Below are 72,089 nucleotides of genomic sequence, written 5' to 3'. Positions count from 1 at the left end.
CTACTACTGGTACAGGGGTATGCTAGTACATCTGTATATTTCAATTGTATTCTAAATTCCTATTCAAAGATCATCCTGACTTTTCTATATGGCTGTAGATCAGGTATCCAACTAACATAGATCTGTCCCCAGTTGAACTACCAAGGTAAGTTTGTAGTCCTTCATGTATCTTTGAACTGGTTTATTTATTGATTTGATGTATTAACTTAGTCCATCCTACTGGGTTTTCTCTGTGAACATACAGCCTACAACGTCCCTTGGAAGATGTATCTTCGAGTAAGAAAGATAATAGCATTGAAGAACTCCATAAATTAGATTTAAATTCAATTCCTACCGAGAGTGAAGACAGCCTGCCCCAGCGTGCTCAGGAATCTCCTTCTCTCATCTCTTTTGAAGAAACAGACATCTCTGCTCCAGTAGAACTTATCAGACAACCTTCTCCTCCACCCGTACTTGCTCAAGTGCATGATTTGGTTCCTTCAGTGTCACCTCACGTTAATGAGGCAGGATGCAAGACAGAGATTCCATCATCTGATAGTTGTGTTCGTGCTGAGTCTCCGCTGCAACTACACATTGTGAGTCAATAACATTTCTTGCTGTCTACGATGTATTATTATTCTAGGTTAACAATTCTCAGGAGGCATAATGAAGTTCATGTTTAGTGTTTATTTTCCTCACATATACTTTTGCAATTTTTTTAGAAATATTGAATGTTGAACAAAGTTTTAACATAATTTCGTCTTTTTCTGATAATTGTTTCTACTTTCTATATGCAGTCAACGGCTTTGATGGAGAATTTTATGAAGCTTGCCAAGTCAAATACTAAGAAAAATTTGGAGACTTGTGGTGTCCTTGCTGGTTTGCTTGTAAGTGTTGTTCACATTTTTTTGTTTTTAAGTAAAGCAACATACAAAGGCAGAAAATTGATTGTTATTTTGTACAATGCACCTGATTTGCAGAAAAACAGAAAATTTTATATTACTGCTCTAATAATCCCCAAGCAGGAGTCAACATCAGATTCTGTAAGAACTCTTTCATTATAAATCTTTTAGTGAATATGTATTGTTTACTCTGTAAACATAGAGATGATTTATCATTCTTCTTGAACAGTGTCAGACTACAAATGAAGAGGAAATATTTGAAGTGCAGGATAAAAGATCACTTTTCCCCCTTGGGTGGATCCATGTGAGTTTTCAGATTTTGTGCTTGGAGGAAACTTACTCATTATGAAATTTGTTTCTTGCTATTTCGTAACTTTAGAAAATTTATATGAAAAATGATTTGATGTGACTTTAGTTTTCTTATTGTAAATATAGTGTGTATCTAAATTCCTTATTTTTACTTATCTTACGTTGTTGTGAACACTAACACTGAAATATATTGTTCTTAATTGCCAGACACATCCTACTCAATCTTGTTTCATGTCGTCAATTGATCTGCACACCCATTACTCATATCAGGTTAGTACATTAAGTTTACATTTTTGTTCTTGCTTAATATCTGGAGATGGATTTATGTTTTTTTTGAGGAATGGTGAAAGAGAGGCCTCAAGAACTACCAATGATGGCAATGTTTTGTGTTACTTGAAGATTTAATTTTTTGTCTATTTTATGAATTTAAATTATTGCAATATGTTCTATATAATTCATATAGGACATTATCCTTTTATTACGCTACTTTGGGGTTGTAATCAAACTCTTACTGCCTGACATGTTGCTATTTTGGTAGCATTCTTTCCTCCATTGTTTCTACCAAAGACGGTTCTATTCTGTCATATTTCTTACACAAATGTTTATATTTTCAGATTATGCTGCCAGAGTCTGTTGCAATAGTCATGGCACCAACAGATAGGTCACGGTAAGAGATCATATTTTTTTATGCATGGGTAATAATTGATAACAAGGAAAACATCTCCATAAAAGAATAAGTTGGTGGGAGATCGACTTTAAAAATTTATCACGAGTTTGTTCTATACAAATGTGATCCCTTAATGAATGAGTGAAAATCCAGTTTAGTTCCAGATATAAAAAATGTAAATCAATTTAGTTTCTTAGGAAAAAGAACTCAACAAATAGTCCCTCAAAGTCACTTACCCAAGATACATTACATTATTCCCTAACTAAAATTTTAACACCCAAAATAGTCTCTGACAGGGGGATTAATATGTCTGGATTCTGTATTTCTGAGAGATTATTTGTGGACTTTTTTCTAAAGGATTTAATTGGGTGCCACATTTTTTCCTAAAGATCAGAATGAGGATTCACTCTAATAAGTTTATGAACCTCAACAAAAGGCATAATATAACTTGGAAAGAGAGCAAGATGCCTTTTAAGAAATAATTTATAACATTACCGCACATAGTAATGTTAGCATAACTCTAATTCTATGATTGTTCTTGGTACTCCTCCATAGTTAATGTCAAAGAAAAAACTCAAAATTTCTTCAAAATGTACAATTGTATCCCTCTTGGGCAAATGCTACATCAGTATATTCACTATCCTTAGCTGGAAATGGACCCCCTACAGTTAGCAGTCACTAGTTACGATTTAGGTTGTTGATAAAGATCATGCGGTTGAGACCCATTACTGAACTTATGATGGGAGCCGTCCGAGTTGTATGACTTGGACTTGCTTACTACAGTGATTGTTTGGATTTCTGATTGCAGGCCATCCTGGTCCATGCTTGCCCCACAAAAATAGAAATAGGAAAAGTCTCACATTTACATACTAAGAAGTAACTGACTTTTAGATATTCTTTCATAATAATTTCCCTATTTTTTGTTGTCTCTCTCGATTAAATTTATGTTCATTGCTTTCCATGTGAAATTTTCCCCACCTACATTGAAATTAACATTTGTGAATTTACATGGACAGAAACCATGGCATTTTCCGGCTGACAACCCCCGGTGGAATGTCTGTTATTAAACAATGTGATCAACGCGGCTTCCATCCACATAATCAACCTCCAGATGGTGGTCCTATTTATAACACATGTACAGATGTTTACATGAACCCAGATTTAAAATTTGAAGTCATCGATCTTCGGTGATCATAAGAGTTTTGTTTACATGCACCCTTTCATTGTGTGTATATATATATAGACCATGATTTCTACTTTGTTCTATATATAGTTTTTAATTTTTCCCATTAAATCAGCTGTGGCCATATATGATGTCTGGCTGTGTTTGTAAATGTAAATAAATCTTGCTTCTTGGAATGGCTCTTCATTCTTTGGATCACCACTTATTTTGACTAAATAATCTTAGAATGAATTGGATTCAAAGTTAGATCATTTACTTTTAAATTTCTTTTATAGTTTGACTTTTTATCATTCTTCTTTGCTTTCAACTATTCTATCTTATTAACCTATTAATCTTTACCATTTTTTTACAATGTGGATTATTCCAATTTTCTCTCTAGGATTTGTTATGTCTAATTGTATATTGTCTTGTGTTATGACTCGTTCAACAAAACATTTTCAACTATCTGACACTATTTTTTTCATTAGTTTTTGAGAAATATGAGAAGCACATTTTCTTTTATTGGTTAAGATGTATAGTTTCCACTAAATTTATATGTAATCCACGTAATTGTGTGTGATTATTTACAAAATAGTGGTATCTATTTAAAATTTAACTAAATAAAGTGTTTTAAAAAGTGTGTTAAAATATATGGTGCTATTGTTGAAATATGTGAGAAATACTTTTTACTACACATTACACCCAATCATTTACTATATGTATAATGATAAAAATAAAAATATATCTTTTCAAAACAATTGAAATATGTGAGAAATACTTTTTACTACACATTACACCCAATCATTTACTATATGTATAATGATAAAAATAAAAATATTTCTTTTCAAAACAAAGTTGTTATATTATTGCTCCAAGTGTCTCTCCCAATATAGACAGTTTTTCTTATGATAGGCAATGCTTAAATCAAAGGTGGGAGACAATGTCATCAAGCAGTTGTCAATCTCTTCTCTAACATGCTAGGCTTTTGTTGTCCTTGACAAAGCATTGAAAATGAAACACTTACCTAAGTTTCGTTCAAGTACCAACAAAATCTAATCCTAACTAGTCATAAAATTATACATAGAAATAGGTAAATAGTGAATCAACTTTGGTAGCTGCAATAGTATGTATTTTGGAGATTTCAAATTCCTGTTACTCAAAATTATCCATGGAATTAATGATAAAAAAACAATTCACATTGATAAGCTATTTTATACGTACATAAACAAGAATTCGGGTTTGTTGTAGTTAGGGATTCCCTGCATTCGAGATATCGATGATCTTTCGATTAAAATCAGGCGGTCCAAAATTTTTTAATGTGTTATAACTCATAAAAGTCGAGCTAATATGAAAAATCTTGATCGAACAGTCACCAGTGTTCTGAAACGTGGACGCGGCGGCGAATCAAAATACCACAAACAAGGCATCTTAAGAGGGCAAAACCACCTACATAATTGAGGTATTCGATCCGGGTGTCTATCTGAAACTTCGTGATACATTTTCATTTATTTAGGGTCCACTAAAGCAACCACAGCCAAGTCTCCATACTATTTATCAATCATGTAACAAAGATAGGTAATGGGTCTCACTCAAAAGTTCATGACATATTTCAAATATATAGGTTATGGTTTTGGTTACACTTTTTATTGCAACAAAACCAATTTTTATGGTAATGCCAATTGTGGATTAAGATAGATGGTACTGTGGGATCCTTCAAAAATTGATGGGTAGGGTCTCATGTTGTGGCAAGTATTGAGCATCTCAAATATGAAGTTAAGGACTTTTTTGTCATCAAGGTTTTGAGCTTATTCATTTTTCCATGTTGGGAAATTGCTCACATGGCAAGCTGACAAAAATGGGTTATGTGTATTGGCTAAAAGAAGGAACAATAGTTATCTATTGAGAATTTTGGGTCCATCCTTAAATGTGACCCATACATCCCATGCTCAGAAAGTTATACACATCAGGGCCTAAATCCCAATTGTCTAGGGTTCTCTTCTCACCAATATTATATTATCTTATACATAATATCATAACCTCAATTATGAACTATGTAGCATGTACACATGTTAATATTGTAACTTTAATGGCATTATGAAGCATATACATATATAAACATATTATACACGACACAAACACGTAAACACCAATAAATTGAGAATCAAGATTTACATAATCATTATATCAAAATCTTGTTAAGTAATTACAATTTTCTTATGATAATGATTCAAGTTCAAAGATAGTATAAGAGTCGTCATTATACAATTTAAGCACTTTATTTCTTCGCAATAAAATAAAATAAAACAAGATGACAAACTATTGAACTATCTCCTTCAAAAAAAAAAAAAACTATTGAACTATCTCTTTCACCTCCCATTCATCTACTATCAAAATGCAATAACGAATCTAATCAATTTAAGGCCTTTTAATCCTTAGTTGATCATCATCATAAACAGTATTGGAAATTTTGGTGTATGTCCCTTTTCATGTCTAGCCAAATGCATGTGCCGACTTGTTAGAGCCGTGTCCTAATTGTGTTGGACAACAACACATGTCAGACACTCAGTCATACCTTTAACGCGGAGTGTTGATGTCAGGTAGATTAAGAAGACTTCAGTATTTTCAAGTTAATGCAACATGTCAATTAAACTTATTCTTTAAGCATTCATTGAGCTCATTTTGTTTCAACATCCAAGTACAATTCAATGTGTGACAAACATTTGCAGGATACTTGAAGATCATACACACACATATATACTTTAACACCAAAAAGTTATATTCTTAGCTGAATTGATCTTTGACAACTTTACCACCTTGTAAAATTAATTATAGCTAAAAAAATTCGTACCTAAAGAAGATTAGCATGCTTAATTAATTATAACATTTTTGCAACACTTGGTGCTAGTTGAATGTGACACATTTGGCTGGTAGGTAGGAAGTTATTTTCATTGCAACAGTTTCACAATAATAATTATAAGATCCAGGTTAATGAAATTTTGTTTCTTTCTCTTTCCATTGGAACTCTATTGAGACCATGTTTCAAGAAATCAAGCAGAATTTTCTTAACTTTCAAAACATAATGAAAATACTTGTTACCTTAAAATGATGAAATGAGAAATAAGAGGGAAAAAACTAAGTAAGTAGGGCTATTAAGTGAGTTGTTGCCTTTTTTTGTTAATTATTTATTTATCTATTTTAATTTTTAATCAGAGAGTCTCTTAATCAATATGCCATTAAATGAGGTGAATTAGACCTTTCAACAAATTTTTTAAAAGTAGATAAAAATAAATAAAATCATCCATATGATCATATTCTTGTTGACTTGCCAGGTTCTCGCAAAAATAAGTTATCGACAAAATTGATAGATACTTCACACTAATAATCAAAATGGTTACTAAAAAAATATTTTTGTTATACAATATAGTCATAAATCAAAGCTAATTTTTATTAAGAAACTAAATTAGTTTTGAAATAAGTATTTGATGAATGATCAAGGTACTCTTGAAATAAGTATTTGCAAGCACTTTTTCAATCACTTGATTAGTTTTGTAATTGTTTAAAGGGAGCCCTTTAAATGATAAATAAGATAAGACAATGTACTCTTACCTTATCAATATATAATTATAATATGATAGAGGAAAAGAACAAAGGGCTTAATCAGTGGTTAGGATATGATAATCTTAAAATTCTATATCTTATAGAGCAAGTCTTGTAGGCTGAATATTTTATAGACAAAATCTCCACACATTATTCCTTGAATTCAGCATAATTAGATTGTGGTTGCAGTCACTAATTTCCTCTAATCAAGAACCACCTTTACTCACTTTATTTACACTTTTTTTTGCCAATTCAAAATTTGCACATAAATAACATTTTCTCTTTGAAATCACACATTCTTTTGTTTTCCTCTTTTGTTTCTACTCTCAACCAATAATACACAAAACCCTATCATGTTTCTTTTTTAAGAAAAAAAGAACTTTAAATCTTCTTGAAACTTGAATAAATATTGATACATGTTCTTTCTGTTTCCTTTGCCAAAATAATTTCCTATTTTCAACCAAAAACCATTTTGTTTTTTCTATTTACCTTAGAATTTTTTCCTTGCTTTCTTCATATCATGTCTTTGAGTCTTGAAAATCAACCTTGAATTTTGATTCTTTGTTTGTAATTATGTGCTCAGAAACAAGTACTCCGCCGCGTCTCTCTTTCTCTCATAATCTATCTGAGTTTCAACTTCAAAAAGATGTTACTTGCATAGAAACATTGTTATTAGACTCAAATTCTGATTTTGAGTTCAACACAAGTAACATTCTTGAGTTTGAATCATCTTCAGCTGATGAACTTTTCTCTAATGGTAAGATCCTTCCAAAACACACCCCTTTTGTGAAATCTAATCATACAAAATTTCCTCCGCGTCCATCGGCTTCAAATATTGACAAAATGAAGAAAGAAACTAATCCGCGGTGGATCTTGGCTCAGTCCGGAACAGAAACCGTTCGAGAGATTTTAAATGTGAGTACTAATAACGAGAAAAAACATCATTCCAAGTATTTTTGGGGATTTAGTAGAAGCAAAAGTCTCAACTGTGATACAAAGAAGAATTTGAGTTTTTCTTTACCTCCTTTGTATAGAAGTAACTCAACTGGTTCGGCGAAAAAAATGAGTTCAAACAAGCAGACATCATCCTCAACAACCAAAACATCATCATGGTCTAACATAAATTTGTATCCTATGCAAAAATCTAATTCAGGTAAGAGTTATGGAGGATCTTATGGAAATGGTCATTGGATTAGTCCTGTTCTAAATGTACCAACTCCTTGTGTTTCAAAGGGAAGTGCAAATTTCTTTAGGTTTGGTTCATTTTTAAGTATTGGAAAGGTTAAGAAGAGTAAGAAGTGATTTTGTTCATATGTATTACAATCACATATTATGTTCACCAAAAATAAAAAAATATCGTAACATGTTATAATATAATAGTTTCATCTTTCTTGTTATCATATTTATTTTTTGTTCTGATCAATAAAGTTAATTAGATTGGTATGTTATGATTATTTCATATATTCATCTTGGCTTGTTATAGGTTAGTTAGCATAGTAATAGGCTCGGTTTGGATAAACAATTTAACCAAGTGTTTATAGCATAATTTGTGTTGCCCTGACACTTTTGATTTGATTGAAGACGTTTCTTGGTGTCTGACATGTGTCGTGTCCGAAACTGACACGGCACAAAATTTGTGATTACATTGAATTACGTCAATTTCTTAAAAATTTATCGGTGTCGACGTGTCAATGTCGTGTCCGGTGTTCATGTCTCTCCTTCATAGAGCATAATTGTGAATGGTGTCCATGTCTATGCTTCATAGAGCATAATCGCTTATCATATAAGTATTTATGTAAAAACTATTTCTATAACTGAAAGATAAAAACTATGTAAAAATTGTTTTCATATAAACTATAAATTATTTTTATAAGCTATCTTGAAGAACTTATGAAAACAAACTAAAAACGGTTTATGGATATGTTATAAATTCTTTCCATTAACTTTCACAAACTTTCACAAACAGTCTCAGAGGTGTTTATGCCTGTAGATAAGTTAAAATAAATCAATTCAATCATACTATTGATTGATGAAGTTAATTAAGCATCTATATTAAGAAAATGAATAAGAAGAAATAGATTATATACATTCTGAATGACATGGTCTTAGGAGACAACAAAATGGAAATCCATGTTTGATGTTTTGTCCTATTTTGCATTATTTTTAGGACTCCTCATAATTATGGAACCTTGTGCCTTTTGGTGCTTGTTCAGATTAGTATAGGTTTATTTATGAATAATGTCCCATCTATTTAACTAACGTTTTGTCTTTAATTGTAAAATATGATAACTAGTATATGTTCTATAGAACAAAACAAAACCTTGATGGAAAATTCGTTATTTGATTTATTCAATTGGTACATATAGAACTTCAATTACATGACATGTTTGATTTGTTATTTCATGGTTGTTTTGTTTTCATACAATTATCCCTTCATTTCTCTAGTTGTTGAACTTTGACAAGTTATGTTTCACATGAACAATGTCAAAGTAAATTAAGTAATGATTAAGTTCCACTAATTCACTTTAATTATTTGTGATGGTATTCCACACGGTGTTTGAAATTATGTATCTTTTATTGTTGTTAGGTGTAACTTCTATTCTAAGTCAAGAATATTCTGTTATTATTTTTATCAAGAAACAAGTGAATTTTTGTGGTTACAAGGAAACTTTTCATATGAGAATATGATTTGTGTTTAGTTAACTTCAACCCTATGCTATAATATTCTCTTATGGGGTGTCTTTTATAAGAGAAACTTGCTATCAATAAAATCCATTCTTTTCAAATTTCAAAAAAATAAATTTATTTTCTCCATATATTTCCTCTTCCATTTATATAATTTATATATAATGGGATTAAACACATTTTTTATCACTATAAAATTAATAAATTTAATTTTATCTCCACGAAAATTTTATTCTTTTTTTGTATCTAAAGTTTAAATGTAGAAATTATATAACAATTATAAATATAGGAGATTATATGTATAATAAGAAACTTCTTAATAGAATATATATATATATATATATATATATATATATATATATAAATTATATATAAAAAAACTACTTTTTTAACGGAAACATGCTTTTTTTTTATTTACTCATGTACTATGTTGACAAATATAGTAATTAAAGACCAATAAATGTTTTATACAAATCAAAATTAATATTTTTTTTTTCAATTTTATAGGAATCAAAATACATTCAGTCCATCATTTATACAAAAGATTAATATAAAAAAAAAACTACTTTTTTAACGGAAACATGCTTTTTTTTTTATTTACTCATGTACTATGTTGACAAATATAGTAATTAAAGGCCAATAAATGTTTTATACAAATCAAAATTAATATTTTTTTTTCAATTTTATAGGAATCAAAATACATTCAGTCCATCATTTATACTATAACACTTTTTTTTTATAGGATTTTTTTTTTTGAAGAAGCTAAATTAACCCACCCAAATTGATCTCGGAAAGAATCGAACCTGAGACCTCGAAGAGGAGCACACTCCCAGGTCTCAAGCCAATACCACCAGGCCAACCCAAGTGGATTTTTTTTTAATAGGATTAAAGCAAGCAATAGTTTGGTTGCGGGATTTGGGTTTTTCTAGTGTGTCCATATAACTAGACTACAGCCTACTGATTGATGGAATCACTGGTAACTAACCCAATCTCCAATCCAAATTCGGTGCGTGTATGCTTGTAAAACTTCTGTACAAATTTTAAGGTAAGTTTTATTAAGAGACAAGTCAATGGTACTAATTATTTATTAGCAAACGCGTTATTATCTTTCATTAGTCACGAAGACTTTGATCATATATTTCATTTTGTATTAAAACTTCTTTAATGAACAAAATGAGTTAATTTTGTTTATTTAAAAAAAAAAAACTTTTCATTAACTTATGTGTTTAGTCTTTTCTTCTTCATAATGGGTGGAGTCTCAATTTAGCTCCAATAATTAGCAACATTATTGATCAAAATTGGGTTATTTTAATGGATTGTTTTTTTGGGTACATTTCAAAGAGTTTTGAAGACAATGTATTGAAGCACTTCTGATTTCATCACATAACCACCTTATCCTAAAGGGAAATATTAACGAGTGCCCCTGGGACACTTTTTAAGCACTTTAAGTGGTAAGTTTTAATGAAAAGTTGTGTATTGAATGCATTGAAAATTGTAATAGTTGACTTTTTAAAAGAATAATTTCTAATTTTAGGATGCTTAAAGAGTGCCCCGGGGGAACTCTTTAACAAGACCCTATCCTAAATAATGAGAGCTATTTTAGTTTAGTGAATAATAATTAATGTCCTTCCAAGCCAACACGAACTTTCAGTATAAGATTATAAATGATTAATTAAATCGTGAGGGAGGGAAAATTGAATGAGTGCACACAATTATATTTTGGTGGGCTGAAGAAGAAATTTTCATGTTGATTCCATAAAATTGGGTGACAAACATAATTAGGTTACTTTTCAGGGGAAAAGGTAATTCATCTGGTTGAGTTAAAATATTATAAGAGATAAAGAGTAAATGTTTAGGTTCGAACTCTAAAAAATTCATCAAATTTTGGCGTCTTGATGTCTGCTTTCAAATAATTTATGCGATTTGAATGTGCGTATTTTTACAAACATGAAATTGTTTTAGTAGCGAAGGCAGGAAGAAAGCAATGATTAACAACATCTAACAAACTTTTAATTGTAAAAAAAAAAACATCTAACAAACTCTTTTTAGAGAAATTATGATTAAGAATGCTAATTGAACTGATTCACACATTGATTTGAAAATTTTCATATATTGGATTGATTCAAACAAGAATGAAACTAGTTGGAATTTGAACTTTGATCTTTTAGCTCATTAACTTCTTAAACCCTTAGTTCAAAACTTATTTTCTATTTCTTTTTGCATTTGTAACCAAAAAAAAACTATAACTGCTCCTTCTTTCATGTACTGCATTCACTATAAATAACATTGAATTGACTATAAATATGTGAGAAATGTTAACAATATATACACTTTAAACATACTTTTTTTTTACCAACATGTTTAAGTGATAGATAGTTAGATCTTTTAACCATTTGATTTAGGGTTCGATCCTTGACCTATTCATATAGAAAAACATTTGTTGAAATAGATCAACTCGTTAAATGATCTCAGTTACCTCAAACAGATTAGTCTCTAGAATTGTGGACATAAAACAACTCCAGTTTACCAAAAAAATCAAACATACTTTTTATAATTATATTCACCATTGTAAAAACATGCTTTTATTTGTACAGAAGAAAAGCTTTTATAACCAATTTGTTTATTTTGAAAATCATTGAATTGTAAAAACTAATTTAATCACCTCACAAACTAAACATGTGTGTCGGTGAATGAATATGGAAGGATAGACCCAAAAAAACAACAACATTTTGTTATTTTCACAATTTTTTGCACAAAAATGAACTTATCAATAACACGTGGCAATTTAACAAATTATCAGCTGCCTCAAAAATAAAAAGAAATTAGAGAAAATCTTGTAAGGACACCCTTATTCTTTTTTTTTTTTGGTGGTAAGGACACCCTTATTCTGAAATGATAAACATTGAGAAAGTTGTAGAAGGTGGTTAAAGAATGAACTAGCTCTTTCCTTATATAGGCTCTTTGCTGAGTCAGCAAAGTTAGTTAAAGCTCCTTCATTATGTTTGGCTAACATCTCTAACTACACCGACACATACACGAATATAAGACACATACGAAGACCCATACTAATACTGACAGATATTAATAATAATAATTTAAAAAAAATATGTTTATTGAATGTAATTATGTGCCGCGCACCAATACATGGATCATCCATCACAAACACCTCAACCTGAAGTGTCGATGTTACATATGTATTTTCTTAAAATGAACAAATGAGTTTTATAATCCACCAAACAAGTCATTATCTTTCTCCTTGATCACGTCATTTGTGTGTGTGCCCATTTTATTTTATTTTTTGGAAACTTGATATCTAGTCCCAAGATCGATTAATTTGGAGGACCAATCACACGGTCCACTAGCGGTGATCCAATTAAAGTCAGAGCAAAATTTGATATGGACTAACAAAGATGAACTCGCTTGCCGGGATTGATTAGAATTGAACCGGAAACTGATAAAAAAAAAATCCTTTTTATGTAAAGAAAATCCTTGAATACAATGATGCAATTTTATTTAAAGATAAAACATTCGTTAGTACATAAACAATATAGCTTATGGAATTATTTTTGCTCTATTAGCCGAGATCATGTTTTCTTATAACAGATGTCAATGTCAGCGACATTCCCTCCTTAATGGTACCGAAGTGGAGTCCATTATCTTATAAGATAAGCACATGTAAGTGTTTTGGTAAGCATATAAAAATCATTTATGACATGTTCATAAACTATTTTGACTTATTTCAATAAACTCTTCATTATAGCTTATGAAAACAGCTTAAAGCTTACATGGAAATAGTTTAACCTTATTTCACCATTAGTTATAGAAATAACTTATTCATAAAAGTGTATTCAATAAGAACTTAATTAAACTTTTTTCAAAACATTCCTGCTGTACTTTTCTCTCAGAAAAGACAAATGGTAATCTGATTCAAGTCAAAGCAGTGAGTTCATGAGTGGTAACACTACAAGAGTAGGTACCTTCTGAACGAAGTTTGAACTATTTTCACTAGCAAAACAAACAAGGTCAACCAGGTATAAACAATTCAATAATGACTTTGCTTTTCAATATCAAAAAGTCAACCAATGTTACTATAACAAATTGCAACTAACTTTTCATTCATTTTGTTTATTTGTACTTTAGCTACATTTGACTTACGTTACATGGATAGAATGGAAAATTTAATTGCATAGTTGAAGAAGTTTTATATGACACTTTATCAATATTTTTCAATCTTCACACCTTGTAAAACCAATGCCATACATACTTTTACCATAATACATATTAATAGTGGAGTGAGAAATCTTAGCTTTATAAAGCCTACAGGAAAAAAAAAATCAATGAAGTTCATCACGAAATTATTCGCAATTCTGCTAAAAAAAATAACGAATTTGTTGCGTGATCAACGACCAACAACTTGATTGTTCACTAGTTACTACAATACACGAAAAATGATTGTTCACTTTCTTCAGTGAGCAACATAGGATTAAATAAACTACAGGACTATAACAATTTGATGGTGAATAGAATTATTTTGAATAAGTTGATCGATAGAATCTGTAAGCTACAACATTCAAATAACCAAATGCAAAAAATATCAAAATTTGATGATTATTGAGTTGATCTTTTGATTTACATATTGATGATTTGGAGATTACCATTATTTATGTGACATTGTCGAAGGAAGTCACCAAGAAAAACATTTGGGAACATCCATAATCCAGTTTTGTTTTTCATTTAAGCTCCTGCATAGCGTGTAACCACATATAAGTCATGAATTCTATCTATCACAAGCTCAATTCAAATTCAAAATCATGATAACTATAACTAACTACAAAGACAAAAAAATAACATAACATAATGTACAAACTTTACCTCATTCAGGAACTTCGGAAACTTTGTATGAATCTGCAGTAACCTCTGACAACCACATCCCAGGAAGAAGTGTCTGCAAAAAGAAATCCACAAACTAACTTCAGAACACAACTTTTGAGACATGATTCATACGAACAATTGTAAAATTCCAACAAATGAGACATGATTCATACGAACAATTGTAAAATTCCAACAAAGCTAGAAATGAAACCTATGATGATCGCTTCACTAATCATTTCATGTCGTGTTATCAAGCACAGAAAATATCATTTTGTTCAAATTTCGCTACGCTGATGCAGTATCGCCGTTATTTCCTATTTGACAATATTTTGTAAGAAATAATGTATCACAGAACAATAACAATTTGTTCAAATTCCACTACGCTATAGCTGCCATATGACAACACCTATTTCATGTCAAAAACAAAACCAACACAAAAAATACATCAACACAACTAATAGACTGTGCCATTTCATGCAGTGTTGTCAATCATGGTAAAATAAAAGTTTCTTCAAATATCTCTACGCTACAGTACTATATCGCTACTATTTTTCATTTAACAACACTTCGTACAAAATTGCGACGGAACAATAACGATTTGTTCAAATTCTGCTACGCTATACGTTTACATAGCCACTATTTGACAACACTTCATACAAATTAGTGCATCACAGAACGATAACGATTTGTTCAGATTATTCAAACTCTGATACCCTATAACATTTTAAAGCTAATACACCAATACAACAAAATCAAACAAAAATTACACAGATTTGATTTTGACAATTCAAACAGTAACTTAGTAACTAACATTCAATTGTGTCAAAATAGTGTATTGCAGTACAATAACGATTTGTTCAAAACTCCGCTACGTTAAAGCACCTCCATAGTCGAAACTTGACAACATTGATTTCATGTCAAAAACCAAAAAACAATACACCAACACAACAAAATCAAACAAAAAACACACAAACATATAATTTCAAAGTATTGTCAATCATGGAAAATAAAAATTTGTCCAAATATCTCTAAGCTAGAGTGCTATAGCGCCACTATTTTCTATTTGATAACATTGTACAAAACAACAGAAGGAATAATAACAATTTGTTCAAATTCTGCTACGCTATCGCGCCACTATTTCACAAGACACCACTGATCTCAATCTCATGTAAACAAAAACAAAACAAAGAAACACAAACACAACAAAATCAAACCAAAAAATAAAAAAGAGCAAAAATTTGATTTTGAAAATGAAAACAGTAAAGTGAGTTAGCAACTAACATTCAATTGTCTCTGAACAATCCTAGATCTCTTTTTAGGCCTTCTAGGTGGTCTAGTCCCAACCAAAGCCCAAAAATCTTCTTCAACCTCTTCCTTAGAAAGAGAAACAGAAAATTTAACTTTTTCATTCTCATTCACCATCTTCTTCTTCTTCATCATCAAAGGTGAAGAAGAAGGTGAAGAACACCCCACATCAAAAAACCTCCTCCCTTCATCTTTCACCACCGGTACCGACGACGGCATCGTCGGTACCAGTGGTGCTTTACATGCAGCTCTTCTTGTTCTCAAATTCCAAGGCCTAACAGCATTAGAATCACCATTGGCAACAACATCATTGGCAACAACATTGTTACCAACATGACCAACATGAGCATTAACATTTGTAACATCATTAACAGCACCATTTTCTTCAAAGATTGAAACTTTAAGCTTTTTGGCAGCGATTTTGAGATCACCCATGATTCTTTGACGAACAACATCAATGGATTCATTGTTTTTGAGAGAAGGGTTGTTGGAATTGTTTTCATTGACACATCTTAGTGTTCTTTGGTTACCCCATTTCAAACATGGGAATGAAAAGTTGTGTAGTGGTTTTGATCTTTCTGGTTCCATAGTTTATCGTTTTCTTCACTGAAAGAAGAGAAAAAAAAAATCAAATTTTTTTGTGAGTTTTTGTGTGATGAAGATGTGAAATGAAGAAAGGTTGAATTTTGGAGTTTTGATTTGGTTAATGTAACAATGAGAATGACAGAGACAGGAACACACAAACAAGAGACAATATCTAGAGAGAGAGAGAGAGAGAGAGAGAGAGGGAGTTTGTGAGATCGGTTTAACAACGTTCGGCTAAATATTTGCTGTTATTTTATTTCATTGATTTACACGTTTTTTTTTTTATCATTTTCTATTTTTTTTTTCTTATTTTGGACTGTACATCACAATTTACTTGTGGCCCAAGTATGTAACAAAAATAATAATTTTAGGTTTTAACACCGATTCTTAGAGGAAAATGACTCTGGTAATCTAAAATTCGGTAAGGAGTAAATAAAGTCGGATTGAAGATTGTTTTATTTAGGGATCGAACTCGTGTTTTCTTGAACAATTCGTCTTTGGTGAAACTCATATATAACTTGCATCAGATTGTTTAGTTTAATAGCTTATATTTTCAGAAGAAAGATAAACTAGTCCATACATTAATTTGACATTTTAAAAGGTTTTAAACATATCACGAATTATATTTTTATGAAAGAACATTTTATATGGTTCTAAACATGCTTGCCAAATGTTATTTAAAAATTTAAAAGATTTAAGATAGTTTACCAAATTTAAATTTAACAAGGATTAAAACTTCATGCTGAAATTTTTGTTAGGGATTAAAACATATCAAAATATAGGGCGAAGAAATGGTGTCAAAGACAAAGAAGACTTTTTCTTCTTTTATTTTTCTGAATGACAAATGTTAGTGTTTTTATTGAACTCAAACTCTACCACTCCTTTGATCTTAACTCAAATCAGTTGAGCTACACAATCCTCCAAATGCCAATGAAGACTTTAAATAACACTTACAAGATATTTATATTTACCTCTTTCCAAGAGCATTTGCGGAGCTTGAACTCAGACGGGAACTTTGATCGGGAATAACTGATTGTAAAAAATTATTATTGTTTTGTGAATATTAATTGTAAAAATATGCTTGTTTTTCATGGTAATTTGGTCAAAGGAATTCATGGTAATTTGGTCAAAGGAAACATGCAGAAAAGAAATGAAAACTATGAATTCTCTTTCCATTTTCTATTTTACCATTATGTGAAATGTGGTCCCTGCTCAGATTTTGTGCATCTTTTTCGTAGGTTTTGTGTATTGAGTGATTAATCAACTTGCATTTGCTTGATTGTAATTTTTTTGATAATAGTCATTTTAGTCTCCATAACGAGTGGATATAAAAGTCTCTCAATGTATCGAAATTTCAAAATAGTCTTTGATTATACACTATGTTAGTTAAATAGTCTCTTACGTTTAAATGTTTCGTTAATATTGTCATATTAATTCTTCAATATACTTGTTCATTATTATATTAAACCCGATAAGTTTTACTTATTGTCATTCAACCCCTATATGAAAAGAGTTAATGTCGATATTAAGGGTTATTTTAATGTCATATGTTATTTTGACTAACTAAGTGCACAATTGAATGCTATTTTAAAATTTTGATAGATTGAAAGACAAGGTTATGCATTCAATGTTTTTTTAACTTGACAAAAACAGTATACATTTTTTCTATAATAAAATAGGACACATTTTTTTTTCTAAGAAAAAAGTACAGATAATACATTATTTAAAAGTACAGATAATACATTATTTAAAAATAAAATTTGGTTTGGAATAATTGAGATGTTTACTTCACAGCCCTAAACAAAGTTTTTTATTTTTCACAAAAATCATTTAGAGTTAAACACTTGTACTTCTAGAAACTAAGTATGAAACACATTGCTTAACTATAGTTAATTAATAGAAAGAAAAAAAATTTGAAGGAAACTATAGTTAATTAATCATAACCATCAAATCATTAATAGTATTGAACTTTTCCCTCATTTTTTTTAATAATATGTCAAAATTAAACACATTTAAAGATTTAAATTTACATGAATTTTTTTTTTTGTTAAACAAAAGTGCTTGTTTATTTAGATCTATCACCACAATTCAAACTCAAAACATTATCATATATGAACTCTGTCATTCAAACTTTACTAAAGTTCATTACTCTATCAGTGTATAGCATCTATCTATATAGACAGAAGTTACAACAATTACATAACCGTGCTTAAAATGACAGTGTTATAAATAATGGATGCTCCTTAAAATCACTAGGAAAAAAAAATCTCATAAGGCTCAGTAGCTTATGTAACTCGATGAATCTCTTCCCACCCAAAATGTGTGAAGCAACAATAGTGCCAACTTTGAGGGAACTCTAACAAGGGAGAAAAAAAGAGGAGTGGCTAAAACATCTATTGCAAAAAGAGTGGGAAATTTGATCTATACATGAGAACTGTGGTACTTTTTTTTTAGGAAGAGAACTATGGTACTTGTTTGCTGCTTCTATCTCATAAGAGGCCTACGTGGAAGTGACTCACTCATATTATCTCATAACAGGTTCTTGGAAGGGAAAAAATTGGATTGCCTATACAAGTATAGTCGTGTTTGTTTCCGCATTCGTTGTGTCCCGCAATATGTCCACTTGAATGTCCAATTTGTTGCTTCGATAGAATCGAGCTAAGCTGGCATTGGACACAAGAAAAACACATTCATGCGGATCCAAACACACGCTATATACAAACTCTTTTTACTTAAAAGAAAAACGCATCAAGGGCAGCTGGAATTTGTTGTCTCGCTTTTGATCACACGGGTATTGTATGAGCCACAAAATCCACATTTATGATATAACCAGTGGAATTGTGAAGTTCCCTTTCGATCACAGTCATGACAGAGTATGTCCTGCATTTGCAATAGGAAAATGAATGTCACTGGTAAATATGACACCAATAGATATATTTAGCTCCCCTAAACAAAAATTATATATGTTTAGCTGGTCCTTAGTAACATTAATAACTGATGGGTGAAAACAACGGTTTTGTATCATGGATTTGTGGAAACAGAAAAATTGGTGCAACTTCAAATTTAAAGTATAGATGCTGATTTGTTGTTAAATATATCGATTTAACTAGGTCAAAATTTAATGTCTTCCAACTCAAAACATACACTGTCCAACCTTGGATGAAAAGTATATGATAATTTGTGAAAAATTTTGTATGTTGAAAACAAATGGTATTCAACATAATAAAATTCCCCCTACTTATACCAAATGAGATTAAAAAAAAAAGTCACGTTAGATTGGATCTTTAGGCACGACATTTATATAATTGTTATTATTTTGATGACAAAAGAATTCATAAGAAAAGAAAAAATGGACAATACAACTAGGTATGAGGAGAGGGAAAAGGAAACCTAAATTGCCTAAAACACAAACCATGAAACACAAGATTAATAACAAATTCTTTGCAGGACAATTATATGGTCACATAACATTAACGAATGAAAGGAATAAAATGAAAAGTAATTTAACAGGGACCATGTGAATATTAAAGACAGGCGGAAGTAATACCTGAGTGCGGTCCTTGTACTCTTCAGGTAGCTGCTCAGCAGCCAGCAATGCATCAAGCATACCAAAGTAAACCTAGGTAGGTAGAGAAATAGCTAAGTCTCTGTTGTATGTCATGAAATATAAGCATACCTATAATCTATTTCTACTTGAAAAAAGCATCCGTATGCTTCAATATGTTGTAGTTTCTACTTTCATAATTATTATGCCAATATCCAATCAAGATTAAACCCGGACCTCCAATAAAATGAACCATCCAAATCACAGCTTACAAGAAAGGAGAAAGAAAGAACATAAAGTTAAACAAATTTTGACTGTGTAGTTTATCTCGTTATTTAATCAGACATGACTGAAAAATTTAGGCATTGAAATTTAACAGGGCCATCATAATTACATCACTTATCTCAAATTCCAACAACATGCAAACACATGAATAGGATTGTAAAGGATCAATAAATATGTAGAATTGTATGCCTAGCAACAGTACAACTTCAGACTATAGAAGAATTTTGTTCTTACCGCCATATCTCCCAATGACTTGCTGCAGATTGGGCATGTGTAGTGACTGCAAGCGTAGGCCTAACAATTTAAAACAAAGCATGAGATTAAATGCAAAACATTCTATGATTACTCTGTTTGAAGGAAAAGAATGAAAATAAATGTGAAATGGCTCAATTGCAGATTTCTTTTTTCTTGGTCTGGGTGGGTGGCTAAACCCTAAAAGGGGCGTGACATACCTGAAAGCAAGATGAATGCATGTAATGCCCACAAACTAGAGCTCTGACAGTTGCACTTGATGTGAACAAGTCGTCACAACAAATTGGGCAGTTCATTTCTAAGCCTTTCTCTCGGCACTTGTGAGACACTGATTTGATCCCCACACAACAATTGCATTTCATACAATGAAAGTAATCTATGCCAAGCCCTTGTCCAACACGGCATATGTTGCAGAACGGGCAATGGTAAACATTCCTGAGGAACAACGATGCCATGTTAAAAGCCAAAAGGTACGATGGAAAAATAAACTAATGAATTTACAAACTTGACAGATTAATAATCAATCAGACCATAGATGGAATATGCTTCCAAATATTTCTAGCAAAGAAAATCATATAACATCAAAGATACAAAATTACTGAGATAAAGAGGAAAACAGTAATAAAGAGAATCCTTAATCCTCTCCTAAACAAAATAATATAACTTGAAACACCCAAGAAAAAAATGATTCCCAAACATTCAACATATAATTCAGTAAAACCACATTAAAAAGGCATTGTCCATCACACTAACTAGATGCCAACTGGCTACTCATATCAACTATTGCCCACCACTTTTCGAAGAAAGAGATGAGTTTTTCAGCTTAGAGTACAAATCAAGCCTTGCATTCACCACTATAGATTGGCATTGAGTGTAAACTTAGATTGTAATCTTCATCCGCAAGCATATTAATAGAGTAATAAGAAATTGAAAGCTATAATAAGTTTGTAACCTTTTGCCTGGGTTATGTTTTTCTAGAAAGAAGGAAATATTATCAAAAGGGTTTCTTATGTAACAAAACGTGGTTTGAATGGTAGTCTTATATATTCTAAAGTAAGAACCAAAATTACCTTTCATCATCAAAAAATTTGCAAATGTTACAGTAGTACTTTGCCATTGAAAGTCCATTACATGAAGGCGTCATGCATATGGGTCCAACTGGCTGTATAGTTAGGCAGGCCATGCACATCATTTCTGTTGTTGCTTTTCTGCAATTATCAAGCATATAATTAGAAGAAATAAATATCATTATAAAGTATTAAGAAATCTAGAAAAAAATATTACCTATCCATTGAGTGATCGGTTGAATTGTTGTCATGACAAAATCTGCATGTAAATAACTTCCCACAACAAGCAGCTCGAACTTTGCAATTTCTCTTATAGTGCTCACAACCAAATACTTTTTTCTCTGGGTCCCGAAATGAAGGTGCGCACCCTTCTATTTGTTTATTAGATGATTCTCCAGATTGAGAGTTAGGTAACTTCTGTTGGGCAGCTATCCAGCGACTACAATGAACAAAGAACTAATGAAAAAGAGCTTGAAGACAATAGGTTAAACTTCTATCAAATGAACATGCATTAATTACATCATAATTATATAAAAGGAGAGAATTATGGAAACTGGAATCAACCTTGTCATGAGATTCTGCACCAGGTATGCCTTTCTCCTTGGATCAAGGGTTGAATCACGATAAACCTTCCGGATTTCAGACACAATTTCATTCTCATTCATCCGGAATATGTCTTTCCAACCCGGCTTAAACATCTGATCATTCAGGTTCAAGCTTTCTTGATATTCAGCACCTATACAAAACCATAACAATCAATATTTTTAATTTTTCCACCATACAATTTTCACAACATGAAACAAGGGCAAAGCATATTAGAGACCTCTTTGAGAAGTGCTATGTTCTGATGTTTCTGTCTGTGATGTAGATCCTGGACTCTCTATCAAGCTTTCATTTAGCCATTCGTTGAACATTGTATTCTTAGTTGCTTGTTTCCATGTGTCCATCATTTGGTTCTGTTCATCTTGTGTAAGTGCTGAAGTCACCCATGGTAACATTGACTGGAGAACTTCTGCCCCGGTAGTACCAATTATCCGGCCCACTATCTTGTCTTGTTCTTCCACAGTGAAATGTTTTCCAAACAATGGCCAGAGTTCGAGCTCTTCCCTAAAAATATGCTGATCCAGGGTCACTCGTATAGATTTACACATCCCTTGTAGCTTAGTTGCAAGCTCATTATACTTTCTGATATCATCACTATCATTGACATCAGATATTCCCAAATTACGTTCACTTAAATCCTCTGACAAATGGGAACGCTGCAATGCTTCATGAAGGACAGAAAGCTCAGAAAGAACACAAGAAATATCTTCAAATAACTTTTCTTCCGCCTTATGATCCAGCGTGTATGAATGGCTCACATTATGAAGTGTCTCTTTGGATTCCAATGCAGGAAAAACAATGTCATCTTCAGCATTACTATGAGCTCTGTATAAACCCCACAAAAGGCGAAATCTTCCAGTAAATTGCCGAATAGTTGCTTCATCGCCATCACAAAGCTTTCCAGATTCAACATCTAAATACTCCAAATCTATGCGTATAGCTTTATGGAATTTAAATATGGTATCAATTGGTCTTTCTGCAGAGCCAACATCACATGAGCTGCTGTCTGTTTCCCATATGAAAAGACTGGAATTAATAGATGGGGCGGAAGAAGTGAAGTTCCGTAAGGACTTGGCTGCAGAAAGTGAACTCAGCCCCAAATTGTTACTGTTGACCCCTAACGCTGGCACACAACAAGACCGGGCACCACAACATGGTTTCAGGGCCGATTCATTTTCTGGTGTTTTTGAGACATCTCCATTTTTTTGCAACTCTAATATGCTTCGCTTGACTGATCTTTGGGTCCCATCTGATTCAGCTAATACTAAGCAATCTTTACCAGACAATGCAGAAGCACAAGGACACGAAGACCGGACTATTTTTTTAGCAGGACAGAAACGTGATGCACTTGAAGACAAGCACCGACCATTTTTACGAGCCTTGCAAGCCCAACCAGAGAAGAGTGTGACTAAAGCAGAATCCATTGCTGGAGCTGGAACAGATACGCAGTTTGTCAGATAAAGAAGATGCAAAAATATATTTCTTTTAGTGAGAAGTAAATCAAAATAGATATAGAACCTGCCGATTGTATGTTTTTCAGAAATATCTCTGCTTCATCTTCGGTTAATGATCCAACAAACCATGGTAGGACACGCTCAATCAATTTCAGAGGCATCATACACAAGCTTTTATACACTAGTTCACGTTGCCTTTGGAGGCTAAAGTGCTTCCGTGCAAGTGGAAGAACCTACAGATGTGAGATATTACCCATGTTAAAAACAGATCAAAGGGCAGATTGGCGTCGCAACTAGCTGAGCAAGTGGAACACACTATTACAACAAATCTGTCTGGAACGAAACTGGGCAGTTTCTTAAAAGTAGTTACACGATTATTAAATGAAATAACTGACAGGAAATTGAGAGCCAGCCCTCTCCCTAACCAACCAGTTCTTTAATCTCAAAGTAGTTACACAATTATTTATAGTTACACATTTTCTGTCTCATCAGGCCCAATTGTATTGATGGGCTTTCTCGTAGAATAGGTCCTCGCAGTAGGGGGTCCATTGCTAACAATTTCTTGTCAAACTCTTGCCATAATATTGAACTACAGATTAAGGAAATATTATGGAAATGACAGAAGAATTACCTGAACTTCTTCATTATGGAAATGCTTCTGTATGGTTTCCATTATATGATCAGCTTGTGAGCACAACATGGAATAAAGTTCAACTTCTGAACTAGATGTTGCTTCTTCACTTACAATTCTTTCAATCAAAGATCGGAAGTCATTAAATTGGCTTTCTTCTTCAGCATGCTCCTGAAAGAAAGAAAAATCCCCATCTACTGCTGGAAAAATAACCTTGTCCTCAGCAATACTGCATTTATAGAAATAGTTAATTAAACATTCCTTGCCGTGCATTTCTAATACTTCGTAAGAAAATAAGTAGAGGACGGAATTTGAGAAAGTAGTTCACTTTTTTTAAATTATCATTTTGTCGCTCTATTAAGTATAGGATACTATAATTAAAGATCACGAGAAGAGTCTTTAGCAAGAGAGTATCATAAGCATTCCATGACATTCTATTTCTTAACCATTTCCTGTAATTTTCACAATAAAAACATTAACATACACAAGATAGCTATATCACACGTCAATCTTTTATAAGAACCATTTTGTACTATAGGAGTATGGTAAAAATGAACAGAGGAAAAGTAACAAGCAAATTAGGTTGAAAAACAAACAAAAGAGATAGACTCTCAGAAATTTAAAAGCAAATGTTTCATTGAAGGAACATAAGATGATTCCACCAGACATAGAATTGCATAAACAAGTGAAGGTGATGATACCTGTGAAATATGAAAACTTCGGCGATGAATTGCAACCTTTCATTAAAAGCGGACAGATTAGTATAATCTCCAGAGTGTTGTATCTTTCTGGTCTCTGCTGCTATCTCATTTAACTCTTTTTTTATAGCATTATGCCAGAGCAATATTTCATCTATCGGATGTGAACCCATTGTATCCGGAACTTCTAGAAGAGATGCAGAATATTTTCTTTTCCCACATACAGTGGACTCACATGCACATGTTACTTTCCCGTTCTGATGGGCTAAAGGACTAGGACTACATTGAACCTGAGAATGATCTAAACAATTTTCAACCATTTTAGCACTACTTCGTCCTTCCATCCAGGTAAAAATAACCTTCAATAAACAAGAATATAATCAGATACATTACCATGACAAATCAAATGTATACAAATTCTATTGCAACCCATGAAGTGGCATTAAAAAAAAGAAAGAAAAGAAAAATGGTCTAAAGCAGAATTCAAAACCACACCTTTTGAAGAAGCTTTTCCTCAGGCACTATCTTGCTTAAGCACTTCCGCAAATCCTGAGATTCATCAGGTGATATTGATGTTGAAAGCCATGGTAGAAATTCTGCCATCATATTCACTGGAATACTGCAAAGAAACTGCCAAACTAAAGATGCTTGCTCCTCCACAGAGAACTTCTCAATAAGCAGCGGAAAAACCTGATATCATCCAATAAATAAAAATATCAGACAAACATAACCAGAAAAATAATAGTTTCAGCCATTTAAAATTAAGGGCTCAGTCACCAAAACAAATTATTTAGTTGATCGCTTTGTAAAGAGATACATGTATTGTGTGAATTCCCTTAAGGGAGAGTGTCATGAACATATATGTAAGCATCTCACAAAGGTTAATTCTTTGAAATTTCTGGTTGATAACCCCGGCCACTCATGCACAATTTTCATAGTATTATCGTAAACATGCACAAATTTATATGCTTTGTTTTTCTTCTAGAGGATACTCTCTCGTCAACCATAGAAAACCGAGGCTCAGTCCAAATTCTGCTACATGAAAAGCCAATTTCTTGTTTTGGAAAGATAATAGTAAGTTTTAATACTTACTTTGTAAACTTCTACCATACCAGCAAGTGAAAGTTTACATGAGAAATCAACAACTCCGTAATCGTTAAATTTAAAGACAGCATCTGATATCTCTAATAAATGTTATATTACCGTGGCTGAACCAATAGTTGAAGAACATGTGTTGGGTCATAACAAGAATATTTGAGCATCAAGTATGCAAAGTATATTACACATCAACAGCGGAAAATATAATTTCTGCAATAACCATCCAGCAAATAGTACTTTAGCTAGTAAGATGGGAAATTTTTTTCTCTATTCTGTTATCTCAAACTTCGCATTTATCTTTTTGCAATAGTTCAATTGGATGGAAATCAAGGAAAGATATATCGAATAAACTTACTTGCTGCTGCTCCTTAGCCATGTGTTGACTAACAGATGTCTGCAGAGCTCCTGTGCAGGATGCTAACTCCCTTCGGAAACTTTCATCATTGTCACCGGAAGAGTTTAAAAGCTCAAATAAATGGTCAAAGAGGTTGCTTTCCCCTTTGTGTTCAAGAGAATATGTTTGTGCTACGTTCTTCACACGCCTATCCAGAGCTGGAAAAATCACCTGTATTCCAGAACAGATTCCCCAATTAAGCATAGCAGAAAAGCAAGTAACATAAAGCCAAGTCATCATAGATCGATCAGTCATTTCACATCAACTAAAAATGGAATGAATTATGTGACAGCTCATGTTTGCTAACTACATTTAGTAACCTTCGTAAAAAAGCCCAATTTAGCAATAAATCAAAATAGAATCGGATTTTGTTGGAATAAGAATACAGTCAATTTAATTGTAGCTAAGCAGTGACAGCACTGCAAAATCACTACATGTATGTTTGGTTACCCTTTAGAAAAGCCAAAATTGATTCTAGAGGTGTAGAATTGATTTTGACATGTTTGGTTGCTCACGAGTAAAAAAAGATAATTGCCCCAGAACTGATTCTAACTTGAAGCTAAAAATTGGAGCTTTTGATTCTAGAATTGATTTATACACTCAAATTTATTGATCAACTCATTTTTACATTAATATATCCAAACATAAATGATTTTACCTTCAACACACTTTTAGACCTTTTAGTCAGAATCAATTTTACAAAATCAATTTCTGGCACTGCATAACCAAACATACATGCATAGTTCAACAACTACAGCGGTATAGATGGGGAAAAAACACCAGCAGGAAAGGAATATCACATTCGAATCCTATAATTATGCAGTGTCATTTCAAAGTTACCAGTCTATACTCAAATGAAATATACCACAAAATATTCCAATTTTAAAATATTTTAACACTGAAACTTAACTAAGTTCTTCCCGAAACTAAATTGCTAAAATTATCAAGTCTTCATTTTTCTACATTTCAACAAGTCTTCATTTTTCTACATCAACAAAAGAATAGCACAAAATGTTCCAATTTCAAAATATTTTAGTTATGAAGCACAAACACAACAGACACCAGACCACGACACTGACATTGATAATAATTTGAAAAAATGACATAATTCAATGCAATCACATGTGTCAGTGACACATAGAATGATCAGAAGTCTGTCTCGGTGCTACAGAGTATTTTACCACTTCAACTTATCCAACATCTTCCACAAACTAAATTGCTAAAACTATCAAACAAATAAAAATCATGAATCAAAAAACCATAGAAATCTTCATTTTTCAACATAAACAAAACACAGTTCCACAATTCAACAAGAACAAAAAAATATTCACAAAAATAAAATAAAATAATCAAAAAATGAACCTCATCTTCAGCATTGGAATGATGTCTATACATCGATCTAAGAAAATGATACCGTTCAGATAACGGTCCAATATCGAAACAATTTCCAGTAGCAAAATCCAAAGCTAATCGATGCAACGCATCGAGTTCGTTCCCAATCGCTTTTTGAAAGAACGAGAAAATCAAAATTGGCGATTCCGTTAAAGAGGAACGGTTGAATCCACCGCCACCATTGGAAGAAGAAGGATGAACAAGATTCGTCAGAACCGCCACTCCTCCGCCGTCTAAGTGCTGCTGTTGCGGGATTAACGGCGTCGCCATCCTCTCTCTCTCTCTCTCTCTCTCTCTCTCTCTCTCTCTCTCTTCTTTTTTTCGTTTTCGAATTTTCTCAGCGAATTTTCTCGGTGAATTTTCCCGGAAAATTTTCTCTTTCTAGGTTTTGAGTCTTCGTTGTTGTTGTAACTGTTTGTAAGATTTTTGTTTTCGTGAATTATTATTTTTTTTTGTAAAAATTAATTTTGTGAGAAGAGAAAATAAATTTTAAGTTTGCAAAAAGACAACCTGCGAGCGAGTGAGCGAAGATCATGATGATGTTTATATACATGTGAAACTGCCACGTGGATAGTATTGCCAAGTAGGATTATTGTGTCATATATAAATATTTTTTTAAAATAAATGATATATTTTGGGGTAATGTGATTGGGATGTGGAGTTTGTTTTTCTCTTACAGTTGGGATATAGAATTTGGATTAAAGAAGTGAATAATATTAATTTTTTTCAAGCCAAATAGAAAATATAATAAATAAAAAAAACATATGCAAAGATCGGGAGCATCGGACCTGACCCAGGAATAACTCAATCGGGAATATATCCAGCGGCGAAGCTAGGAAAAAATTTATGCAGGAGCAAACTATAAAAAAAATAATTTAAAACCAATATATTAATTTTAAAGATAAAATATATTTTTAGTCCTATAAATTATAATTTTTTAGGTTTGGTCCTTACAAACAAATTTATTCAATTTTTGTCTCGATTTTTTAAAAATTTACGAAAAAAAGTGTTTTTAGTCTTAGATTTCATCTTTATAACAAAAAATTAAGGACTAAAATTAAACAAAATCTTAAAACTAAAATCGTAAGTGTTGTAGAGACTAAAATCTAAATAATCCAAAAACTAACCAATGCATGAAAATTAATTAAGAGCAGTACCAAATGATAAAAATTGACAATAGCTATTTTAAAAAGTTGGACAAAATATGTTTCAAGAAGCCAATTTTATCCAAAAATGACTATTTACAAAATAGATTAATAATATATTTTCCAATGTACGTACACAAATATGTTATGTTTAATTATGACTATTGTCTTGATAGTTTTTATTGTTGAAAAGTTCTCTATTATTGTTATTGAGACGGGAAGTACCAAACCGATACAAATAAATCTATCAATCATGTAATAATTCTTTTGGGGTAGCTCAATATTTATTATTTGAGGTAGCTGGATACAAATAGATACCAACTACTACAAGAATATATTTTTTTTTTTGGGTAGCCAAGGCTACCCCTACCCATTGAAAGGATACGCCCCTGAATATATCGTGATAAATCAGTTCAAATGAAACAACTCTAATCTATCTTAACAAAAATAAACTAATCAGTGGCGCAATTCGGTGAATCCGCGTACGAGCGCAAAAACAGGTTACAAAAAAAGCATGAAAAGTGGACATCCGTATAGAACAGTTAGAGTTTAAACCCGGTGAATGGATTGATCATCAACACGGTAACCAATCCAAGTGTCAACAGCCTCCTCAATCAAGAACAGACATAAAATGCTCTTTCGAGCAAACAAGGCGTAAGAACTCAGATCGAGGGATGAGTTCAATACGTCAACAACCAGACCCTATCGGGTTTATGAAACTCAACCACTACAAAAAGAACCCAGATCTACAACCACCCCCAACCTCTGTTGTACAAGAACCAAGAAAACACATACCAAACTCACGAAGGCCCAAACAACGGACAACACGACGACGACGAAAACCGGCCACCCACAAACACCACCATGGACCCAGCCAAAACAAACCACCAACACCGAGACCGCCAAAACCAAACCGCAGACGGCGATCCCCCAAAAAAACAAACACACAAAGACCCCAGAGGGAGTCTGCCACCAAATCATGCAAAACAATCAAACTGAATTTGAAAAGAACAGATACACGTCCACCGACGCAAAACACACCCACTGGCAAGAACAACCACAAACCATCATGATCCTTACGACAACGAATGATCCGGAAGTTGCGTTGAAGGAGGATTAATCGTGGAGGAAAGAGATGCCACAACACCTGCGGCCGCCGGCATCGGAGCAGATTAACATTAAATGGGTAAACATTTATTATTTTGATCTTTGAATGTGTGAAGCATTGTGATTAAGACTTTTGAATTTATAAAAATTACAAACACGTCATTTGATCATTAAGTTTCTCTTTATTAGTTAGTGTATTATTTGGTTTTAGGATGAAAAAAATTGATTTGGTAAAATTGATTTTGCTTAAAATGATTTATGTTTGAAATATAAAAATGAGTTAAAGAGAAAATTTGAATATAAGTTAATTCTAAAATTAGAATCTACAATTTTTAACTTCAAATAAAAACAATTATATAGACAAAATGAACTGAATTCCAAAAGAATCAAACATGTCAAAAGCAGTTCTACACATATAATTAATTTTGATTCCTCTAAGTGAAACCAAACATACACAGTCATTTTGTTAGTCTTTTTTTATTCTTAAACGTGTATTTTGTTAGCCAATTAATTCTTGAAACAAAAAATAAAATACACATAAATATATTTAAAATTGGACATATTCAAAGACTATGACTATACTTTACACATTTAGATCAAGTAACTGTTTGTCCAATAGATTAAGGAATTACATTTCAGTCATTTTCATGGAGGTTGAATATCATTATCATTATTGCAATTACAATAATTGTTGTGCCGATATTGATTTAGAAAAAATATATATAGGTGAATATTTTTTGATTTTATTTATGTAATTTGAAAGTTTTTTTTCTACACGTTGCGTTTGGCTTTTCAAGACACAAAAAATCAAGTAAAAGAAATCTATTCTTCCTTCCGCTTAGCTTATGTTTGAGCCTCTCTAAATCTTAAACATCTTAAACAAATAGTTTTTGCAATCATTTGAACAACTTTTTAGTTAGCCTAATAGTTTATTGGTCCATTGTCTATATTAAATTAAATAAAAAAATCATTAATCTTTATTGATTAAGCATCAGTACATAAGAAATATTTAAATACAACTTTTACTTTATATAATGTATGTATTAGTAGATCAAGATGGAGGAATAATATTTGATTATTGGCCTATATTGAGCTAAAGTTCAAAGGAATAATTGTTAATAAGAAAACCCCATCATATTCATTTGCGTTGGGGAAAACACCATCATATTCATCTTTTTTTAGGGAACCCCATCATATTCATATTTGGCAAAGATTTGCATAGTGAATAACTTATCCGAGTTAGAGATTGAACTCGTGATAATAAGATGTTTAAGACCGTCTCAAATAATGTATTCTTACATTTTGATAACAACTCTTATATTTAAAGATACATTAATTTAATACATACTTCAACATTTTATTTTCTCTTTATCTCTCGGAATTACATCACTAACATGTCATATCTATCATATGATTCTCTCTTATCTCTTTCTATCTCAAGGTGATAAGTTACCAAAAAAAAACTCAAGGTGTTCAATGATATTGAGTGTTTACCAATCTTTTTGCTTTTGATAATATATTTACAACAATTGTTAGTAGATTGTGAGACCCACTTAAAGCAAACTAAGAATATAAAATGAGTTAAGACATTTAAGTTTAAAGCATGTCTTTTTCCTAAAAAAAAATAAGTTTAAAACATATGTTTGTGTTATTGATCGGCTAGAAGTCAAATAACACAAAGCCAAATAAGATAAAATCCACGATAAACAAGGTAGATTACGATGAAGGAGCACGCAAAGTCCTGTGCAAATTACCACACATGAGTATGCCCTGACTCTATCTCCATTGTCCACGTCATCATCAATGGCCTCCTAAGAAGGTGTTGCATTTCACGGAAGTTGTTAGCGTTCTCCGCGCCTATATAAGGGTGACTCAATGTCACCCTCAAGGTCACATTTCACTTTTATTACTTTTCGCACATAACCAACTCTCTCAGATATTGACTTGAGCGCTGGCGTGATAATGTGTCTACATGCATCCTTCTCCTCCACCTAGAGCACCGTTCAACAACCGTTCAACAACCTCGATCGCCACCAGACAAATCAGTTTCGTAGCTCCTTTTTTTATGTAATAATTATAAGCAGTTCGCCACATGAAAGAACTTAGAAATCAAAAAACATTGATAAAGAAATATATATAATTTCCTTTCTAAAGAAACTAATGTGCTTGAACTCGTAACTTCTGAATTTAAGATCTATCTTTTTATTATTAGACGGACTCTGTAAAGTTTTTGTAGCTCATTTCTATGGCATTTTATCAATATTTGTAAATTATAGTTGACTACAGATAGTTGAACATTACATCTTATCAACTAACAAGGTTTTTAATTACGCCGATGTGAAAGTCGAATATTACATATAGTTGAACATTACATATTATCTATTAACAAGTTTTTAGGTCATGATTGAGGTTCAAATACAACCTTTTTTTTTAAGGAAAGGTTTGAATGCGGACTTCTTCACTTATTACTGTATATTTTAAATAATTATTGTCACTTTCTTTATCCACGAAAATTTAAAACGAAATATAAAATAAAACGATAATTTTAGATTAAACAAACGGAGTATATGATCACTCATCGCATATATCCTATACTATGTGCACGTACCCAACGTTTTATATTATTTCATCTAGATTAATTTATTTACGAATTCAACAACTATGAATATGAACTTTGTTTCTACCCCTCAAAAAAAATGAATATGACCAAAAATATGAATATGAACTGATAACATCGTACAAATAATGTACGTAGACTTTACGAAAACACTACAAAAATATGTACAACAATAATTAAAATAGTGCCCACAAATTTGACTGAGAAGCTGATGACGTACGAGACAAACCTATACGAACAAGGAAAAACATAAAATGAGAAGAAAAAATATTAAGGATAATATTTGACTTTTTTCTATGATATATATAATATATTTTTCGTTCTTGACCAAAATAAAAATTGTTTGTTGATTAAAACAAAAATAATAATAATATATAGTTTTGTCATCGTTTCAAGGATTTGAAAATTTGGACATGATGAAAGGATGATGAATGGAGAGAGTAGGTGTTATAATCCAATTAGATAGTGGTTTATGTAATATTAGAAAGTGTTGTTTTTTTTTTTTTTGACAAAGTTTGAAAGTGTTGTTTTGGTCATACTTGAAATTGAAAATATATGAGGTTTGAAGTAGGTACACTAGAAGACAAATTAAAGTGGTGTTACGTGGCTCCACCACACATCACTTCGTTAGCTACATAAGTTAGATTTCTAAACATTTGAAATTTTGAATAATCTTTGTTTTGTTTAGATTAGAATGGAAAAAATTAACATGTCAACTCTTTGAGCTGTGTACATTAATTTCTACATGATCCAGATTCATAGTAATTCGGTAGGATATTCGAGTAAATGGAAGAATTTTAGGACTAGTCTTTAATTTATGCACATGCGTGGTTTTGTTGTTTATTCATTTCAAGTAAAAATCAAACTTAATTTATTGGATACTTATTTCCTCTTTTAACTGCATTGTACGGAAAGATTCTTCTTTATGCTTAAGAACATTGTTTTGGTATTATAGACGAACGAAGTGGCAAGAATAACTTGAAATTTAGGTAACAACCGTAAATTGTTGGATTTGAATACGAATGAAGATGTTTCACCTAACATTATCAATATTTTTTTAGGTAATTGGTAGTTTGATTAGAATGTAAGTAAAGTTTGATAAAAAAAATTGTTTTATTTAGAAATTGAATTTAGTTATCTTGAACAATTTGTCATTTGGTTAAGTCCATTTATCATTTGAGTTCGGTTGTTTAATTTAACAATACCGATATTGTCAATTGAGTTGGACTTTAAACATATTTTGATTTCTATTGTTTTCAATCACCCTTAAGTTCAAAACATATATTTCGTAGTTCCTTTTTTATGTAATAATTTTAAGGTGAGTTGCTTCAAGTTAAGACATAAAATATCTCACGACCAAAAAAAGACATGAAAAATCTTAGAAATCAAAGAACATTTATAAAGAGATTTATAGAATTACCTTTATAAAGAAACTAATATGCTCGAACTCGTAATTGATGCAAGATCTATCTTTTTACTATTAGGTGGACTTTTTAAAGTTTTTGTAGCACATTTCTGTGGCATTTGTAAATTATAGTTGACACATATTTAGTTGAATATTAGATATCAATTTAGGCTGATATTGGAGTTGAACTCATAACTTTGTGGATATGAATCAATTCCTATGGAACATATGAATCATTTCCTAATCATGTGTTGAACTAATATAATTTTTCTTGTTAAAAAAAGTTACAATTTGCATTCAATTTGAAGTTTCTACAACAGTAAAAATATTAAATACCTCTAACTTGTAAAATCATTTCATTAACGTGAGTGATAAAAGAAATCACAAGAAAAGCTTTGTGTTTTGGTCTGACCTTATTTATTACATATCTAATTTATCAATATGAAAGGAATCAATGTACCTAGTCTATTTTTCTGTATAGAGAGGGGTCACAAAAAAAGAATCATCGTATATATAGAATAAAAAATGGATAAATATTCAAAAACCAGAATAAGATAAAAAGAATATGATTTTTTTTGGAGGAATACAATTGAAACTTTTGTTTAAATGATTGTGTAGGCTTTAAGTAAGGAAGTCACAATCAAGTATCTTAATTAGTTTGAAATTCAAAGTTTGAAAATGAAAGGTAAAAAGAGTTGGCATAAAAATTTATAAGGGTGTGAAAAGCACAAGGATGACACGAGCAAAGTGTGTGTCATGAATTAGGTGGCACTTGAATGCCCCATGCTTGTGTAAGCCTAAGCTTGTCTTGGCTTTGGATAACACATTCCTCTTCCATGTCTCAACCTTCTTTAATACATTTGGTCATTTTGTACTTCATCAATTTATTATCCTTTTCGTTTCTTCATGTATACTATTAAGAATTTAAGATGTGAAAGCAATTGAAGAATTTAAATAGTTTTTTGGTTGTAATTTTAGGTTACAAGATGAGTCACAAAGATCAATAATCTATATTTGTTTTCTTTTTGTATTAAGTCAATAATCTACTAACCTAGATACAAATTAGGTTGCACGTTCCTTAGGTAAGGCAGTCCTATTATGGGTTCGTCACTAATTTTGGACGTTTACCTAGTTGTACTCTCTCTACTATTATTTTTAGTGAAGTAATACAAGTTTTATTTTCTTTAGAAAAGGCTATAAATATATAATCAGCGAATATTTTAAAATAGAGGCTTAAATAGAAACGTCAATTTTGGTTTGCTATTAATTAACAAATGGAAATTTGATATATTCCAACAAAACAAAAAATCATGTTAGATTTTTTTAGGTATTTATTTTTATATATCAAAGATTAATTACACATGAATAGAAGTGCAAGTGGGCAACAAATTGCATCATTAGACCTTTTTGGATGACAAAACCAATCATCGTAAACATAATATTCATGGATCTAGGAGACATGACATTGTTATGCATGATCATTTGAACTCTATGTAGAAGGTCAACAGTCTCTGGTGTTAGGAAGTCAAAAGTGTCAAAAACAAATGATATAAAAACATATTTATTGTCATAACACGTTTTCTCATGTTGCATGTCTTATCGTTAAAGCTCTGACCCCTAATCTCACAAGTGGTGTATGTAACCCCGATCAAGTCCACACATGCATGTTTTCCTCCTACCTATTCGTACTACATAACATCTGCATGCCTAAGTGTCGATCTTCACTTGATGTAATCATATTCGAGATGTATCAAATGTTAAATGTATGTGGATATCAAAGTTGAGATTTGAACATTGATTGATCATATTGTGAGAGTTTAATCCTTTCTGGTCGACTCAACCCTATTGAAGTTGATATTAGATTTATTTAGGATCTTTGACAAACTATAATAATTAATCAAAATTGATATATTCAGCGAATGAACCTATTCCGAAAGAATCACGAACTAGAAACCAACCAATGAAAACTTGGACCTTAGCGGAATTGACTCTCTAGCCATTTGGAGAGCCATATCCTTCGAAGTTGACTCTCTAGCCAAATTTGTTATTTACATTCATGATAATATTTATTTAGTTTCAAATTCATCTAAGATATTACCTACATAACTTATGTTTGAATAAGTAATTTTATTGATCAACCCGTGTCCTAATACGCCATATTATTTGAGAAACGACTCTCTCTTGCTTTTTGTTGGTAAGACGTGCATTTACCTGCCTCTCGACGTGGAAATATGTTTAACCTATGTTTGGTTCTACGTGTTTGGAGAAATCGGAACCCATTTTGGAAGTAAAATTAATATTAACATATTTGTTTGCTCTCGAGTATAATTAATTCTAATTTGAAACTAAAACTTGTAGCTTTTGAGTTTAATTAAACGTGTTTTTTATGCTATTTTTTTTTTCTTTCAATAACTCACTTATACATAAATGTATTTAAAACATAAATCATTATACAACTAACTCGCTTTTAAGCAAAATCAATTTAATCAAAATCAATTCTTATCACAATAAATCTAAATATACACCGAATAGTAAGAACATGGAGACAAGTTTATTAAAATTTTGAAATATCAGAAATTATTTTGAAATATCGATGATGTAGACGGTCCTTTAATTTCAAGAACCAATTTAGATATTCACTATTAAACCTACTAGCAAGATTAAAATTAAATAAACAAAAATTGAACGTAAGTGTAACATTGATTCATCTTTCCATATTAGGTATGAGAGGATATATACCATTCACTAGTTGACACGACAATTGCCTAAGGACATGACCTCCATAAGGTTCAACTTCTCTCAGCATATAGTTTTGTTCCCATAAAGGGGTTCCAACTTTTGATGTTTTTATCTCCATATGGTTTGGACAAATTGAAATGGAAAACGTCTCAGACCATTCAACATTTGCATTTCTTGATTGATAAAGTTTGCAAAAGAGAAGATGACAAATATCAACTAATTCTTTGTAAAAAAAAAAAAATATCAACTAATTCAATGTGTCATTTACCAAACTTACGTGTACACTCATAATTTAAATCACTCACAATTCAACCTAATTCATCGTCGTTAAATTAACTTATGATGTGAAAGTTACCCGTCACTTATAGACATATACGAGACTTATTTAATGCGAGACTTTTAACACAAATTTTTAAAATGCGATCTGAATATGATAGTAGATGATTTTTATTCAAAAAAAAAAAATATGATAGTAGATGATTCAACAAGCTTTAATTGATGAAATTTTTTAATGTTTAGCCATGAATCACTAGATACAAATTATAGCATATCATCAATAACAAAAAAAAGAACAAGAGATTGTGTACCTTTGAATTAGGTTGATGAAGGATAACCGTAGACAACGCCGACAACTATGAGAGGGTAACTACCCTCATTCCGTCTAGCTCTAGGTTTTCTCACCAATCTTCAGAAGAATTAACCGTCTAATGGGATGACGTTTAAATAGCTAAACGGCTGAGGGCAGGGACCTCTCATTGGGCTTATCTAAATGGTCCAACCCATCACAGTCCATTTAGTAACAAAAGTCCAATCACTCAAATTCATCATATAATTAGTGCTTAACACAATAGACCATAATTTATATTATGACATCAACTTATAATAATTGATTATTGTCAATCCATAATTGATTAATTAAATAATTAATCCAACAATCTCCCACTTGGATGACAATACTCAATTACTGAAAGAATAAAAAAAATGCACTTGTCATAAAGAATTTAAAAATTTAAAATTACATGTATGGTCAAAGCACTAATCATTCAAAAGAGAAGTAAGCTTTAATGCTGCAGAAATTGAATCTGATAGGGAAAAACAAATCATACAGATCAAAGACTCACTTTTCTAACAAATGATGAATCTATAGTGACACGTTTGAATTAAAAGGAATATGTCACTAAAGAATAGCCCAAGCATTTTAAAAATGCTATAACAAACTCCCACTAACCCAAAATAACATAGACTTGATCAAATCATTATGAGTTACAATACTCATATATATAAGTCTGTGGTTAGTGGTTCTGCCAATGAGTTTTCAATATTACAGAAGTCCTATATCCACATAGGTACACGAATAGTAATTACTTATAGGGATAGCCTATTAAGAGTGTAATTACATATAGTCAAAATCAATAAATGTTCTACGACATTCAATTAATCCAAGTTTTACAAAAATGTGACTATGAAAATCCATAAAAGCAAAATAGGAAATTCAATAATCCCCAAATTGGATTAACATAGACACGTAGTTTAAAGAAAAAAATGTGGATTAATGTGGCCACTAGAATGTCAATAACAAAAGAACATTTATGATTATCTCAAATTATAAGTACCACAAGAACACAATATCATACTCGATAGGAGTATTGATATTATACATTGTACTTACTATTTATGACTTCAAAAATGTGGAATGTTGGTAAAACAGAAGCACAATGTATATTTGCATGCCAAGAAGTTATTGTGCATATTCCAACAAAATTGACTTAAGCATCCAATTATGATGCTCATTGAGATCGATAGAATTTTAACATATATCTCAATATAATAGAATGAGACTAAAGTTTAAAGTCTCTTAAGCTATGCCATATTTTATAGTGTGCACAAGAGTATATGGTGATAACGACAATAATATTGTGTACACATTTCTCTTGATCTCACATATATATATAAACAAGAGTGAGATTTCTCATTTGAGCTCATAATATATAATATTGTGTACACACTCCCACTGATCCCACATATATATAAACAAGAGTAAGTGGGATTCTCATTAGTGATCACTGATACAAAATATTATAATAATGTAATATTCAACAATGGGATACTCAATTACTAGTGCAAGATTATCAACATAAGTGGTTATATAATTTTAGCCAATAGAGTTTCATGAACTCAACCACATATTTTGCACATGAGCATAGCAGAATTATTAACACAAGTGGTAACTCAAGAATAATATGAAACCCCCATAAATACATATTTTATCAATGGCAGATATTATCAAGAATTGGGTTTCGTAGTTAACCACATATTCTGCATTTAGAATTAAGGAGAACGTAAATTTTCATTTAAGAATTTCATAACACAAGATCTCCTTTTCACAATTAAAATTCCACAGAATTTTATAAACATAGTAACCGTTATATGACAGAGTATGATGATTATATAAAAAATTTATCATCATATGAGTGAGATGAGTCTTTAAAAATAGGATATAAGACTCTGTTCACAATTTTAATAACTCACTCAAAACTCAAATGCTACAATTATACTTACACAAATTTGAGAAACAATTAGGTTACAAGCAGCGGAAATACACAAGACATATTTTATTATTATTAAGGATATAAGAGAAAATAGTCATAAGCTTCCATAAGTATTAAAGAATAGCAATAGCATAACTAATATCCTCAATATAAGTCTCTACAAAAATTTCATATCTAAAAATATGAAAACAAATAAATATATTTGTTTATGAGATATAGTTAATTGACATGTAGAATTTTTCTCACTTGTTGAAGAATGATATTTTCTCCACTTGGTGGAGAATGATAGTTAAACTATCTTACCCACAAAAGGATGATGGAGAATGATAGTTAAACTATCTTACCCACAAAAGGATGATTATGTTAAGTAATGTCATGCCGATAGGGTATGTCCATCACGTTACACAATACATAGCAATGATTCTCCCACTTGATAGAGAAAAGACAATGATAGTTGAATTAAAAAGTTTTGAAAGATATTTTAAATAAAATATTCAACTATTTCTCTATCACAAAATGATATGTTAAGTAACGTCACACCGATAGGGTATGTCCGTCACTCACATAACAAAGGGATAGTAGCAATCCGATATATTTATATATATATATATATATATATATATATATATATATATATATATATATAAACACATTTAGGTAGAAATTTAATTTAAAATGTAATAATATTGGATTGCAAAATTTATACAACTTTCTACATGTCTTTTAACAAAGTAACTTGCTTATATTAATCTCATTCAAGGATCTTAACGATAATAAGTAAGAACTATATCATCACAATGTACCATTCTTATGTCTTACAAAATTTAAACATTGATAGAGTATTCTAATTATAATTGACATAAGTATAAACATTTTAGCTACATTGAATAATAACAATTATATTAATAACAACACACCGATAGGGTATGACTGTTACCAATATAATGCTAATCTATTTAACAAAATTCGCATAATTGTACCCACGATAGGTGAGATTACAATTATACAAATAAATAATTTTTATGCTTAAGAGAATATGATATAATAATATCATGCATAAACAATTGTACTTAATTTACTCAACTTCGGTCATATTCAAACGATAGAAAAATGTGCTCAACAAAATTTTAAATTAGCACATCATAAATATGACTTTATAATTTTCTTTTATATGAAGTAGTATAATAACAAAAATTGTTATTTGGAATAGAAGTGTGTCAAATAGTTTTCTAATTTATCTAGAAAAGAACTCTTAGAATAAAATTTTTCAATGCTCCCACTATAAATTAGAAAAAAAAAAACACAAATACAAAATGGAGCATTATAGTAAGAAAATAGTATATAACAACAGAGTTCTGTTTAGAATATTCTGAAAAAGGATTTCACTTCTATATAGGATATCATAATTGCACAACAAAAGAGAAGAAGAACTAAATTTCTTCATATGTGCAATAATAAGCAATAAGTCACAAGAGGATAAAATAATTAAATAACAACTTACCTCGCAGAGTGTGACATTCATCCTTATACTTAGAGCCACTGGATTTTGATGACTTAACGAGAATATCTTATAATATAGTCATCTCAAAAATATTCATCAATAGAAAATAAGCAATTATAAATAAGCATATGTGAGACTCTAATTATAAATCAATATGATTTATATAAGAATTCAGATGTAAGGATGATACATATTTCAAAAATTGCCTCCATTCTTAATAAGTTGTTTTGATAATAGTTAACAGATAAACAACAAAGAGGCTTACAAATTTTAATTCATCATTATAATTTTAGCATAAAAAATGCAATAATGCATTATTTACTATATACAAAAATACAAAGTTTAACATAATTGTGATCCAAATATTTAATTGCGAAAAGACACACTAATAGTATTTATCACAAAATTTAGAGTAATAAATTACGGGTCTAGATTAGAGAGTATAGCTGAAAGCATAATGTATATTAAAGAGAAATATGTCAATATTATATTCAATTAATATAAATGACATATATATACAACTCAGTCACTATACTCATTTTGAAAACAAAATATTATGAGGACCCTTCAAAACAATTTGTGACAAGAATCAAAGACAAGTGTCTTAGTTTAAATATGTTGCCAAAAGAATGATCAATTAGTGAACTTTGGATCTTTATGCTAAGACAATATGAATTCAAGAATATCTTACATTAGAATATTTATAATGCCAAGAATATTTAAAATCGTAAAATATAAATTAATTATACTTGGCATTAAAATTAACAAAATTGAGCCTTCTATAAATTCACCATAGTAAATATAAGAGAGAATTTTCAAAAAACAGTTTAAGCTCAAATATTGAGAATACATGATTTGAAATAAATTATTCTCAATTTAATCGATATATGATCTTTTCAAGATTTGACAAAATTTTGAAATCCATGCATCAAAAAATACAATATCAACAATTCTCAAAATATATTAGTTTATACAAGATATTTGAGACAAGAATATAAGACTGAGTCTAAAGATTCTTCACAATACTAACACTTTAAAAGAATAATTTACATAAGTGTTATATTTTAGACTCAAATCTAAAGAATGCATGATTTAAAAGAACATATGATTTTCATATCAATTTACATCAAAAATTTAGAGATTTCAAAAATAATTTAAATCCCAAATTAAGGGTACTGAATAAATCAAATCTTATTAAATATATTTTGGGTGCAAAAGAAATTACATTTTTATCCCAAAATAATAGAATATTTACGGTTAATAAGGGATGTAAAATTCCTCATTTACACATTAATCTCAAGTTAGGGATAATGAGAGTTTCCATAAGTGTCAAAAAGAGTAAGAAATCTTACCATAAGAGAATATGATATTTTAGGAAACAATTTATTCTCTAAATAATAATATATAAAATATTTATAATTGTCAAAATAATACCAAAATTTATGCCAAAATAATCAAAACATAATAATACTAATAATTATTATTATTTGGCATAAAACAAAAAATTGGAATTTTAGAGAGTATGGAACACGCCTGACGCGCGTGGGGTTTAAGCAGATTTTTTTTTTTTTAATCTTCTTTACCCGGAATGCAGAGAAAGGGTCGGTACGACCCGAATTTGATCCGGATTAATCTCTATCAGTAGGCCATTATATGCGATGATTCTACATCGGTTTTGGACATAGTGATTCATTTTACAAAAGCCCTTTATAAATTTCGAGAATCGTTAGTTGATATAGAGATAACAGAGACCGAAGAGAATGGGTTTTAAGGCATAATAGAATTGTCGAACACCTTCATAAAGGCTTTGATTAAATAACCTCACAAAATAACAAATACGGTGGCTTTAGAGGTTTCAATCACCAAAAGGGAAAATATTTACGAATCGCAACTTCATAATTCCCTTAACCTCACAAAAGTTAATTATTTAGTAAAACAAAGTATACTTTCATGCATCGGTGTTCAAACATGATTCAATCTAACAAGCAATAGCCATAAATTGTATCTATTTGGCTCTGATACCAATTGATGAAATTTTTTAATGTATACAAATTATAGCATATCATCAATAACAAAAAAAAGAACAAGAGATTGTGTACCTTTGAATTAGGTTGATGAATGATAACCGTAGACAACGCCGACAACTATGAGAGGGTAACTACCCTCATTCCGTCTAGCTCTAGGTTTTCTCACCAATCTTCAGAAGAATTAACCGTCTAATGGGATGACGTTTAAATAGCTAAACGGCTGAGGGCAGGGACCTCTCATTGGACTTATCTAAATGGTCCAACCCATCACGGTCCATTTAGTAACAAAAGCCCAATCACTCAAATTCATCATATAATTAGTGCTTAAGTACACAATAGACCATAATTTATATTATGACATCAACTTATAATAATTGATTATTGTCAATCCATAATTGATTAATTAAATAATTAATCCAACATTAATGACTTTGAAACTATCTTAAAATTTAAATTGATCATAACTCAACTCTTAAAAAATTTACTTATAATATATCGATTATTCACCATTATAAATACACCGTCAAGATTTATATCTCATCCAACATAAGCCTTCTTACTTATATTTCATAATAAATTTCTCCATTTTTAGTATTCATGATGAAAGCTTTGGATTTCTTTTAAGATAATAAGATATTGAATATGCATCAATAGTTTTTAGTTACATTAGTATATATTTTACACATGGACAACAATAACCTTCTAAATCTCCTAAAAAAATGACCTTCTAAACACAATTGCTCAACAGTCCAACTATATGTGATGTAGACTCCAAAAACAGATATTTTATTTTATCCTTTTTCACCATTATATATGTTTTTTTAAATTATTTTTTAGTTACTATTACTTAATAGTAATTGTTAGCAACTTACTTGAAGGATGATGATTTGACACCCATTAAGTTGAAATCGGATAAGGCTTAGCACTTGGCATGCTTGTTTTTTGAAAGGAAACTTGGCATGCTTGTTCTTTTGTTTTTTACCGTCAAAGATTTGTGAAAACCAAATTGGAGAATTTTGTCGTACGTACATTAAAGAGCTTTAGTTAGAGTCAACCTAGCTACTAGTAATATTTTAATTAATCCATTGCTACGAAAAAAAATGATTTTTTTAATTAATCTCAACTATAAGTAGATAATGGATTTGGTGGAGCAAAAAAAGCTAAAGATAGTCTCACTTTGGAACAAAAACAAAGGGTGTCTTTGATAGGTAGATTTGCTTCACTACAGAAATATTAAATTATGTTCTAACAAAAAAATATAGGCGTAAGTACGATTTCTACATTTTTTTAAGGCTTAATAACGGTTTTTGCCCCCTAACTTTCACGAAGTTGCGATTTTGACCCCTAAGAAAAAAAACTACAAAACCGTCCCCTAAGTTTTGCAACTGTAGCAGTTTTGGCCCCCAAGGCCAATTTTTAGTAAAAAAATTTTAAAAAATAACACGTGACACCTTACTTAGGGTGCCACGTCAGCGTAGACCGAGTCAAAATTGGCCTTGGGGAGGCCAAAACTGCCACAGGTGCAAAATTTAGGGGGCGGTTTTGTAGTTTTTTTCTTAGGGGGTCAAAATCGCAACTTTGGAAAAATTTGGGGGCTAAAACTGCTATTAAGCCTTTTTTTTAAGGGTCATGTTAACTTGTTGGCACAAGTTAAGAAACTAAAAATAGAATTAAAAGATAATTTTTGCATTGAAAATATAAAATTTTAAACTTTTAATACAATGAATGTACAATTCCCAAGAAAAAATTTCTATGTTTGGTTTTTAAACTACTTGTGCCCCAAGGGCACAAGTTAACATTTTCCTTTTTTTAAATGTTTTTCATCCTATAAAATCGATGCCTTCTAATTTTTTTGTAACAAAAGGGAAAAATAAAAAGAAAAAAAAACTAAAAACGACCCATACTAGGGTCGAACAAACTCAACACCCATGACATATGCTAAAACGACAGAGGCTATATCAGGAGGGGCTTCATTCAAAATAACAATACTACTATCACTAAGAGCATCATTTTTAGCTAGAAAATCAGTTGTAGTGTTACCCTCACGCAAAATATGTCGTAAACTAACCACCAAATCTCTATGAAGAAGGTGTTTAATAGCCATGATTAAATTTTCATATTTGTGATGAACATTCAAATCCTTTTAAGGGGAACTTTAATTTCCATATTTGTGAGACCTTCTAAGTTTATTTATTTTGTCAAAAAAAGTTTATTTCTTACTTCTTTATCTTTTTGAGATGAACTTTAATTTTAATAGTTTTTTTAGTTTCTATAAAAAAATTATGCACCCATTTATTTTTTTAAATATACTTTTGATACTTATAAAATTGGGACCTTCTAAATTTATTTCTTACTTCTTTTTCTTTTTCAGGAGAACTTTAATCCTTACTTAATTTTAATAGTTTTTTTAGTTTCTATAAAAAATTTAAGCACTCAGTTTTAGTCCCTACTAAATCCAAATTTGTTTAATTATGCTTAAATTTTTAAGTTTTTGAACAATTTTTTCAGAAGTGTTAAAAACATTACTGAAAGTTTCTCCGCAAAATTTAATCTCAAAATTTTATTTCTATGTTCAAATTTTTGTTACTTTATCTTGAACTTTTGTCGTTATTAGATTGTGAATTCAGTTTAGTTAGAAAAATAAACCCTAGATTTTAGGGTAACTAACTTTGGTTAGCTTGTTAACCAAGTTAGAAAGTTTGTTTTAGTTTGTTAGAGAAATTTGTTACAAAATCTCTTTGATTATATGCTTCTCATTGCTTGTAAATATGTTAAGACTCATTCATAATCAATAGATTCAGTTTTTCTTCAATCACAGGTAACCTCTCACTCTCTCTCTCTCTCTCTCTCTCTCTCTCTCTCTCTCTCTCTCTCTCTCTCAAATCTGATAAATCCTATAAACCATAATCTTGCACAGTTTTTTGTTTTAACTGTTCATGCACAAGTTTCTTCATAGCAATCCACCTTGTTTGGTATATCCAACTTGTTCTATCAAATTGGTATCTTGAGCCCGGTTCGTTCATTGTTGTTGAAGAATTCGTGAAGAATATCAACTTATAACAACAATATCCCTGCGCAAGCAGGAAACGCAACAGAACTATGATCGCTGGATTGTGAAGATGAAGGTGATCTTCAGGTATCAGGATGTTTTTGAAGTGGTGAATGATGGTGTGCCATCACTAGCAGGAAACGCAACAGATGTGCAACATGTTGCAAACAAAGATGCAAAGAGGAAAGATGGAAAAGCAATGAGATTTTTGAGAAAATCATGCATTATGAAAGTTCAAAGGAAACTTGGGATGAACTAGAGAAGTTATATTCTGGAGATGGGAAGTTGAAGAAAATGAGGCTTCAAGCTTTGAGAAGACAATATGAAGTCTTGACTATGAAGGAAGAAGAAACCATAAGTCAATACTTTGACAAGGAGGTGAATCTGTCAAATCAAATGTCAAGAAAAATGGTGAATGTTATTGATTTGATGAAGATTGAGAAAGTTCTCAGAACTTTGGCACCAAGATTTGAGCATATTGTAGTTGCATTGGAAGAATATAAGGATTTGGATTCCATGAAAATTGAAGAATTGCAAGCAAGTCTTGAAGCACATGAATTGAGAGTAACAGATAGAATCAAGTCAAGAGGTAAAAGTTCTACATCTCACCAAGCTTTGCATGCTTAGTATGTGAAGAAAGGAAAGTTCAAGAAAGGAATGAAACCCTGGTTTAATCAATCCTATAAAGATGGTGAAGGTTCTAGCAAAAATCAGGAAGGTAGCAAGAAAGAAGATGCAAAGTCTGCATCTGATCAGAAGAAGAAAAACAAGAAGAACATTCAATGCTATAATTTCCAAAAGTGGGGTCATTATGCATCTGAATGCAAATCCAAGAGAGTACCAAGGAGCAAGGGTGATGCAGCTCAGTTTGCTCAAGATGAGGATGCAGATTCTGAAGAAGTTCTTCTGATGGCAACAATCGAAGAAGAAGAAGAGAACAATGATGAATGGTACTTGGATACTGGGTGCTCAAATCACATGACAGGTAAAAAGTCATGGTATATCCACCTTGTTCTATCAGTCGTTTCATTTTTTTATTTATTTAATTCATTCATGTTAAAAAATTCGAAATTTTAATAGATGAACCTCTTGTAATGTTCTAAACTTGTCTCAAAAAAATCATTAAAAAATGTTTGCGTTTAAGGATAATTAAACAAACTTTGTTTTAGCAAGGACTAAATTACATGTAAATTGTTTTTCTAGGGACTAAAAAAACTATGAAAATTAAGTAAGTACTAAACTTAGAAGTTCCAAATTTTATAGGAACCAAACAGATATTTAACCCTTTTTTTGAAAGGAGGATGTCAACATTTTCTTTTTGGATTAAATATATTTTAGTCCTTACAAATTCATGAGTTTTCAAGTTTAGTCCATATAAAATTTAATGGTAATTTTAGTCCTCCATAATATTGTAGTTTATAAGAATACTCCCTATCTAGAAAACTTTTTACAAAAAATGTATACTTTTAGTCCTCCAAAATAGTGCCTATAAAATGAAAATAGGGAATAAAAGTGAATAATTTTTTTGTAAAGGCTAAACTTGAAAGTTTGTAATTTTATAGGGACTAAAATAATATTTAACCATTTTTTTAAGAAAATGAGAAGATGTCTATATTGTTTTTTTTAGGGAAGGATGTCTATATTGTTGTTTTCATTATTTATCCTTATTTATTAATTTTGTTAGGTCTGCAACAATTTAACCTAATATTTTCCCGCTCATTTGCTGTATTAGGTTAGCAGTAATTTAACCTAACAAATTCCATCTAAAAAAATGCATCGCACCAATTTCATTCCTATCCTCTTGCCTTTTTTTTGTACACATATTTAATACTAAAAAAATGCATCGCACCAATTTTATTCCTATCCTGTTGGCTATATCCTTATTTGTATGTCAATCCCTTTACAATAAACCTGTGCGGAGCAATGAGTCAAATATCTAGTGTCTAAGAAATATAATTGATTGCGCTATTTTTTTTTGGTTAACTAATTGGATGGTCTCCAAATATATTTAAAATTTCGTTTTTAGCCTCTATAAAATGAAATCAAACTTTTTAATCCATGTAAAATTATCCGTTAACATTTTTAGTCCCCGTTAAATTTTCCATTATCATATTTAATCCTTGTAAAGAAATTCGTCAATATTTTTTGTCCCTAAAAAGTTAAAGGAAAATGTTAGAGGACTAAAAAGTGTGATTATTTTGTAAATACTAAAAATAAAATTCTATATAAAAGGGCAGTTTAGACTTGGTGTATAATGGGGGGGGGGGGGGGGGGGGGGGGGGGGCATGAGAAGAAACGTCAGTTTTGGATTTAAGCAAAACAATCCAGACATATATCTACTATGAAAAAAAAACAAAAGTAAGAAAATATCTATGACCATGATAGAAGGAGTAGAAATTGGACCCCAGATATCAAGATGTAAAAGTTCAAAGTTGGCAGATGCATGAGATGGACCAATAGAGAAAGGTAACTTCTTATGTTTTGCAAAATGGGAAATATCACACACTTCTTTTTTATCAATAGTAATATCTGGATACAATTTGTTCATATGATACAATCTTTGATGAGACAAGTGACCTAGCTTAAAATGCCATAAGGCTGATATAGGAGTAGAAGAACTAGAAGCATCTATACTAGAAAACAGAAATTTTATTGATGAATTTATTACAATGAGGAAGCCTAGAATGTAAAGAAGAATTATGAATAAAGGAGTCTAAAAACTTCAATCTGTAAAGGCCATCATGAATTTCACCTAAACAAATCATCGTCTGTGATGTCAAATCCTGTATAAGACATCTATCTGTGAAAATACAAGGTAATAATTTGCATAGCTTGGAAACAAAAATAAGATTGACTTTGAATTGAGGAGAGAATGAAGCATGTTTGATATAAAATAAAAATGTGGAGAAAATTGAACATCACCAGCATGTTTAACAATAACAGATTAACCACTTGGTAGGTTAATATGAATGGGTGAAATGCTATAAAAGGAACTGAAAAATTGAATAGAGGAGCATATATGCTTATTTGCACTAGAGTCAATGAGCCATATGGGAGCTTCAACATTTAAAGAATTGGAGAAAATAGTGTTTATACCTGAAGAAGAAGCTTCATGCTGAGAATGAATAGCAGGATGAGAGGTAACATGAATAGAACTAGCAGAGGAAGATGCTCAAGAAACCAAACTTGATTGGTGAAGCAAGGATACAAGATGAAGATATTGCTCGAGTAATACCAGTATTTGGAACAGATGGTGAAGCCTCGGTAATATTTTGCATATGCTTAGCTTTAGAAGCATCGTGAGAGGAAACATTAATAGAAGATTTTGGCTTTGTTAAAAGGAGGAAAACCATGTTTTTGATAACATGTATCCACAGTATGATTAGAACGATTGAAGAAGGTGCAAAACCTTGAACCTTTACCAACCTTTACCACCATAAGAATTCATTCCATACCCAAAACTTATGTTTGCATCAGATGCATTCACCAAAATGTTAGAATCATCTAAGGAACTGAAGAAGGCAAATGGATGATATTGCTTTCACACCAAGATAGTAGACTTTGTTGATCGAAGGGAGAGGATCCATGAGTAAAACTTGGGTTGTCACACCAGAGAATTGTTCGTTCAATTCAGTTAGAAACAGTTTAACTTGATCCTCTAAACGAAAATTTCTTGCAGAACGCATAGCTTCACATCTACAAGGATGAATGCACGTACAATTAGGCATAGGTCTGTGAGAATTAAGCTCCTCCCGTATAGTTTTAATTTCAGTGAAATAATCAAGGACTGATTTGGATCCTTGCTTGAGGTTGTTGATAGCAGAACGTAGCATTGAAACACGAATACGATCTGCTTTAGAAAACCTTTCTTTGAGTTCTTCCCAAACATCAATAGCATGAACATGAAAAATGATAGTTTCAGCAATTTGTGGAGAAACTGAATTAAGAATCCAGGAATGAATCAAGTGGTTGCACCTTTCCCATGCACCTCTGTTCAAATCATCAATGTCAGGGACGGGGATGGATCCATCTATGAAGGATAATTTGTTCTTCGCACCAAATGCACGTTGCATTGACCTACTCCAAGCTAAGTAATTGGATCCTGTGAGAAGAGGCGTAACCGTAATCGCAATGAATTCAGCAAGAAAACGCAAGAAACTGCGAGAAAACGCAACGGAGAGATACAGTTATGGATCGTAACTAGCTTTCTTCAAAGAGAACTTCTGATACCATAATATGAAATGAATGAACAAGAGTGAAATTCTCATTAGATTGGAATAGGAGAATACAAGAGTATATATACAAACCTGAATTATAATACTAAACAACAAGAACTATACTAAAATGTAATGCTACGTAATTGCTTGTACTGCAAGCTACACATGTCTCCTTCTTATTTGATGTGCTTTGCTCATGGTGTGATAATAATCAACTTCTTTCTGAAAATATCTTTCATAAAGTTTATGATTAAAAGCATTTATGCTTTCAAAGTATAAGTATCTGACTCATAACAACATTCATTTAAGATCTGTCGCAACTTATTAGACGTGCGAAACTATCCAACTTCCACTATGGCTTCTCCAGTCTGCAAGTCACAAGCATTCAAATAGATATGATAAGTAACACAATATACAGTTATGCCGCTATAGAGAAAATTGATATTAGTCACTTGAGAAAAAATTTCTACATGACTTGCAAAAACCAAGCATTTAGCTCACTGTAAAACTTCTGTGTGCATATAAGGTAGTGGATCTTTTATCAATTATGTATCAGGTTTCAATATTTCAATTGCGATCACGTTAATTAAATGTCATTCATCAAAGTTTTAAAAAAAAATGTACTTTTTAAATTATCCATATGTTTATAGGTCATTCTGAAAGCATATGACATTAGTTAGGAACAAGTCATTACATAATTGAGTATATAATATACAGAAATTAATCAACATTTATAATAATGATAATGATTTCATATGTAAACAGCAAACCACAAACCTGCAAAGTTGAGATCAAGAGAATAGCAACAAGGCGGTTAACTTTATGGTGCACCCTAAATTGAGGAAAATGGAAAATTGGCTAAATTAGCGGTATTGAATGGAATGGATTCCATCACAATTCATTATATTCCATAAGAATTGAAAACTTGTTTTGTTTCCTTTTCTTTTGTGATTTTGTCTCTCTATATGGATCGATGAATATCACATTCTCCTCCTCTGTGTCGTTTTTCTCCTTTAACACGTGGATTCCCATTTGTGCACTCCTTAACATTTTATTCCTCTCTTCCTCACTAAGATTGAAACTCTTCAACTCAAGCTCCACACGGATCCATTCATTTTCCAAAAGTGCTTTGTCCATTTCAGACTCGTATTTAATCCCGTAAATTCTTTTACAGCGTTTATTATGTTCTTCCAATTTCAGATCAAACAAAAGTGTATGGTCCGAGATCTCAAACTTCAAGGTAATATCTATCTCAATTTCATATCCATTCACAAAAATATTGACTTTTGGGTAACCCAACCAGTGTTCTGGAGAAAGAAGAATAGAAGTAATAGAAGGGATCTTTTTACGAAACCAGAAAGAAATTGTGCTTTGTCCCCTGATTTGGTGCTCAAACCAATTTGGAATCCCATCTATTCCATTTGGGAAATAAAATTCAGTGCCTCCAGCCTCATGTAGTTTCTGTTAGTTTATAAAAAAAGAAAATTACACTATGAATTATATACATGAAATATTATGTATCAAATAATATATATTGCAAGAAAAAACAATAAACCTGACTCATTAACATTCTTCTACTTGAGGAACTCAATGATTCACATTTATAAGCGGAAAGCTCTTCAAGATTTGGTGGAATCCCTCTAATTTCCTCAAGAGACTTGCAACAATCGAATTCAAAGATCTTCATAAGGTGACATTCATTAAGACACTCAGGTAATATTGAAATTGAAGTTATGTGATAAGTCTAGCCTTTTCACATTAACAAACCACTTGAGAAGTATTGGTAAACATTCATCTGAGAGGTTGCAATTTTGGAGACTAAGCTGTGTCACATTTGAAAACACTATAGAATTAATTTTGTCATTATGTTTTGGGAACCTCAGCATTCCACATCTCTCTATTGATATGTCATTAAGTTCACTGAGATTTTGAAATGAAGATGGCAATTCTCCTATGGAAGTATTAACAAACAAAATACGTTTTATATTTGTCATCTTGCATAATAATTCTGGAAAACTATTGAGACTCTCACAAAAAGAGAGTTCCAATTCCTTAAGAGATGCCAAACCTAAGGGTGGAAAACGCTTGAGCTTGCTGCAACCAATTGCACTTATGAATTCAAGTTTATTTTGGTGGCCAATTGAATCGTCAATTATAATTAAATTTCTACAAAATTTAAATGAGAACTTTTCTAAATTTGAAAGACCTGAGACATCGGGTATATGTGTTAAATATTCACAATCGTCCAATGTCAAGACTTTCATATTCTGGAACTTCTGCATAAACACAAGGAAGAAACAAATACAAAAATTTAAAATCAAACACTATACTCTCTTAGTGATTTCTTTTGTTGACACAAACAAAATTATTGTGAATTTATAAATGTATACAATTATAAAATGAAGTTACTTCACTTGCCTTGCTTAAAATACTAGCTGATAGAGACTCCAATAAACATCCTTTCCATTTCAATACTCTCAAACTGCTTGGAAAATACTTGAGTCCATTGGAAAAATGGCCATTTTCAATGATTAGTGTTTTAAGTTTTGTCATCTTCTTGAAGGCCATTCCTCTCTGGTCTATTACGGATTCCATGTAGTGGAAATTCATATATACCATTTCAATTTTACTAGTTCCCTTTTAACAAAAAAAAAAAAGAACATAAATCAACCACAATAAAAATAAGATATGGAGAAATTTACATGTAATAAAGTAAAAATAAATACTAGTATGAGATGGTCATATTTAGTCCAAAAAGAGCAAAGTCGTTTTAAAACTAAATAACAAATTGAACATAGATATCAATTTTACTCACAGTGTTTTCATTTAAAACATGAACTATATCATCTTGACACCATAGCCTACTTCTTTCTCCTGGCTCTTTAGGTGATTCTTGTCGGACGACTTCTTTACCCATGTCCTCTATCAAGTCATGTAATCTCACACAACCATCATATTCCCAACGGTCTATGAGAGATTTTTCAGCCAACACTCCTAGATGATGTGTTATGCAATGTCCATAATGAGCATGGAGTATATCTTTTACATCCGCCCATCCGCATCCTTTGAAGCAACAAGCAATGTCGAGAAAGACACTCTGCTCCTCTTCTTCCAAAGCATCATAGCTTACTTTAAGTATCTTTTGGATCTCTTTATTGGGAATCTTGTCATACCCATCTAATGTACTCTTCCATTTTTCTATGCTCTTTCCAAACAAGTTTGAACCCACTACTTCTATAACTAATGGAAGGCCGGAAGCATATGCAACTGCACGGTTTAAAATGTCTTCGTAACTTGAAGGAACTTTGTCACTTTTAAAAGCCATCCACCTTAACAATTCAAGAGCTTCAGTCCCATTCAACCCTTCTACTGCATGTGTACTTTTTATCCCATGACTGCTTAGTAAGTGTTTGTCTCGAGTGGTAATGATGACTCTGCTTCCACGGCCAAACCAATCAAGTCCTCCAGCCAAAGCATGCAGTTGCTTCATATTGTCAACATCATCGAGAATCAAAAGAATCTTCTTTCTACATAGCCTTTCCTTAATGATTGGAATTCCCTCACTAACATGGTCTAACTTAATTTCCAATCCAATTGTTTTTAAAAGGAGCTTCTCTTGGAGATGTTTCAAGTTATTTTTAGCTGAATTCTCTCTCACATCATGAAGAAAACATAATCCGTCAAATTGATCACCAACAAAATTATAGATTGCTCTTGCAAGTGTTGATTTACCCAAGCCTCCTATCCCATAAAGTCCTACCATGTGGACCCCTTTATTAGATTCCTTATCAAGAAGCAATTTCAGTTGTTGTATTCGAAACTTAAATCCAACAGGGTAATTGGCAACATGTAAGGGCACACGATTGATCTTGTTGGAGATGTATTTGACTATATCTCCAATAAAATCATATTCATATCTGTTCATGTCCAACTAGATATGTTAGTGCAAACAACAACATGACAATCACATTCATGTATTGATAATTATATTATAAAATTTTCATTGTTTTGAGTTATAAAAAACTAATTCTAGTTTAAGAATATATAAATTGTGGTTCCCATTTAAGCTTTAAGATTGAATGATTTAGGTATATAAATTAAAGGCAAAACAAGATTCAAGTGAAGTAGTACCTCTGACTACAATGGTCACTTGACGAGTCTAGTGTCTGATTAAAAGCTATCTTCCTAGTAAGCTTGTATTCATATCTATTCATGCCCAATAAGATAAGTTGGTGAACAAATAAAAAAACTATCACATCTATATCTTGACAAATATATCATACAATTCTAATTGTTTTAACATACAATAACTAATATTTGTTTAAATATATAAATAAAAAATGTGTTTCCCTTTTAAGCATTAATATGGAATGATTGAGGAATAAAAATTGAAGAAATAAAGTATAAGAAGGCAAAACAAGATTGAAGTGAAGTAGGCTACCCAGGAGAACGATGGTCACCAGACAAGTTAGCTGCTTGAGTAAGAGCTATCTTCCATTTTTGCAACCTTTCCATATGATCTGTATTATGTTGGAACCTCTCTTCATGCTTAGCCAGTGCCTCTCCATAACTACCTCTATGATGTCGCACATGAGAAGGATCCACGCCAAAGAAAACAGGCAAAACGAGGCGACCATTTTGCTTGTACAAGTGAATGATGTGGACAAGTTCGTCCAAACAAAACGACGAAGAGGCATAGTTGGCAGAAAACACGGGGATAAAAATCCTAGACTCTTCAATGGCATTGTCGAGTGATGGTGTGATTTCATCCCCTCTTTGAAGTTCACGATCATCAATGAAGGTGTGGATTCCCTGGAAATTGAAGTGGAAGAGGAAGATGATTGCATAGCCATGAGATTTGAGAGATTATGGATGAGAATGCAGAATATGAATAAGTAAGTTTTTATTGTATGTGATGCATGTGGAGTCTTTAGTATAAAACATATTAAATATCACATACCAATGCTACGTCAAACTTCATGGCCACTTGCTATAGCCGTGTGGACCAATCACACAGTAAATTTCATTGTACTACAATTTCTTTAATGTGACTACTGGACAAAACTTAAATAAATAAACAAGTTATAAACCAAATAATAGTGAATTATTAAATGTTTTTGCCTAATGCAACGATATAAGTTTTTCAATTGTGTTATTTGAACACACGATTTTCAATATTGTATTTTGACAATGTATATCATTGTGTGTGGATGTTTGTCTAGAGGAGTGAGCAAGAGCACTTTAGAAAAGAAAAAAATTAGGGTCATGTTAACCGATGGCGTCAAAACATTGGTTAAAAAAGCCAATGTTGTGTTTGGATTGAGGGTTTAGGAGGGAAAGAGAGGGAATGACTCACTTTTATTTTTTAAATTACGAACAATGTAAAAAAAAATTTTAAAAAAAATAAATTAAATGTTTTTGATGTATTATATAATCATTTATCATTTTATTAGTTTAATTTTCTAAAAATCATTTTATAATATCTATAATTTAAAAAAGAAAAATAAACCCTCTGGTCCTAAACTCTTGTTGCTTTCACCTACCAGTCTTCGTCAAACTTCATCTTCCATGTGGGTGGATGTGGAAAACTTCCTTTGAATTTTCTACATCCTTACGTGTGGACCAATCACGAATAGTACCATTCAATCCTTAACGTGTACCCATCAATGAAGGTGGATAGGTGGATGAAGACTAGTAACACTTTTGTCAACCAATGTGAATCTTTTAAAAAATTAATGTCAATGCCTTAAAAATTAAAATGATACCAAGTGATATTTAGTTTAGACCTCAAAAGTCAAAAGTTATTCAGATATTTATTGTGTCTAAACAAATACTCCCTCTGTTTCAAAATGAGCGTCGCTAAATCAAACATGAGAGAAAATGAATACTGAAAAGTGAAAGAATAAATACACCCTCCGGACACTAATATAAGCAAAAATCCACTTTTTAGATACATTCAATTAATGATGTATGTGATCTTTATTATATGTCACATACATCATTAATTGAATGTATCTAAAAAATAAATTTTTGCTTATATTAGTGACCAAAGAGTGCATATGTTTGTATATATGTGGTGAGTAAGTGCTGAACACATGTCTAGGCTCAAGCTACAGCTTGTAGCTTCGGGAAAAAAACACAGCAAAAAGGGTTTGAGACACAAGAAATCTAACAGAGACGCGGTTCCAAATCTACTTGGATATTTCTACACGGATTGGGATCATTGCATTGGTTCCAAAACACAGAATCATACATTTATATTTGTTAAATCTCAATTTTGACAGCATTGAAATAAAACCATACACTCATGAGAATATTATGGTATTCAATAAAATACGATATTCAAAAACATATCACTCCTTTTTAAACAATGTGAATCCAAAACAAATACACATAGGGTTTATGAAATAATGGGATTCTGGTAATTCATTAAAATTAATTTAGTCCAAAATCATTTTGAAAACCTATAAAGTCTTAAGCCGTTCCTAGGGTTTCACACAGGGCAAAAATTTACTAGATTCAACTTCTAGCAAACGGAAAATAAATCCAAAACAGCCATATGCAGAAAATAAGCTTAAATAAGTTCATCCAAAGAGTTCAAAAAATCAGAATATAGAATATAGCAAAATTGTAGGTCAGAAGAAGCATAACATTTTTCAATTCAGACTGATTTCGAAATTTGTGAGAAAACTACTTGTATAGATCAACAATGAGGCAAAACAAAGTTTGTCCCAATGACAACATTGTCAAAACCAGATCGTACTGGCTGGTTCAATTGCGAATCAGATCAAACCAACCAGTTCATTTTTTAAAATAAAAATATTTTTAATTTAATAGTCATGTGATTTTCAATGTGGTTAAACCGATTGAACCAATTGAACTCACATAGATAATTCTTGATTGCAGCTGCTACATCTAAACATCTAATCAATCTTTAAACTTGTGTCAAATTTGACCTCATCTTCCATATTAGTTTCTTCTCCTCTTTAAACTCCTCTTAAGAAATAAATGAAGGCTTAAACTAAATATGGTCAGAAGAGTTCGGTTTTTAAAGTTGAAATTGTTTAAAAACTTCCCTATAATAATGTGTTGTAAAAAGGCCTGAAGATTTAAAATAACTAATACTTCTTCATAGATTTTAAAAAGGTAAGATTTTTAAGTTCAAAAACTTCTTTAAAATCCTATTTAAAATGTAACTTGTTTTAAACAAAGTAATACTTTAAGGTAATTTCAAAAATTTAAGATTCTAAAGTTTTATAACTTAAAAAAGGTCAGATTTTGAAGTTCTAAAAACTAAAAAACTTCCCTAGAATGAAAGATATAAAATGAAGAAATTAGTTGCTACACCTTTATATTTTTTCCTGAAAGTCTTAAGTTGGGAAACAAGCACAGTGCCTGAATAGAGAATAAAGAAGCAAAAAAGGTGTTGTTGTGATATTACAGTCATGAAAGATATAAAAAGATGAAGGAAAAAAAGTAATAAAAATGAAGAATAAGATAATTATCACTAAAGCACTATATACACAAATACGGAGGTCTTATTATGAATGTCAATTGTGGCTATGCTCATAAGAATTTAGTAGGATTGCAATACGTGAAACCATGGGCATTATTTATAAAAAAAAAATAATGTTTTTACATTATAAAAGGACACGATAACATAAAAAACCTAACAGTTACTGTGGAAGTCGGGGAAGATCCCAAAAATTATACTAACACAACAAACACCACCCCTAGAACTATAACCTTAAACTACATAGTTTTTTGTGGTTGTCACTATAATTTTTGGGATCTACCCCGACTTCCACTGTAACTGTTAGGTTTTTAATGCTATCGTGTCTTTTTGTAATGTAAAAGCATTATTTTTATGAATAATGCCCATGGTTTCACTTATTGCATTCATACTAAATTCTTATGAGCATAGCCACAATTGATATTCAATAATAAGAATATGTTCGGTTGACAATGCATATTATTTATTGGATAGTATGATGATTTTGGTTATTTTGTTTTCTTATTGTTGTTTGTTTGTGTTCAAGTGATTATGAACGTACATCATCATTATTTATTCTTTATTTCTATTACTTAGTTTTTTCTGTCCATGTTTGTATATCGTTTGAAATGTCACAACAACACCTTCTCTGCTTCTTTATTCTTTATTCAGACAGTGTGTTTGTTTTCCAACTTACGACTTTCAAGAAAAAATACAAAGCTAAACCAACTTATTTCTTCATTTTATATCTTTCATTTTAGGGAAGTTTTCTAGTTTTTAGAACTTCAAAATCTGACCTTTTTTGAGTTATAAAACTTTAGAAACTTATGTATAAGGGATAAGAGATTTTCGGATTCTAAAATCCGATGTATTTATTCTTTTGAATTTTAGAATCCGAATTCGAAAAAAAAAAAAGCATTTTCCACCAAAAATATAGGAGAAAACCTAATTTGGATTATATAATCTGAAAATCCAAGGATATTTTTGGAATTTTAGATAATGCTTAAGAGGCTGGTGTTGAACCATAGTGGGTTTTAGAACAATGCCTTTATGCTTTTGAAGATACCCATGTGTGAAAGAAAAATTGTGTACTCTAATGTGTGTTTAAAGTGTGCATGACCATAGAATTAAATTCTGATTTCAAAGTCAATTTATTGGTTCTGAAAGATCAAGTTATGAACGCAAAGGAAAAGTACATTTTGGTTTTTCAAAAGAAGCTTTGAAGACTTAGAAGATGATCTAAAATAATGTCAACAAAAAGTCAAAGCTCTGATCAGAAGTTGTATCTGGACTTGAAGACTCTGAATAAAACAAGTTCTGGTGGAGCCAGATTATGATGAAAGCAACTAAGCAAGTTCTGATGGACATGTCAAGAGTCTGGGAGACTCTGACAAGTTTGTTCTTCTTACGAAGGAACGCAACACCGCTTTCAAGTTCGGATCTTACATTTTGTCTTCTTTTGATCTCATGCAGAAAAAAAAAAGAATTTCAAAGGCAAAGAGAATGCAACATATCATTCTTAAAGAAGCAAATGGTCCCTTTAATACTATTCAACGTACCTATCCATTAGAGGAAAACTATTTCAAACCTGATCCAAGCTTCTCAAGGACGTTTTTGATGCATTGTCACTTTTCAAACAACGACTCTCTTATTCTCTCCAATATAAGGATTTGAGAAGTTTGAAGAAAATATGAGACTTCACGTAATTTTACAATATCCAAAACTTTGTCGAATTATATAGCGCACAAACACTTAGAGAAAATCTTAAAATTTTTGATATCTTAGAATTTCTTAAGTATCATAAGTCACTTAAGCTTATTGTTGGTTTACCACTCTGTGGGTATAGTGTAAACAATCAAAATTTATTTGTAAAGTCTGATTGTAAAAGTCCTCTTGTGTGAGACAAGTAAATCTTTGTCTTGTGTGTTTAAGTGATTGTAATATTGTGTGATTATAGTGAAAAATTCATTGAAAGTGCAAGGGGATTGGACTAACCTCAGATTGTTGGGGTGAACCAGGATAATTGATTGTGTTGTCTTGCTTTGATTATCTTGCTTGATCTATTTTGTTTAAACACTTGGAAAAAGATTTTCAGAAAAAGCCAACACAAATCATCTCCTTTCTTGTATTTTTCGCACCTTCAGCTGACATAGTGGAAAAAGAAATTCTCATAATGCTTACATTACCATATAGGGCTTTTATTTTTTTTTTTTACTAGCGTTAAGACAGACACTCCATATAAAACAACTTTTTTTTTTTAGAAATTTTGATTTTGATTAAAATTATATGTACAGATGTTTATGACTTTTAAATAGTAACAAACTATGTTTATATTTTACCAATATAACAAATATAATTAAAGTTCTTATATTTTTAAATAACATGAACAATATATCATTTTTTGGACAAAACGAACAATATAACATTCTTAAAAGTAAATTTATTTAAAGGTATAACTCGAATAAAGAAAAATCAATCCAATTTGTTTTTTGTTAAAGAATCCAAAAAATTATTTATTCCCTTTATATATATATATATATATATATATATATATATATATATATATATATATATATATATATATATATATTTTGAAAAACCCATTATATATTGTTTTCTTTTTTGACAAAACCTTTATATATTGTTATAGATGTTGAGTTGATTCATCCCCGTGACCTTAGCTCAGTTTGTAGGGATAAGGCATAATATATACAAATCCGAAGTTTGAATTCCGGACACCATAAAAAAAATGTTGAGTTGATTCACATTTTTTTTAATCGTAAAGTTGTTAATGTTTTTTTGGCAGGTTTTGATTTTTTTTTATACTCTATATTCCATTTTTTTTATATTATACTATATTCCATTTCAGTTCTTCTTACCAATTTTTTGTTTGAAAGAGTCCTACCAAATTTTTTAACACAATAAACTAATTGTACTTTTCATTATTTTATCTATTCATCTTTTTGAACATCAAATACAGTTTTCTTAAACATTCTAGAAACTCAAATTTAAATATTTTTAGAATAATGTATTGTTATATTTTATTATTATTGGAGTGTCAATCTGTCCGCTTTTTTTTACCGGTTAACATTTGTAAATTAAAGAAATTTTTTTTATTTATAAAATTTATATTTTGATTAAAATTATATGTATAGATGCGTGCAACTTCGCAAAGGAGGACCATAGAGAAAAAGAAGAGCTAAACAACATCGGATCTTTACGCCATAAGCAAAGTAGATGGAGGAAACCGGAAGAGGGGCGTGTAAAGTTCAATATTGACGCGACAATTTTCAAGGAGGAAGGTTGTTATGGCATTGGTTTGCGTCTTAGAGGAAGGCATAACAAATATATAAAAGTTAGGACAACTTGGTTTCAAGGATTACCACAAGCTCACAAGGTGGAAGCAAGGGGATTAAAGGAAGCCATGAAGTGGCTTGATAGTTTGGATTTGTCTAACGTGTCTATTGAACTTGACTGCAAGCAAGTGGTTGACTGTATCGCTAGGAGACTCAACGCCAATTCCATATTTGACACTATTCTAGACATTTGCAAAGCTTCTTTGTGAATTTACCAAAACTTTAAGATAAGTTTCATTAGGCGACAAACAAATAATGTTGCTCATTTTTTAGTTAGAGCGTCATTATCTTATGTCAGTTCCCAAATTCATGATCATATGTCATCTTGTATTGAGACAATTATTATTAATAAAATGAGTTGATTTTATTTATGTAAAAAATGTTATGTTTATCTTTTACCAACAATATAACAAATATAATAAGGGTCATGATAACTTGTGCCTTAAGGGCACAAGTTAAGAATCTAAAATAAGAATTAAAGCATAAATTTTGTATTGAAAAAAAATAAGTTTTTAACTTTTTAAGACATTGAATGCACAATTTCCAAAAATAAGTTTCTAAATTTGGCCACTAAACTTGTGCCCTTAGGGTACAAGTTAACATTTCCCAAATTTTATTATCTTTTTCAATAACACCAACAATATAACATTCTTAAAACAAATTTGTTTAAGAGTATAATTGAAATAATTTAAAAAAAAAATCATGTATTCCCTTTGTATATTGCCCTAGATAATGAGATTTCCTATCATGCACCCACTTATATTATATTAGAAGTATTTTGGCAAGTTATAACTACAAAATATACCCACTAGGTCTCTATGAGTTTATTTCTAATAGTAGAAACATTGCATAATATATGTATGAATCAAGGTTCGAATCTAAACAATGATAACTGTTTGCTTTAATATTAATTTCGAGGGACAAAGTTCAAGTTCCACATGAAACCATTGTAAAATGGTCATTAATGGCACTATAATAAATAAAAATTTTAAAATAATTTGCTATCAGAATATACTACTATAATTTACACAAAGTTATGATGAAATAAGGAAAAAATATATACTAGGGTAGTTTAATATTCGGGAGAAAAAATTGTTTTTGATCTTTAACGTAGGAATATTTATATATAAGATTGATTTACAAATACTTTTTTTATCGTTATATAATAGTAAAATGATATTAAGTTAGGATGAAATCAGATTTTTTTCCTCAAGGGAATCAGAAAAAATTATTTTAAGATAATTTTATATTGGAATAAAGCTGTTTAAAACTCATATGGTTTCTTTCCTTAAAAAAAAAAACTCATTGGTTTCTTAATTTATTTATTTAACTTTTTGACTAAAAAAAGCTAGATTTAATTTAAGAAATTTGAAAACATAAAACCAACAACAGCCCATATTAACAGTAATTCGATTTATTAGGACATTTTCTTCTGGAACCCAGTCAAAACTCATGGTTTGTTAATTTATTTATTTAACTTTTTGACTAAAAAAAAAGCATCTAAAAACATAAAATTAAAATGTTTTATATATTTATTAATTAACGGGCAAACTTAACGCATATTCCTTTTACCATTCATAACAAATTCCTTTTACTATTCATAAAAAAAATAAAACATTCCCCTTTTTTGTAGCTTTTATATCCCATTAATACAGTTCATAACGTACAAGCTTTTAATTTTCTTTCCCAACTCATTTAATAATAAAGTGGAGTACACACAAAACTTTTGGTATTGTTTTGATATCAATTCAAGTATCATTTTAAGGAAAGAATCAAGCTTCACCTATGCTCTCTACCTCTCTCTCTCTATCTCACACATACATATAGTGTATAAATACTCAATATTTTCACTATTACTAATACACAAAAATCTAAACACAAATTCCTATTATTTAATCCTTGCAAGACAAATTCTCTTCCATTTTTGTTTGTGTGCCATGACCATGAAGAATAATAAGGATCAACAAGGTACTCTAGCCTTATCATATCTAAAGTTTTTCAATGCTCAACTATATTTCATCAATTTCTTTGGTCATATTCTTGTATTTGGTCTTGGTTTACTCATTGGTGTCACACTCACTTTTTGTCTCAAAAATTTTTCATTCAACTTTCAATTCCAACAATTTCAAGACCCATCTTTTAGCTTCAATGCACCTTACCATATTTCTCATTCACCTCCTATCTCATCAAACATCTCAAATCCATCAAATGATCATAACCAAACAAAAATTTCTATCAATGCGAAGAGTTTGGTGATTACTCATAAAAACGGGTTGGAGGAATTTTTGAAGATTCCTATGGCTATGCATGATATGAATGAAGAGGAATTATTTTGGAGAGCTTCGATGATTCCTATGATTCATAAACCTCCATTCAAACAAATACCAAAGGTTGCATTTATGTTTTTGACTAAAGGACCTGTTTTATTGGCTCCTTTATGGGAGAAATTCTTCAAGGGAAATGAAGGGTTGTATTCAATCTATATTCATCCAAATCCTTCTTTCAATGAAACGGTTTATGATCAAAGTTCAGTCTTTTATGGTCGAAGAATCCCAAGCAAGGTACGTTTTCAAAATTCTCTTTTCTTCTAAGATTTAAGAAAAGATAGTGTGATTCTCAAATGTTGGTTGGATGAGTCATTCTCGGAACGACTTCTCTACTATTTTTTTATAGATTCCGTCCATTAGAGGTAAATAGATACTCTCTTTCGATCCGAATTTAAGCCATAATTTACGTCTAACCTTTTCGGTTAGATTCAATCCTGTTGGCAAAACCACTTCTTTACTTTCTTTTTTTTTCCTTTTCTAGAAAACTTCTTCATTTTTTCTATTTATTTTTCGGTACAAAGAACCACCAATATGTTTTGTTTTTTCAAGGTCAAATTAGGATATTTACCATTTAAAACCTTTAAAATGCATTAATTAAAAAATTAATAAAATGGTAACTCAATGATGTACTTATTAGTGGTTCTGTTAAACAGCTACTAATTTTTTTTATGTGTAAAACAGCTGTTAGTTTAAAACTAAAGCCTAATTATTTTCTATATATTTTACGTTTTTCCTTTTCATTTCATTATAAGGGTATCTGAATTGACGTGTTTTCCATGATTTGTGATCTGTTTGAGTTCTAGAAATAACCAAAAATGAAGCAAGAAGATTCATTTCCTCACATTATATGTATATATGGCATGAAAAAAATTCTTTGATTTCCTCACATTATGTGTATTTTTTGGCTCCTAAAGTAAACAATTAGATGCATAGTAATTGCCAAATACAAGAAGTTCCTTAATACATGCCATATTTCATGGATTACAGAGGATTCTTGTGTTTTTGGCAATGCCACTATTGTATAATCATGTGTCATGAATCCAATAATAACAAGTTTTCAAATTTTACTTCATGTGCAAAATTTCTGTAATTTATTTTCATAATATTAGGAATATAAGCATATTCAACATTTTTTTGCTTCAAATAGTTCCTACCACAATGTGCCATCAATTTTTTTTTATTATTAAATAAATGAAGTTGAATATTAACTATAGGATTTGCACATTACATTATGAATTTTGTGGACTAGCTTCATTGGTCTTTTATATTTTTCGGGAAAAAATATTTTTGGTTAAACTTCATGGTCAACACTCAACATACAAAGATGATAATTTTTTAGTATTATTTAGGGTTGCTTCCACAATAGTTAAAGCAAAACGGTTATGCATACTTTTCTTTGATTCCACTCCTTTTGCACGTCCAAGAAAATTCCATTCCTCATTTTTAAACTCACTTTTCTACACCTATCAATTTTTTCACAATTCTTTTCTTCATGTACTTTGTCTCTTGCATCTGTAAAAACGATTCCAAAGACAAAATAAAATGTATCTTTTTGATAATTCATTTGCTTTTAGATAGCAACGAATGTATTAACTAGAAGAAAAAAAATGCATACATCATACACATTATTTATTTTGTACACTATACTGATAAGAGCTCAAATACAAAAATCTACATTGGCTGAAAAATTTCAATAGTTTAGCATATTGTACAATAATGTAAATTAAAGAAATGTTCCTTCAACATCAGAAACTTATTAATCATGTCTTATCTTTTGGTACACACACATTGTTGGACATGAACCCATTCTATTGGTGGCCCACTTACTCATCTTAGAAACTTTTATTCTAGAAAGACAATAATATTTTTAATTTTTGTCCTATTTTTTGTTTTGTTTTAGTCCTATAAGAAACTCTAACCTGTTTTTGTCCTACTTTTGATTCTTGATATTTTGATTTTATTCCCTAATTCCTATGATATTTATTTCATATTGAAATATTTCCTTTTTTTTTATTATCAAATAGCCTAATGACTAGAGCTCACACATTTTAAATGTGGAGAAGTGTGGTATCTGGGGTTCGAATCCCGATCCCTACATATAATACGCAATGTCCCATACCAACTGAGTTAAACTTATGGTGACAAATATTTCCTTTAATATGTAAAACATGTGGTATAAATTCAGTAAATTCAAAAGTTAGTTTCCACAGTTACACGCAGAGATATTTTAATTTGCCAAAGAATATTTATAGTATCAGTAAGCATTTTAGAATAGAAGCCAAAATAAATGATTTTCTTTGGTTATGCAGGAGGTAAAGTGGGGTGAGAATAGCATGATAGAGGCAGAAAGACGTCTACTAGCAAATGCATTGCTAGATTTTTCAAACCAACGTTTTGTACTACTTTCAGAATCATGCATACCATTGTTCAATTTCTCTACAATCTACACTTACCTAATGAACTCAAGAAAAACCTTTGTGGAAGCCTATGACCTAGAAGGTGCTGTTGGACGTGGTAGATACAACTATAAAATGAGTCCATTGATTAAACTTTCACAATGGAGAAAAGGGTCACAATGGTTTCAAATTGATCGTTCCCTTGCACTTCATATAGTTTCGGATAAGCTATATTTTTCTATGTTCAAAAACTATTGTGACCCTCCATGTTATAGTGATGAACACTACTTGCCAACATTGGTTAGTATCAAATTTTGGAGGAGGAATTCTAATAGAACTTTGACTTGGGTTGATTGGTCAAAAGGTGGACCACATCCATCTAAGTTTATTAGAACAGATGTGACTATTGATTTTTTGGAGAGGTTAAGGTTTGGAAGCACTTGTGAGTACAATGGAAAGACAATCAATGTTTGTCATTTGTTTGCAAGGAAATTCACTCCTCATGCTTTGGATAGATTGCTTAGATTTGCTCCAAAGTTGATGCAATTCAATTGATTTTACAATGTACATTTGTACTTCGATTTTTCATTGATCATAGTCATTTGTTCTACTTTTTCCACCCTAGTTGAACCATCATAGTCATTGATTTAAGTAATAAATCAAGGGGCACTTAGAATTTGGCCCTTTCTTTTTCCTATTGGTTAGAGTTTTTTTTTTAATGGTTTGAATATATTATTCTTTGAAGGAATTGTCGATTTTGTTTCTCACTTTTACATTCCTTCTCAATTTGGTGAATATCTAGATTTGGAACCTATTTGTAGAGCTAAGAAACAGAATATGAAATGTGAGAAATGAAGTAGTGAAAGCAACCATAGATATCAACAACTATTGGAATGATTCAATAACTGCAATTTTTTATGAACTCCTCTAAAGTGCAGTTTTTAAACTGAGAAAATTGAATGTTAATATTTCAACCATTTAAATGCATATAATATCTCAATTATTAATTGATTTAGAAATGATTCATACTAAATTGTAGGTAGTCCAAGAATTGGAATAAGCATACGATGCGCAATGAATTGGCTATAGAAATAACCTTAAACTTATTTCATTAAGAGTGTTTTTTTTTTTTTTTGGTCAGACTAGTGACTAGAATTCACCTTATAAGGTGAATAAGTGGAGCGTCCGGGGTTCAAACTCCAACCCCTGCATATAATAATGCATTGTCCTACCAACTGAGTCATGCTCACGGAACTCATTAAGAGTGTTTGAACATGAGATTAATAAAGAGTGGTAATTAAATTTGATATATAATTTACACAAATAAAAGAAGCGGGTGTCACTTGGGTGGTATTTTCCATCATGTCAGTAACGGAACGAACTTGACTTAACCCAATATTATCATTATGTACATGTCAATTACTTTTATTGCCCAATACCTTGCTTAACCCTAAAATCCCAATTATTTATTTCTTGCAAAAGCAGCGTCGTTTCTTTATTCTTCTCTTTTTCTCTCTCCTTGTGTTGTTTCTTCTTCTTATATTACTTTTACATCCATTTCTATTTGCTACTACTCAAATTTGAAGCTTTATTGAAGGCTAAAATAAATTAAACCCAAACAATTATCAACATGACCAACCCAATCACAACACACATGTCTAGACCCCAAAGAAATAAGCCATCTTATAGCCTCCCTCACTTCACTGTTTCTTCTTCCTTCTTTCTCTTCCAATCTTTTCATTTGTTCTATTATAGTCAAAATATCCTCCATGAGAGAAAAGAAAAATAAGAGTTTAGATATAAAGATTGAGATGGAAAGGGTTGTGATGTTGAATTGTATTGGGGTGTTGGAAGTCATTCTGATTGTTTTAGATTGAATCTTTTTTTTTTTTTTTGTATTTTTCTGCTAACATGTCTTTTATTCTGGATTTTTCTGGGTGTTCAACCCGACCCTTTGAACCGGACCGACCTGGAAACTGAAACCCAAAATACTCGATTTAATAACCAGCTGTTATCGGTTTCGTGTTCACCACCCGTGGGTTAGGCCGATTTCGGTGTTGGACCCAAACCCGACCCTACCCGAACCGATGCCCACCCTACAATAGCTTTTGGAAACACTTAACCTATTTTTCAATTTTTTAAATATTATTTATGGTCTGAAATGTTTATTAGCATATGTTGGATAGTCATTTTGGGAGTCTTTTGATGATTAGTTGTGTATTTGTATTTCATTGTTACATATTAATTTGGTTTAACTTGTTGGAAGAACAAAAATGTTGAACAATTACTTCAAACTATGTTTACAAAAAGCTCAAATTTTATGCAAAAAATTGCAACATTCAAATGAGTTTGTTATCTGTAATATTTTCATCACGAGCACTGGATGATATCTTAAAAGTGTTTTTAAATACGTTGTGTTTTATCTCTTCTCCAAATTAGGTGTAAGTACACTTTAATTTATTAGACATTTAATATGCATGTAATTGTTATGAATGATTAATATTAATTTTTCAGCTACGGATAAAGAATCAAATGAGCCATACATACAAATTTGTTGATAGAGAATAACAAAGATTTATCTGATGAGCAAAGGACAAGAATTATGGAAACCATGTTCCGATATCTCGTGGTTTTGAAGACCAATATATGAATGAATGATAATTTATTGAGGGAATTCTTGCATAGGTGGGATGCAAGTAGGTTAAGATTTAGAGTAAGGGTTAAGACAGTTGTCTTTAAACACGTAAATATTTGTTTAGCTCTAGGTTTGCCTATTGTAGGAGAACCTTTGCCGGAAGCCATTGATAAGAATAGTCATGTTAGAGCCTTGTTTGACGTGAACAAGATTATTGATGTTAAAAGTGTACATTCAAAGCTGGTTCTCTCCTTAAAGATGGGGACAACATAGATTATTTTTGTAGAGTTTACATCCTCTTTTCCTTCTGTATCTTATATTTTCCGAAAACACGCACATATGTTAATGTTAAAAAGTTTCTTTAAGTTTGTTGATCATTTAGACGCTCTTAAAACATATAATTAGGGTGCTGCTGTTTACGACGATTTAATTGATAATCTTAGTAGTACGACCTCAAAATACCATCAATGAAAGAACGATGATGTTGTACATATTTTTGGTTGTGTACCTGTATTGTAGGTATTGAAAATTTAATTGGTTTTTTTTTTGTTGCATTATGTTTAACATATATATATATATATAGTTATTTTTTTAATTATACTTAAAGTTATGCCCAATGTTGTTTTCGTTAATTTTATTTGTCATTTGAATATATATGGGCGGTTGAACATTTATGTCTATGTAGTAGATCAAATAAGAGTTTTCCACGCATTAACAATTCGATCGTTGTGGATGGAGGACATGTTGGAATTTTTTTCTTCAAATGAGACGGTTAGTACTTGCCTTTAATATATTCACTTAATATTGGGGTTTTATAGTTTAAGTTTTCACCCACAATTATGTTAATTTTATCTATTTAATGTGATTAGCTGGTAGAAGAATTTGTCACAATAAAAGAAGACATGGAAAATGATGTCCATGTTCAAGCCATTAACTATGATGTACGTGGTTTTTGAGATGGTGCATACCCTATATTTGATGTGCAAGCTTATTTGGCAGAACATCAAAAGTTGATGGATGAATACAAGGATTTTCTTTGCCGGGTTTCAATCCTTGAGGATGATATGAGAACATTGAAAGAAAATAGTAAGGAAAATATTTAAAAACCAAGTGATGGGGAAGTAGGAAGTGGGTCAAAACACGTAGGAAATAAGTGGTAAGATGGATGTGGTTAATAATGGGGTGAAAAATAAGGCGGGAAAAGTAAAAGAAAATGATACCACAAACAATATGATATATACTTTCTAGGGTTAATTATGTAAATGGTCCCTATAAATATTCAGAATTTTGTTTTTAGTCCCTATAAAATAAAATCACACTTTTTAGTCCCTGTAAAATTTTCCATCAGCATTTTTAGTCCCTATAAAATTTTTCCATCATCATTTTTAGCCCCTGTAAAAAATGTCCATCAACATTTTTGGTCCCTAAAATGCTTAAGAAAAATGTCACAAGGACTAAAAAAGTGTGATTTTATTTTGTAGGGACTAAAAACAAAACTGTAAATATTTATAAGGACTAAAAACTTAATTTCTATTTGCATATAAAAAGCGTTTTCACACTATCAACATGACATATCATATGCTCCTTATTGCCATAATATTGTTCTCTAATCTTAGGCGAAGTAAGACTTTCTCCATAATGTCGAACTTAGGGGGACATGTACCCACATCTGAACAGCAAGCAAATCAGAAATTGGCGTCTCTAACTCGTTTAGATCGGCCAAAAAATTAATAGACGATTCTGATCGAAGCCTACATTCCTTTCTAATTGCTTTCTTTGCTAAAATTTGGTTAGTTTGGTTCTCGTAGCACCAATCTAAATTACGTAGAAGGTATATATAGTCTCTCATTGTGGTAATAATAAGAAACTAATAGAGAGCATTAAACTGAGATAGAACTAAGTCACATGTGATTACAATATGTTTTTATAGAGATAAATTGGTAATTATGATTATAAAGTGGTTATAAATATGAAAATAGCAAGTGGCTACACAAAGGAGATACAACTCTTCTCACTTATTTATCAACAGTCCAGTCAAACTGAAAAAATGAAGATTAAATGGTGATAGATTTGTAAAATAATTGTCAAATGCACTTTTTATCTGGTTAATTTTTTTAGAGCTTTCCAAAGATTTAAAATATTCCACATCAAATTCATGCTTATGAGTCAAGATGCTCATGATTTCCGAAATTGTATATTCCATTCAAAGAGATCTCATGGTTATATAGTGAATATGAGACAAATTGGGAAGAAAAAAACTCTAACATAGTATCACATTCACCAAATATTGGTGAAGTACGACACAATTGGTTAGTTTTGCTAACTCAAATATAGAATGTTAAACTAGACTACACATCTAGACCCAGATCATGAGGTCAAGATTCCCTAGATTGCCTCAAATGTAGGGACTGCACAGAAAACACGTGTAGAAACAGTGAGAAGGAAACTAATTGGAATGAAGAAGTTTGTCAAATATAGAAAATTATTCATGTATGACTCATGCTATAAAAACCAAACATGAGGGTTTTAAAGGATTTCAATTTTCATATTTCTACAATGGATAAGATTGGTATGAAATTAAATGAGAGTTTCATAATTTCTCTAAGTTTCAAGGAATAAACTACGCTCAAGCAAAAATGGTAAAATGTATGGTCGTTAATATCATACACAATGGAATAAACTACGCTCAAGCAAAAATGGTAAAATGGTAAAAATGGTAAAATGTACTGGTCGTTAATATCATACACAATGAGAACAATCAAATGAAAATTTGTCTCAACAGATGTCTAAATTCAAGGGAAGTTGAATTACGTGAAATAGAGCATCTCCATCAATATTGGACAAACGGTAATTTATCCGATGAGTAATAATTTATATTTACGGATCTCAATGTTATGACTTCATCTCCATCAAACCCCCATCTATTGTTATAACTATCTCTATCAAACTTCATCTATTGTATCATTTCATCTATCCATCTATCAAATTGTTCTACCTTAGATTTTATATTTTCTCATCCATCTGTTAATATTATTGTCATCATTAATCAATGGTATTTGTCATATCACAATTAAGTGTATACAGTAATTGTTGGCAATTTATTAAGTGTCATTAATATTATTAAAGTTTTCTATTATATCACCGTCTTAATTTTAATGTTGTGTGGTTATTAAAACTACTGATGAATAATTTTTCATGCAAAACAGAAATAGGTTACTTACTTGTACAATTGTGCTCATCTGCTTCAAACTATTGATTATATGGAAATATTGGTTAAACAGTACAAAATTGTAATAAACCGCTTCAATGAAATACCAAAAGTGAATTGACACATAAAAACATACTCATTATATAAAATTAAATAAAAAAGTGAAGATTTTCATTGGACATAGTAGAACATTAAAGCCCATAAATTAGGATAAACATATTAAATATAACATAACTAAATACAACTCCACATCAGCTACTCACTTTCACTCGAAATATACAACAACATTGATTCAATTTCTTCTCCTGATCTTCAACTAAACATTTCTTCAACATCATGATATTTACGAAGAACTTTAACAACATAACTTGTTTTATGGTTATCGTCATCATCAACAAAAGAGATGTAAGGAAAGACATGCAATATCCATGACCCTTCGATTATCATCACAAGCTAAATAGAAAAAGTGGTTTAGTTGTTGCTTTAACTCTAATAAACTATGCTTCAGCTCTAATAACATTTCAATGTTATGTGCATCTATTCGACATCCGTCATACAATCACTCTGTCCAAATATATCTTAATAACCATACTTAGTACAAATTAAAATATAAGACATTACAAGCATAGAGACTCATTATACTATAGGATTTTTCAACAAAGTTGGTAATTAACAACATATTATGTTTCATTAATATCATAGGTGCAACATCATCCTACAAAATAAAAAATAGCATAAAAAAATTCTACATTACAATTTTATCAAACCACTTCACTAATTTAAATCTTCTTCTTTCTCGTATCACCCTTCATCCACAGTGAACATAGAAACCCATGTT

The 72,089-nt window shown here is 31.0% G+C and overlaps 6 protein-coding genes, 1 long non-coding RNA gene and 1 pseudogene across 9 annotated transcripts in view; 4 read left to right on the top strand and 4 right to left on the bottom strand.

Moving 5' to 3' along the window:
• Window positions 1-3,286, top strand: part of LOC146918238 (AMSH-like ubiquitin thioesterase 1) — a 7,101-nt gene extending 3,815 nt beyond the window's left edge. Inside the window, exons 6-14 of the mRNA XM_085719869.1 lie at window positions 1-17; window positions 99-145; window positions 245-575; window positions 777-866; window positions 960-1,022; window positions 1,111-1,185; window positions 1,398-1,460; window positions 1,805-1,857; window positions 2,874-3,286. The exon at window positions 1-17 is cut by the window's left edge and continues 89 nt beyond it. Of these exons, the coding sequence (XP_085575995.1) occupies window positions 1-17; window positions 99-145; window positions 245-575; window positions 777-866; window positions 960-1,022; window positions 1,111-1,185; window positions 1,398-1,460; window positions 1,805-1,857; window positions 2,874-3,048 (914 nt within the window). The 3' untranslated portion in view covers window positions 3,049-3,286. The remainder of the gene's footprint in view (window positions 18-98; window positions 146-244; window positions 576-776; window positions 867-959; window positions 1,023-1,110; window positions 1,186-1,397; window positions 1,461-1,804; window positions 1,858-2,873) is intronic.
• Window positions 3,287-6,761: 3,475 nt separating this feature from the next.
• LOC146918237 (uncharacterized) lies at window positions 6,762-8,016 on the top strand. Its single transcript, XM_085719868.1, has one exon. The coding sequence runs from the start codon at window positions 7,190-7,192 to the stop codon at window positions 7,916-7,918; it is 729 nt and encodes a 242-aa protein (XP_085575994.1). The 5' UTR covers window positions 6,762-7,189; the 3' UTR covers window positions 7,919-8,016.
• Window positions 8,017-13,688: 5,672 nt separating this feature from the next.
• Window positions 13,689-16,291, bottom strand: LOC146918236 (DUF1639 family protein, putative (DUF1639)). Its single transcript, XM_085719867.1, has 3 exons — window positions 15,455-16,291; window positions 14,174-14,246; window positions 13,689-14,043 (listed from the first exon to the last, which is right to left on the bottom strand). The coding sequence occupies exons 1-2, from the start codon at window positions 16,064-16,066 to the stop codon at window positions 14,175-14,177; spliced, it is 684 nt and encodes a 227-aa protein (XP_085575993.1). The 5' UTR covers window positions 16,067-16,291; the 3' UTR covers window positions 13,689-14,043; window position 14,174.
• Window positions 16,292-18,150: 1,859 nt separating this feature from the next.
• Window positions 18,151-27,999, bottom strand: LOC146918235 (zinc finger protein BRUTUS-like). Of its 2 annotated transcripts, XM_085719866.1 has the most exons (15): window positions 27,452-27,999; window positions 26,051-26,260; window positions 25,801-25,905; window positions 25,093-25,287; window positions 24,601-24,956; window positions 23,900-24,128; window positions 23,333-23,501; window positions 22,035-23,246; window positions 21,776-21,947; window positions 21,429-21,650; window positions 21,215-21,352; window positions 20,345-20,579; window positions 20,127-20,186; window positions 19,611-19,682; window positions 18,151-18,943 (listed from the first exon to the last, which is right to left on the bottom strand). In XM_085719866.1, the coding sequence occupies exons 4-15, from the start codon at window positions 25,201-25,203 to the stop codon at window positions 18,812-18,814; spliced, it is 3,108 nt and encodes a 1,035-aa protein (XP_085575992.1). In that variant the 5' UTR covers window positions 25,204-25,287; window positions 25,801-25,905; window positions 26,051-26,260; window positions 27,452-27,999; the 3' UTR covers window positions 18,151-18,811. The 2 variants fall into 2 exon arrangements, with proteins under 2 accessions (XP_085575992.1, XP_085575991.1); XM_085719865.1 differs by lacking the exon at window positions 25,801-25,905.
• Window positions 28,000-45,839: 17,840 nt separating this feature from the next.
• Window positions 45,840-46,723, top strand: LOC146918234 (uncharacterized). Its single transcript, XM_085722021.1, has 3 exons — window positions 45,840-46,209; window positions 46,318-46,605; window positions 46,701-46,723. The coding sequence occupies exons 1-3, from the start codon at window positions 45,840-45,842 to the stop codon at window positions 46,721-46,723; spliced, it is 681 nt and encodes a 226-aa protein (XP_085578147.1).
• A 1,528-nt stretch (window positions 46,724-48,251) lies between these two features.
• Window positions 48,252-48,846, bottom strand: LOC146918233 (uncharacterized). Its single transcript, XR_015016077.1, has 2 exons — window positions 48,717-48,846; window positions 48,252-48,403 (listed from the first exon to the last, which is right to left on the bottom strand). It is a non-coding gene; the product is annotated as an uncharacterized LOC146918233 (long non-coding RNA).
• A 1,011-nt stretch (window positions 48,847-49,857) lies between these two features.
• On the bottom strand, window positions 49,858-54,703 carry LOC146918232 (TMV resistance protein N-like; annotated as a pseudogene). Its single transcript, XR_015016076.1, has 7 exons — window positions 54,279-54,703; window positions 53,969-54,043; window positions 52,653-53,754; window positions 52,256-52,474; window positions 51,393-52,113; window positions 50,615-51,298; window positions 49,858-50,205 (listed from the first exon to the last, which is right to left on the bottom strand). The product of XR_015016076.1 is annotated as a TMV resistance protein N-like (transcript).
• A 7,670-nt stretch (window positions 54,704-62,373) lies between these two features.
• Window positions 62,374-66,194, top strand: LOC146918231 (glycosyltransferase BC10-like). The gene is made up of 2 exons (XM_085719864.1): window positions 62,374-63,246; window positions 65,322-66,194. Exons 1-2 carry the CDS (start codon window positions 62,623-62,625, stop codon window positions 65,961-65,963), a joined length of 1,266 nt encoding a protein of 421 aa, XP_085575990.1. The 5' UTR covers window positions 62,374-62,622; the 3' UTR covers window positions 65,964-66,194.
• Window positions 66,195-72,089: the final 5,895 nt, after the last annotated feature.

This window comes from Medicago sativa, chromosome 6 (assembly GCF_051527215.1).
Source record: "Medicago sativa cultivar Bolivia chromosome 6, Bolivia_mono, whole genome shotgun sequence".
Taxonomy (NCBI): domain Eukaryota; kingdom Viridiplantae; phylum Streptophyta; class Magnoliopsida; order Fabales; family Fabaceae; genus Medicago; species Medicago sativa.
Note: the sequence above shows the minus strand (reverse complement) of the source record. Positions and strands in the feature narration are given on the sequence as shown.

Excerpts from the sequence above, each read along its gene's own strand:
- LOC146918237 (XM_085719868.1), top strand. The coding sequence starts at position 7,190 with ATGTGCTCAGAAACAAGTACTCCGCCGCGTCTCTCTTTCTCTCATAAT.
- LOC146918236 (XM_085719867.1), bottom strand. The coding sequence starts at position 16,066 with ATGGAACCAGAAAGATCAAAACCACTACACAACTTTTCATTCCCATGT. Across the intron at positions 14,247-15,454 it reads TTGTTCAGAGACAATTGAAT|ACACTTCTTCCTGGGATGTG; the intron begins GTTAGTTGCTAA and ends TTCTTTTTGCAG.
- LOC146918235 (XM_085719865.1), bottom strand. The coding sequence starts at position 27,751 with ATGGCGACGCCGTTAATCCCGCAACAGCAGCACTTAGACGGCGGAGGA. Across the intron at positions 21,353-21,428 it reads ACCGATCACTCAATGGATAG|AAAAGCAACAACAGAAATGA; the intron begins GTAATATTTTTT and ends TGATAATTGCAG. Across the intron at positions 19,683-20,126 it reads AGTCATTGGGAGATATGGCG|GTTTACTTTGGTATGCTTGA; the intron begins GTAAGAACAAAA and ends CTACCTACCTAG.
- LOC146918234 (XM_085722021.1), top strand. The coding sequence starts at position 45,840 with ATGCATTATGAAAGTTCAAAGGAAACTTGGGATGAACTAGAGAAGTTA. Across the intron at positions 46,210-46,317 it reads AGATAGAATCAAGTCAAGAG|GTTCTAGCAAAAATCAGGAA; the intron begins GTAAAAGTTCTA and ends AAGATGGTGAAG. Across the intron at positions 46,606-46,700 it reads GTGCTCAAATCACATGACAG|ATGAACCTCTTGTAATGTTC; the intron begins GTAAAAAGTCAT and ends AAATTTTAATAG.
- LOC146918231 (XM_085719864.1), top strand. The coding sequence starts at position 62,623 with ATGACCATGAAGAATAATAAGGATCAACAAGGTACTCTAGCCTTATCA. Across the intron at positions 63,247-65,321 it reads GTCGAAGAATCCCAAGCAAG|GAGGTAAAGTGGGGTGAGAA; the intron begins GTACGTTTTCAA and ends TTGGTTATGCAG.